Source organism: Athene noctua, chromosome Z (assembly GCF_965140245.1).
Source record: "Athene noctua chromosome Z, bAthNoc1.hap1.1, whole genome shotgun sequence".
In the NCBI taxonomy this organism is placed as follows: domain Eukaryota; kingdom Metazoa; phylum Chordata; class Aves; order Strigiformes; family Strigidae; genus Athene; species Athene noctua.
The window spans coordinates 12,200,298-12,261,245 of NC_134077.1; the positions used below are offsets into that span (position 1 = coordinate 12,200,298).

The window sequence follows — 60,948 nt, forward strand, 5'->3', positions numbered from 1 at the left end:
TGAAGGTGGGATGCCGCAGGGCTCTGGCTGTGCCGCCTCCTTGGCCGTGCAGGAGCCCACCCTGAACCTGAGAATCTGCCAGTCTCAGTGGGCTCCCCCACTCCGTGCCACACAGCGGTGCCGAGCACAGCACGCGTCCCCACAGGCACAGGCAGATGTGTCCTGGGGTCGTACAGCTCACCGGCAATGCTGGAGGGGGGGTCCTGCCTGTACTTCTGCCTATGTGGGGCCTCTGCCTTTTGCTTTTCTTCGCCTCTCCCCTTGTGTTCGGCTCACCCCAGCTTTTGGCCCTCCTGACGTGGCTGAGATGGCGGAAGCTTCATAAATCGTGTCTCTTAAACACGACGGCCTGAGCACTGGCAGGGCTCCGGAGACATGCTGCTGTGCTGCTGCCCACAGCTTGCCCCCGTGTTTCTTTCTTTTCCAAGCTCCTCTGCCAGGCAGCCGAGACTCCCAGGGGGAAAGAGGCTGGTGTGAAGGAGGAAAAGGCAACCAACACCAAGTGGTGGCCAGTTAAAGAGCAGAAACACCCCACAAGGAATGACAAGGTGAGTGCCAGCACCCCATGGGCATCGGGGGGGGGGTGGGTGGTGGTGGGGGGGGTGTGTGCAGGGGGCTCAGTCTGTGGGACAGGGGTAGGAGCTGTGTTCAGGCAGCCCTCATGTGTTCATGATGTGCTCATCCCCCAGAAATGCAGCCTGACCGGCTGGTGGAAGAATGACCTGGGCTCCAAGATGTGTGTGTCTGAGGTGGACAGCCAGGGCAACTTCTCGGGCGAGTACCACACTGCTGTGTCGAGCGCCCAGAAACCCATCGAGCCCTCCCCCCTTGTCGGCTCCCAGCACTTGGACGAGGATGGGCAGTGCACCTTCGGCTTCACTGTCAACTGGAAGTTTTCTGGTCGGTAGCTGCAGCAGCAGCTGTACCTGGATGGGGTGGTAGGATGAGGAGGGGAGCTGAGGCAGGTCCCAACGCCCACCCCAATCTCTCTGTCCCCTCTCCTGCCCCAGTCTGTCCCTCCCTGATGTCTCCCCAGACATCAGGACACCTCCTGAAACACAGTTTGGGCTAGGCGGCATCGAGAGTTGCTTTGACAGCACCTCTGCTGCAGAGCATTTCCCTGCAAACATTGGAAGCCACCCAGGCTCTGTGAGCATTAAACCTGCTGGTGCTTGGGAAGCCCCAGAAGCAGCTGGGGTCCCGCTGGGATGCTCACAGCCACTGCTTCTCCAGACTCCACAGCTGTCTTCGTGGGCCAGTGCTTTGCTGGGAAAGTAGAGGAGGAGGAGGTCCTGCAGACCTCCTGGCTGCTGCGCGAGAAGGTCGACTCCCAGCCCAACAACTGGAAAGCCACCAGGTGAGCCAAGGGACACCCAGCCCAGCTGGGACCCCTGTCCCTCCACCGGCCAGGCACCAATGGGCTTCTGCTTCCCTGCAGGACTGGCCAAAACATCTTCACTCGTATGGACTGAAAGGAGGAGGGAGAACCATCCCATATGAGCCAGGCCTGGCAGACTGGATGTCTCCTCAACAGCATAGGTGTATGTACCAGCACCACGGATTTTATCTGCTCTGGGGAAAAATGCATCAAAAACCTAAATAAAAGTAACAGTTTTCTCTTTAAACCCAGCCTTGTGCAGTCTGTGCATATGACCTGGGAGGATGGACTAGAGTGCTGCAGTGGGGGCAGGGGGAAGCTCTCAGCCTGTTATTCTGGGAAGAGACTGCCCCCAAGAAAGTCTCTTTTCCAGCCCAGATGGGATGGTGCATCCCTAGAGTGACCCGCTGACACCAAGCATGGGCACGCCCTGGCTCTTCCCTCCTTGATGTCGGTCCTTCCACACCCCAACAAGCTGTCTGGGAGCCCCCCACCAGGTCTGAGGCAGCCCTTGGCAGGCAGGTGTGGGGTCTCAGTTGTGTATGAACTCCTGACAAGTGTCAGGAGCTGCTCTGACCCAGCAGCACAGCGCCAGTAGCTGCAGCACATCCAGTCCCAAAACTCTTCTTAAAACAACAGGTGTGATTTACTGGAAATCAGATATTCAGCAAACCCTGGCTTGACCCGCTTCCTGCTGGGCTTGGTGACTTACTCCAATGGGCAGTGCCGGTGCTGCCTGAGACACTACTCTTCCCACATGAAAATAATGATTTCCGGGAAACTCAGCTGTGTTTCTGAATCTGAAATTTGGTTCTCAAGCTGTCTGGTCGCAAAATAACACTTGGCACCTTGCCTGGGATTTGAGCAGCCTAAAGGGAGAAGTGGTCTGGTGGAGCTGCCACCTCCTGCCGCTCCCCTGGTTTTCCTGCTCTGAATGCCACAGGAGAACTTTGCTAACGGCATCCAGGGCTTTAGCATGCTTTCCACCTGCTCTGTGTTTTAGCCCACCTTGTTGCAGACTTGCAAGTGGTTTACTCTTCACATTTTAAGCCCTTGGGTCCATATTCCACTTCTGGAGTGATGCTGCTGTTTCCCTCTCGGTGCCTCCCTGAAATTTCTCCAGCTTTGTTCAGATCCCTTACAGCCTCTCTGAGCAAAACGCTTTTCACCAGCCTTCTGCTATGGTGCCCTTTGGTCTGTGCAGCCTCCTACCTGCTTTAGAGGAACATGAGAATTAGGAAAGAGGATGGCAGGGGGACCACAGGACTCTGCTCTCACCCGAAATTGTGGACAGCTCAGCGACAGGGTGTCCTGCTGAGCCTTGCTGCGTGCATCCTCCTGGCTTTGTCATTGCCTTCCTGGCAACATTTCCCCGGGACAGGGCTCCCCCAGACTCTGCAGCAGTGCTCCAGCTCCTGGGGTGCTCCAGCAGGGCAGCAGTGCTGACCACAGTTTGAGCAGTCTGCAAAGCCCAGCAGGCAGCCACGGTGCCACTGAGGAATGCGGCGGGCATGGGCTGGCAGAGCTGTTGGCAAGGCCAGTCCCTGTATGAGGCACTCAGCAATGCTGCGACTCATCCAGCATCTTGGATTTGGGGTGGTGGGTGATCGGACGTGATGCGCCAGGGGTGCCCACAGGTGCCTGGGGTGTCTGTGGCTGAGGGTGCTTCCCCGTGGGCGCTGGGCATTCATCAGCTCTGGGTTTTACCCAGCTGCACGACCTGCTCGCAGTGCTTCGCACACTGCTGGTGTCTGCTCTGCTCTGAGCTGCAAAGGTGTTTCTATTTGCCTCCTTCCAGCTCGGGCTCATCCGCAAGGCAAAGCTGAGCAGCGGGGTCTCCTTCAGTGTCGCTGCAGACCTTCCTCTGGGAGGAAAACCAGCCGTTGCTGCTGCATGTCACGCCTTGGTCATGGTCATCCACGCACTGTGACGGCCTTCAGGGGCCCGGGGAGCTGGAGGAGGCAGGAGGCCCCTTGCAATCACGCACAGCGTGTGGCCGCTGCCGTGTCTGTGTTGCACAGGTGCTCACACATAGCAGCGTATCACTTAAAAAAGGAGAAATACATTTTTGGGGGTCTTGGCATGGGGTAATGCTCACGTAGGGGATCAAATCCCTCCAGCTCTTGGTCACTATCAGAATGGAGACAGAGTCTCAGCTGCACGGGTCCTCCAACACTTACGTGTCTGTCCCGGTTTCAGTAGGGATAGAGCTTGTTGGGATTTTTCCCTTCCTGCTTACTAGCTATAATAGTGCTGTGTTGTGGATTCACTATGTAATCTGATGAGAAGAACATTGATAATGTACTGATGGTTTTAGCTGTTGCTCAGAAATCCAGGACTTTTCAACTTCTCACAGCCTGCAAGTGCATAGGTACACAAGAAGCTGCAGGGAGCACAGCCAAAACAACAGACCTCAGCTGGCCAGTGGAATATTCCATATCACCTAACTTCATGCTCACTAAAGAGAAGGTTTGTTTGGGAAGCTCCACTCAGGTGTTTGGGATGGTGGTTTCAAGATTTTCTCCCATCTGGCATCACAAGCTGGGAATGGGCTGGGCATTAGTCAGCGAGTGGTGAGCACATTGTGGATTGCCCATTTGTATTTTCTATTACTACTACTACTGGCATTCTTATGATAAGTTTATTTCAATTATTAAATTGTTTTTATCTCAGCCTGTGAATCTCCTTACCCTTACCCCTCCAGGTCTCTCTGCCGTTCCCCAGAGCTGGGTGAGGGTGAGAGTGTGGCTGCACGGTGTTTGGCTGCCAGCTGGATTTAAACTACATCTTAGCCACATGTGGAAGACTGTCCTATGCGACCATTTCTGCAGGGACTGTTCCTATTTGCAGATGTCTCAACACCAAGCAGCTCAAGTGCCCAACATCTGTCTCAGTCCAGCTGTTGTCCCACCTAAGCAGATGGAGCCGGGGAGTTCCCAGGTCACCCAGGCAGTCCCTGGCTGCTCGCCTGGGGTGTGTGCACAGGCAAAGCCTGGTACCCAGCCACACTGCAGCGATGACAAAAGAATAAATGTGATTTTCAAGCCTGCAACTTCATTTACAAATGAAGTCCCATAGCTCCTGCTCCCTCCACCATGTCCATGTGGTCATCACTCCTGCCAGCCCCTGGTCAGGACCGCACACCCTGCTCAGCCCCTCCGCCTTTCTCCTTGGCCCAGCTCTGGCTGCAGCCTTGCTGAGCACGGGCCATCATCCTGGGAGGAGGGAGGAGCTCCTCGGCAGGTCCTCAGACCCTCCTGGGGCTGGCTGGGAGTCGGGGCACCCTCCCAGCTGCAATCTGCCTCCACAGCCCACGGCTGAGCTCACCACACCTGGCAGTACATCCCCTTGGGTGGACGGGGCACCTGTGGCTCATCCAGCTTCCCCTCCTCAATTCCCAGGGGTGCCCACTCCTGCTGCCCTCTCTGCATGTCAGATGTGCTGCAGCACCGGTGCTGAGTCCCCCCAGCACCAGCATGTGCTGACTGGGTGCTGGATCAATGACCTGGGCTCCTACGTGGCCGTCTCAGCGATCAATGGGAAAGGTGACCGCCGGCTCCTACCACACAGCCGTGACTGCCACCATGGATGAGATGCAGGTGTCCCCACTGCAGGGGTCCCAGCACCACATGAACCAGAAGAGGCAGCCCACCTTTGGCTTCACTGTCACCTGGAGTTTTTCAGGTGTTTCTCCTTTCCCAGATTTCCTATGACGTTCCCAGAACTGTCCTGCCCTCCCTATGATGTCGCTGATGCTCTTCTGCCCTTCCCTGCAGTATTTTTAGCAATCACCTGCCTGCCTCTTTGGTGTCCCAAATGTTTCCTCATCTCCACAATGTCCCCAGAGCTCCCCAACACTTCTTGCGGTGTCCTCGATGGTCCCCTGCACCCCCTATAGTGTCTCCAGTGCTCCCCCATCCTCAACATCAGAGTTGCATGGCTGGCAGCAGCTCCTGGCCCCCACTTCTGGCTCTTGTCCAGGCAGGTCCTGCCCAGGACAAGGCAGGGCAGAGCTGGGTGCAGGCTCAGCTGGGCTCATCCTCCCACGCCCTGCATATCCCACGTCCATCTAGTGCCAGGCCCCCAATCCTAGCAGGCCAAGAGGCTGGCAGGGAAACATCACTCACCCCCAGGAAGCCTTTCCCACTCACAAACTGGCAAGCTGAATGCCTAAGAGGGAAAGCCCCATCTCAACACCTTTTCCCACCTCCCACCCTGTCATGGGGCAGTCCCCACCACCACCTCCATGGTCCAGTACTTCATGCACAAGGACAGGACCAAGTGGATCATGCAAGATGAGGTTGACAGCCTCAAGCATGACTGGAAAGCCAGCTGATGAGCCCCTAGCAGAGCAGGGCTGCAGGATGCTTCTCTGTCCCCACACTGTGCTGGGGCTGCACCCACGGGTGCAGTATGGAAACTCCCGGGGAGTGCTGAGCCCTGAGGGTGTGTGCTGGTGCTGGGAGCCAGATAGGCATCAAGCAAGGGAGAGCAATGCTGTGTCCCCAAGGGCTTTTCGAGCAAGTCCCCAGGATGGAAGCTGAATGCACAGGGCATCCCCTCCCAAAGGGACAGACAAACTTTAATATCTGCATATCTTCCAGAAAAGACCTTCTGCTCTTACAAGAGGGATAAATTCAAGGGTGCCCAAGACTTCCTGCCGCAGTGACAGTCATAGCTCTCAGACCCACGGAAAGCCCAGCACAGACAGGAGAAAAAACAGTGTAGAAACAGCAGCAGGAACTTGTAATACAGGAAGGGACTGTCATGAGGACAAACACCTGCAATCAGACACACCACCCTTCAGCAGTGAAGAGCTGCTCAGGCTGTACTTGCTGTAGCACTGTCTTTGGATGTCAGCACTGGGACAGTGGCAGGGAGACGGTGGCAGGCTGTGCCCACCGCAAGGACTCCGTCACAGAGGAAGGAATGGGCTGGCAGAGCCTCTTGAGCAGTGGATGTGCAAACCATCCCTGCGACCCTGCCTCTCTCCACAGCCGTGCTCATCCCTGCATTCCTCCGGCACTGCCCAGGTCACTCAGACCTCCTTGCCTCGCCTGTCTCAGGCACTCTGCCATCAGGCCACCCACCCCACAGCTGCCAGCCCGCTGCCTGTGGGGCTCTGGTTACAGCCCTATAAAGGGGGCCGGGGCGCAGGGCCAGGAGGGAGTTGTGCTGGCCTCTTTGCAGCCTTATGGCCATGGGGAGCGGTGCTTTCACTCTGGCCCTCGCCCTGGCCCTGGTGACATACGTCATTCCTGAGGAGAGGAAGGTACGGGGACAAGTGATGGTGGGGATGTGGCAGATGTAGCACAGGGATGCAGCGTGGGCAGCCAGAGGTTCTCTCTCAAATGCCAGTTCAGACTGGCACAAGCAGGAGAACTTTGCAAGCCCCTAGTCCAGGGAATGGGCAGGGTATCTTTGGATCACCCCCAGCTCCCTGGTACCACCTCCACAGAGCTTTGCTCCCACTGGGGCATCATGTGCAGAGCATTCCCTCTCACAGGATCTGTGTTTGGGACACCATGCATGGGGCATCCCTTCCTGTGGGGTCTATGCTCAGAGGCACCATTCATGGAGCATCCTCTCCCATGGGGTCTGTGTCTGGGCGCACCATGCATGCTGACAGGCTGGCAGGTGTTGGCCTTGTTGTACTGTCCACTAGGCAGCCAGCAGCACCTAGGGGAGCATTTCCCCAAACCGGGGACGGGGAGATCGCTGCCCCACAGCTGTACTAGCAGCAGGGCTTATGGCTCTGGCCATGGGGCAGTGGGAGGGATGGGGTCCCTCATCACCGTGTCCTTTCAGTGCCAGCTCAGTGGGCTGTGGAGGAATGAGCTGGACTCACTGATGGAGATTTCGGCTGTGAGGGACAACGGGGACTTCCAGGGGAAATACCTCACACGTGTCACCCTTGCCGGCGGCTGTGCCCATGCCTCCCCCCTGAGAGGCGCCCAGCAGCAGCCCAGTGAGGGGGGTTGGCCCACTTTTGCCTTCACCGTGCGCTGGGACAAGTTCTCCAGTAAGTGCTGGGACACCTAGGGATGGCACCACGGGGGGACTGGGAGCTGTGCAGATGGCCAGCAAGTTTTTTCTTCTGCTGGAAAGTCTGCTGAGTGATGTTTTGGTGCACCTAAGCAGAGGGAGGTAAAGGTATCTGACCAGTGTGAGGCTAACACATGATGCTGGGTTTGCATGGGGCAGCCCTTCCTCACCCAGTCCCTTTGCACCCATCCCTGCTGGGCAGCCCGAGGTGAGCGTGGTGGGTCCGGACCCCATTAGGGCATGGGGGACATGGTGCCACAGAGCCTGCCTTGCCTGAGGGAGCCCCTGGAGAAGGGCAGCCCCCCCCCCCCCCCCCCCCCCCAGGGGTTAGGGGTGTGCATGGTTGTTGGCATAGGAACAGAACTGCCGCTGAAAGGACCCAGGAGAGGGGGAAGCAGCCAACAAGCGTGGGTGCTGTCCCCACCGACTACTCATTAAGTGCTTCCCCAGATGCCACCACTGCCTTCACGGGGCAGTGCTTCATGGACACGGGTGGAAAGGAGACGCTGACCACCATGTGGCTGCTGCGTGAAGCTGTTGGGTCCCTTGAGGAGGACTGGAAAGCCACGAGGTAGTGGAGGGGTGTGGGAGGCAGTGTCTGGAAAGCCACGAAGTAGTGGAGGGGTGTGGGGGGCAGTGTCTGGAAAGCCACGAAGTAGTGGAGGGGTGTGGGGGGCAGTGTCCCTACAGAGGGGCCATCCCCAGGAAGGACCCCTGAGAACAAGCATCCCTATGGGCAAGGGGACCACCCCTGGGAACTCTCCAGCATGTGTTTGCCAGGGGGATGCCAATGCCCGATGTCAAAGGGACAGGGACATCTGGCAGCTGCTTGAGGCAAGTTGGGGGGCATTTAGGGACAGCCCTGTCATCTGCTAGCATGGGCAGTTCTAAGTGAGCAGTGTGTACGGGTCATCCCACAGGAACTCTCTGCTTCCCACAGGGTGGGCAGAAACGTCTTCACGCGCAAACGCATCCGAAAAGGAAAGATCCTGCCAAGCTTGTCCCCATCTTGTGAAGACACATCTTTACCTGCCCCGTGATGGCATGCTCCAGTTGTAGTCCAGCCCCCCCCAAAGACAAGAAAACCAGTCTCTCACATCAAAATAAAATTAAAATTCATGTCAGTTGTCATTGTCTTTTTTTAAAAACTGCCCCTGCTCCCCCTTTGAGGCAGCTTATGTCCCCTTGGGTACCCCTGCAGAGTCAAGGGCTCACTACTGCCCTTCCCCAGGGACATCTGGATCCCTCCCTGATTCCCCCCCATCCAGCTCCCTGGGTTCATTTCCCACCTCATCCTAACCCAAACTTTCACCCTGTGCCACCACTCCCCACCTGCCTGCCAGCTGCAGAGGTGGCATCAGCATCCTGAATCGAGCTGCCTTCCTTGTAGTGCCTTCATATCCAACCCCACCAGACGCCTTACTAGTCCCAGGACTTCATGATCCATAGGGCTGGGTGATGGAAGTTAACAGTATCGGCAGATGTGAAATGTTGAGAAAGTGTTTCCTCCATGCTGCACAACAGTCAGAATGAAATGTGTACAGTTAAAACCCAATCCCATCCCATCCCACCCCACCCCCCTGGGTTATAACCAGGGATTTTAACCTCTTTTGCCACCGCATTTTGGCAGTGCCACTCTATCTACCTCCGTGGACATCTGTCAAGCTTAGTCAGCCCTTTCAAGTTTTTGGCAGGCCCACAGGTGAAGACAAAGCCTATTGCACAAGTGGTACAAATATAACCTAGCCCTAGGGATGACAGCACACTAACTGTGCAGTCTGTTGAGCCTGGCCCAGCCCCAGCAAGGCTGGTGCGTGCTGTCACGTCATGGAGTGGTGGCTGCCACCTCCCTGGCACCTCAAACAGGGCAGCTTGTCCCTGCCAAACAGCGCAGAAAGGCAGGGGCTGGTGTCAGGCTGAAAGGATGAAGCGTGGCATCCAGGGCAAGAGCAAGAGATCCCCTTTGGGGGGAGTTCTCAAGCCCCTGTGATAAGCTCATGAGTTTGGGACTGTAAAAGGCAACAAGGAGGAGTGATGTGATAGGAGAGGGTTGATTTCCACTGACCCCAGACTTTGGGGCCATCCAGACCAGAGGGACAGGTGCTGAGCAGCAGCAGCAGAGTGCTGGGGTGTGCTGGGGCTTATGGCAGGCGCTGAGCAGAGCTGCCCTGGGGTGGGACTCCCCCACCCTCAGTACACACACCACAGCCCTGCTGCCATCCAGCGCCCCAGACACTGCTGTCCTAGAGACAGCATGTTTATGAAGTTGAATCCCATGTTAATTTTCAGTTGCCCACAGCCCCATGCTTGCTCCAGGCACTGCAGCAAGCAGAGAAGCAGCTCAGGAACGCAGGGACAGTGCAGGCTGTGTTTTGTACATCCAAGGCCCCTAAGACCAGCATACATAAGGAAGAGGTGCAAATATAAGGCTGGTTAGCATGCTTTGTATGTTTAGCAAACATACTCCCTTGGACCTCATTTCCTCTCTGGTTACTTCTTCCTTCAACTCTTGTGAAAGCAAAAGCAGCAAAATCAACAGCTGAGGTGCTGGGGAAATGTTACGCTGCTAAAGCAGAAGGCAGGGCAAGCCTTCCCTCCTGCGCAGTGCTGCAGCCGTGGCAGCTTGTCTCTGCCAGCGATGCCCTGACACTACATGAGTGACCCTGGTCAGGCAGTGGCACCATCAAAGCAGGGACCAGCTAAGTGTTTAAACAGGTAATTATTTCCAGCTTGAATGCACAAGAGGCAGACTCCCAAGGAAGGTATTTGATGCTTTCCAGGCCACTATAAGGGCCTCAAAAAAAGCCCATGCCCCCGCCCCTCTCTCTGCAGCCGTGCTCATCCCTGCATTCCTCCGGCACTGCCCAGGTCACTCAGACCTCCTTGCCTCGCCTGTCTCAGGCACTCTGCCATCAGGCCACCCACCCCACAGCTGCCAGCCCGCTGCCTGTGGGGCTCTGGTTACAGCCCTATAAAGGGGGCCGGGGCGCAGGGCCAGGAGGGAGTTGTGCTGGCCTCTTTGCAGCCTTATGGCCATGGGGAGCGGTGCTTTCACTCTGGCCCTCGCCCTGGCCCTGGTGACATACGTCATTCCTGAGGAGAGGAAGGTACGGGGACAAGTGATGGTGGGGATGTGGCAGATGTAGCACAGGGATGCAGCGTGGGCAGCCAGAGGTTCTCTCTCAAATGCCAGTTCAGACTGGCACAAGCAGGAGAACTTGCATTGCCCCTGCAGAGAGGAAGGTATGGGGACAGGTGACAATGGGGACTTGATACTGACACCCTGCTAGACCCCAAAGGCAGCTGCTGGGGCTGCAGTGCTCAGCAGGGAGCTGGGGCTGGGCTGCCAGAGCTAGTGGGATCATCCCTACTCAGTGCTGAAGGAAGCTGCAGAGTGACTGGGAGGGAGGGACTGCTCCTGCAAAGATGCTTCTGGCTGTGGGATTCCGTTGGACAGGCAAACAAAGCCATGCCCCAGAGAAACCCCATCTCTCACCAAGCGTGGAGGGAAAGCAGCACAGCCTCTGCTTTAACACAGGTAGGACCCGCTCTCCACTGGGTGATCGAAGCAAACAGCCCCGAGCAGTGGCTGTGCTAAGGCAATCAGTGCCGCGGGTGTGATGCTTGCGCTGAGGAGGTGATGGGTCTGTGTTGTGTACTCCAGTGCTGCAGGCATTCCTGGGCAGAGCCAGGGTGGTGGGGCAGCAGCAGGATGCCCCCCTTCCTGGCTGGCCCCTGAAGCCACAACACTGGCCTTGCAGTGCCTCCTCTCCGGGTCATGGCGGAGCGACACCGGCTGCCGCATGGTTGTGTCCTTCCTCAGCAAGGACGGCAGCTTCTCCGGTTCCTACCTGCCGGGTCCTGCTGCCGGTGGCTCTGAAATCCTCACATCGCCACTGGAGGGGACCCAGCAGGATGCAGGGCTGGTACCACAGCCCACCTTCTCCTTCACCGTGCGCTGGCAGCTCCGAGGTAAGCAGGAGGGAGCCATCACCCTGTAGCGGGGATGCCAGCGCGATGCTGGGGAGTGGCTTCATCCCTCGTCACCCTGATTTATGCCACCTCGGACCCTTCCAGACTCAGAGACAGCCCGGATGACCGCCTTCCTGGGCCAGTGCTATGTGGGTACTAACGGGGAGGAGACCCTGCACGCCCTGTGGCTTCTGCGAGAGGCGGCCAACAGCCCCGATGAGGACTGGAAAGCCACCCGGTGAGCGCCAGATCCTAGCCACTGCTGTGCCAAACTTTCCTGCACCCTGGGCTGGAGAAGGGAGAAATCCCATGGGATAGGACATGGCCGGACTGGGAGGGTGAAATGGGTTTGTCACTGGTGACAAGCAGGGACTAAGAAACATCCCTGTGACCTGGCCAGCCCCTGCATCCCACATGTGCCCCAGGGTGGGTGACCTCAAAATGGGGTTGATGACACCCACCCAGGACTCTTCTTGCAATCTCCTTGTCCTGGAGATGATGCAAGCACCTGGTCCAGCCTCTGCTACAGGATTGGAGCCCAGGACATCCCACTCAGCACTCAGTGAGGCAGCAGGGAACACAGTGCCCCTCCTTGGGTTTCCCCTCTGTACCCTTCACCACAGCATAGGTGATCCCAGCTGGGTGAACCACAGTGATTTGGGGTTTCCTGCAGGATTGGCACCAGCGTTTTCACCCGGATAAAATAACAGCAAGCAAGGAAACCTAAGAGGCCCAGGTCAGCAAGGAGATTGGACTTCCCCCAGGAGGCTCTGCCCACACTGATGTGTGGCATTTCAACAGCTGTCAGCCCACAGGTTCATGCTTTCCCAGGCAAGTTCAGCCCAGCGTGAAGGCTGAGCACCAGGTGCAAAATAAAGGGTTTCTGTGAGGATCCAGGGCTTGGATCTTTTTCTGCCCTTTCTCAAAGCTGCAGGGTTTGTCTTGCCCCACAACCACCTTCCTATGGGGGGGCTTCACGCAGCATCGCCGAGGGCAGCAGGGTCCCTGGGGATGGGGTCTGTCCCATGTCCCCTCTCTGGCAGTGTGCAGCAGTGCTATGCCTGCAAACCTGCCACTGGGCTGTGGGTAACTTGTCCCTTGGAGTCCCTCCCAAATATCCCCAGGTGTGCGGGGCAAACTTGAGCTGTGACCAGGCAGCAGAATGAGGCACAGCCTTGCTGGGATGCCATGGGCAGCAGGTCCCAGCACTGCAGGGCAGGCTCCAGGCAAAGCCTTCCTTGTGTAAGCAGAGCAAAGGAAGTTTTTCAGGTGCCTGAACACGCAGGACAGCTGCAAATGGCTTTTGCAAACTCAGCAACCTCCGTTCCCAGCCCCAGCAGATGCACTGTGGTGGCCAGCTGCCAACCATCCTCCCGCCCCAGGGGTGGGGAAAGGTCCCAAAGAGCCTGTCCCAAGAGAGGCCCCTCTGCACGGCTGTGTCCCCCAAGCAATGCAGACGTGGGGGTCTCCAGCCAAGCCCCTGCTGCACGACACGAGGCCAGGAAAAGGGAAGAGGGGAAGGATGCATCTGGCACTGGTTTTTTTTTAGCACTCTTGCCTGACCTCTCCGCTTTCTGCTTCAGACACCTTTGCCAAAGTGGTTCTGACATGACCAGTGCTCCTGGGCGTTCAGTAGCCCTGGGGCTAAGGTTCCTGGTTTTGGGAGCTGGAGGAAGGCAGTGGCTCCAGTGCTGTTTCCAGATGCTTTTTTAACTGATTTTTTTTTTTTTTTTTTTTTTTGGCTGATTTCTGCTACTTTTTCTGTTTCCACCAATATCCAGCAGCTGGTGCTAGTGAATAAAAATATACGGGGTTTTGTTTTCCCTTGAAAAGGAGGGTATGTCTTGCTTCTGTAACTAACTGGCATTCCCACCTCTCCAAGAAACCCTGATTCCTTTAGAAAAAAGAAGTCTGTTTCCTTTAAAGCTATGAGCAGGAGGTGTTCTGTACCAGCCACAGAGCACAGGCCCTCTTCAGAAACAGGAGACAGATCTTATTTCGCACTTTCATAACTTTCAGTATGTTGCTACCATGGAAAGGAGATGGCACTACTGACACTCAGGGCGTCACCAAGAAAAAAGAGGTTTCCATTCGGCAACATCCATACGGGACTTGCTGAACAGAATATTCTGTCCTGAAAGGCTCATGGTTTTGGTCTATTGGTGTGTTCCCACAATGCTGACACAGTCACCTGCTAGAACATACGTAGTATGTGGTTTAACCTTGGGAATAACAGAGGGAGCACAGTGGGGAGGGCAAGCAGGGACCCTAACACCAACCTAAGCCAGGGTCCTGGGCTCTGTGTGTGTGTGCAAACAGCGCTGATGCATTCTGATCCCTGCAGCGTGCAAGGGAAGATGTCATGGAGGGTGCAGCAAGGAGAAGGAGGAGGGTGGCAGAAACACCAGGCGCCTCCTGTTCCTCTGCTTGATAGAAACAAGGTGCAAGCCTCCTCAGCTGAAGGACTCATGCCAGGCATTTTCATCATGGCCGCCCTTTAACCCAAGGTGAGGCCCAGGCTGGGCTTCCTTCCTCTTGCTGGCTCAGAGCCGCTTGCTGTTGGACCGAAATGAGAACACAGAAAGCAATGAAAAATAGCAGCCCTGGTGTGGTGGTGTGCTCCTCCGCAGCACTCCACTTTCTGCTTAAAGCAATAACCACCAGCAGTGGTCATGATGGCTGCATCTGGTTTAAGCTGGACTCTGGAGAGACAGATAACAACACAATAAGGGCCATAAATCTTGCTCAACAGCTGAGGACTAGTTGAGCATGCACCAACTGAAACACAGCTGGTCTGAAAATAGAAATCAATCAACTTACTCCATAAATAGTGGATAGCCTCAGGGCCTGTTGAGCTCTCCTGCACAGCAGCAGACTGCACGCCAGGGTCTCCCTTTGACTAGTGATGCCTCTCAAAGTTACTCCTTGAGACTCCTTAGCACATCAGATACTAAGTGAATTAACAATAATAAAATGAAATGCCTCTTAAGGTTACTTCTTGAAATTCCTTAGCAATCTCAGATAGTGAATTGGGAATGATGAAATGAAAAGTGAGAATGGGGTTGCATGGCTCCTGGAGAAAAAGGTCCAGTTCCCTGGGGATGCTTGCTGGCTGCCTGCACCATCCAGGGCAGAGATGCCACCGGATCCTGTTATGAATGTGCTGACGCTGGTCCTGAGTCAAGGCCCATGGGTGAGCAGCCCCTTGGCTGTCTCTCCTCCCCAGGCAGAAACACATTTACCTGCACAAGCATCCTTTTGCTTCCTGGGTGGGTTGCAAGCATAGTGCTGCCTGCAATCATCACCTTGCAGGGCTCTGCACGCCCAAGCCCCCCCCACTGGACTCTGCAGCCTGAGCTCAGGATCTGCCTCCGGCGGACACGGTGATCCCAACCAAACCCAGGGCCCAGCCCCTGTTCAGCAACCACCCAGCAGGCCGGGCCCTCCCCACGGCCCCCAGCCCACCCTGGCTCTGCTCCGCTTCCTGCAATTGTGCAGCTCCTCGTTACAAAAGCAGCTGTGGGGGCAGACACCAGCTCCTTTCCTATCAGGGAAGCTGCTTGCTTCCGCAAGCGCCTGCTTGGGCACATGTGGGCGCTGCGTGCTCACAACATTCACTCGTCTCCCAGTGCGGTTCAAGATTGCTTTCACACCCTTGAAGGGCGGGGTGAGAGCAGAGTAACTACCCCACAAACTTGCATCGTGCCTCAATGAGCCCCTCTGCACAGCCGCAGCCATGGGAAGGGAAGGCAGCGTGTGTTCCCCTTCATTAGGCTGCGAGAGTGATCACCCCTCAGCACCCCCAGGTTCCTCACACAATGCTCCCAGCTCCTGGTGCAGCCCCCAGCCTCCACCCAGCAGCCCGGCCCTTCACTGAAATGACCATAGAAGACAGAGTCACACACCATTAGGATTTATTTAGATGTTAGTAAGAAAATGATTAACTATTATCTAGTAGAAGATGTTTGTGCTCATTGAAGGAGTGTCAGACTGTATGACCTTTAAAGGTCTGTTCTAACCTAAACCATTCTAAAGGATTCTATGAAATGTCCTAAAATAGCATGAGGAGAGATGCTAAACAGGTGACTACTAAGCTGCCCTCCAGGAAATACTGTTCACCAGCTTAAAGTGTTTCTGCTCAGCCCTGGGGAGCAATCCCAGCCAACTGATTGCCTCACCAACCAGCACAGCAAAGCTCAGGCACACAAGGACACAGCTTTGAAACCATCCTGTGGCCAGGAAGGCCTTCAGAAGCACAAGAACTGCCGTGGCTCTCTGCTCCACGCCCTGACAGCACACCAGCTGAAGGCATGCCTTCTCCCTGAAGCCCAAAAGCCCCACTCCCAGGGCTGCGGAGATGAAAGGCTCAGACCCTATGGAAGGGAAACAGCACACACGGCTTGGGAAGGACTCAACATTACCTTCTCTAGCCAGGCTGTGCCCATGGCTCAAAAGCTAGCAGGAACAGGCGACAGAATCTGTCGCAAAGGCAGGATCACTCCCTGTGAGGGCACTGAAGATCAGCTCACTATCTCGCACCTAGAAATCAGGCAAGACTGCAGGATTAAGGGGAAGGGACCAATGCTTGCGGCCACCAGACACCGTAACAGGTGCAGGACCTAGCCTGTTCACCTCCATCCGGGCAAGAAAAAAGCAGGACAGCAGCCTCCATCACCCACTGCACCCAGTCAGACCAACTATGGGCCAATCACCTTCACCCTCTATGCCACAATCCATCCCTGCAAGCCACAGGACGCACTGCATGCTGCTAGCCATGTCTGCAGTGTAGCAAAGTTCCCAGAGTCTCCTACCCCTTCTTAGATAGAGTCCTTCTAAAGACAGAGAGAGTAGAGCATCTGACAGGTCAACTCTAAAACAGTTCCTCCCTGGTAAACCCTCTGAGCTGCCAGCAATTGGGAGAGTATTCAGAAGAATCTGCTTTGATAGATTATGTTAATGCAGCTCTGTTTGTCCCTGCCTGGCAGGGTGCTCAGCTTCACCCCAAGAAGCAGGAGGTGGTGGTGTTAATCTCATCAGCATGCTGCTGCCCGATGACAACTGGGACAGCATGTTCCACCTCCTCCTGCTCCTTGATGGTCCACTCCACTGGCACCTGCAAAATATAAGTATCTGGGCACTGCTCATCAGGCTGGGGAGTGCCCAGCTCGGAGCCCGCTGCTGCAGGAAGGTCACAGGATGAGATGCTATTGAAAAAAGATGTGGGATCAGTGTTGGATTGACTCTGCAACACTTCCCATAACTGACTGAGGACTCCTGACATCGAGGGGTCCTCAGGTGCTGGGGTCAACTCCTCCATCACAGCGTCCTCCTGTACAACAGCCACCACCTGGTTTGGGAACTCATGGTTCTCCTGTGGCAGCACTGCAAAAGAGGTAGACCCAGTCCCGTCATGCCCAGTCTGTCAGTGTCCTGCTCCCAGCACAGGGCACCACAGAACCCACAAGAGGGGAACAAACTGTTCAGCTAAGGGTGCCTCCTCCCAGGGGAGGTGTCAAGAGGATATTGCACAGCTGCCAGGCACAAGCACAGCTTGTGCTCCAAGAGGGAATGGATCCCTCCAGCTCTTGCACCACCCCTGGCCCAGGCAGGCTTCTGCAACAGGGCTGAGGAAGAGTCCAGAGCTGGGGTGAGACAGCAAAGCCAAATCTAGTCATCGCCCTAGCTGCTGGGTTGGAGGCACCTGAGTTGAGGAAGGTGATCTGCCCCAGAAGGCAGCATTTAATCTCAGCCCCCAGGCACTCACCCCTCGGGTCCAGCTGTTGCTCGGTGCTCTCCAATGCAGAGATGTTGTGGGAGAGAAGCAGATAGAGGGACAGAATTACGACCTGGAAACAGAAAAATCAGCACAGACCTCACCAAAGGACATGGATGGGCATCATCAGCTTCAATAAACACCTCTCTCCCAAACTTACAAGGACAACAGATGCTGGGGCTGAAGCTACTCACCATGGTTTTCACCGTGGTAGTTCTCTTGGCAGACTGTCTCACCAAGGCCTGAAGTTTCTGCAACTGCCTGAGCAGTAACCTGCAGGAAAGCAGGCAAAGCAGGTTAATGCAGTGGCTGAACCAGGAGCTGCAGGCTCCTCTCCTGCCCTCTTTGCAGCCTAGGACAGGCCACAGTCCCAAGAAGAGGAACAGCCTTCCCCACCACATCTCTTGTCATGTCCAACAAGAAGAACTCACCTGTTTTGCTCCTGCAGCAGCTGTACCTTCTTCTCCAGCTCTTGGTTTTGAGCTGCCATCCTTCCAGGGAAAGAAGAACAACATGGGGGAAAAATTTTGTTAGTCAACTGTAGGAAGTTCACCAGAGTCTCTCCTCAGCTAATCAGCCACCACCTCTGGGTGGCTGTGGCAGATAAAATGGCTTCTGGGGTCTACCTAGCACCACCAGGAGTAAAGCCCAGAGAGCAACATCTTACACCAGGTTTGGGAAGGGGCAAGCCCTGCCCAGTCCCACAGAGAAGAACCAGACTAATGCATGAGGATGCTCACTCCTAGCAGCACACCAGCCCTGAAGGTCCACGATGTCAGGCTTTATTGTAAACTAGTCTGATCTGGAGAACAGGCTCTACCTGGCAGGCCAGCACATTGGCTTGAACAAAGCAAGCTCTTGGGCTGTCTCCAAGTGTAAGAGAGCAGGGCAGGCTATGCCTTGAGCTTCCGAGATCCCTGAGGAGACCTGCTGCCCCACAGGGTCAGCCTCACTTTCTGCCCAGAGTGGCAAGATGCTAGCAGTGGCAGCACACAGCTGCTTCTGACCAGTTCCCCCTGCTCCCGATCCCTGGCAATGTGGTTGCCACAGCTAATACCATTTTATGAGGTTAGCAGCCATTCATTATGACTGGTCACGTGTTCATTTCTGTCTTTTCATTATCAGGCCCTGAAGGTTCTCCGCACCAAGTAGACAAACCAAAGAGATTTCTTCTTCCCCTCCCTAGCAGCGTCAAGGTTGCTGGGCTCCAGGCTGGTTATTCCCTTCCTTACCGGCCTTGAGGATCCCAGGCACCCCACCAGCCCAGTATTGTTGATGACCCTGTCACAGAGCAGGGCAGTGTAACAGCACACGGAACTCTCCATAGCACAAAGCACTGTCAATAAAATCAAGCAGTTACAAGACCTAAGGGGGAACTTGGATCGCAACTGCTGCTTGACAGTGAGAACTGGGACCCTCCTGGCCAGGCACACCTCCACCATCATCTGCTTCCTCTCAAGACTGAGGGAGTCACTCACATTCTTTTATATATTTTCAAGTCTAGATTATGAACATCATATTGATACAGCAAACTATGTATTAAGATCTGATCAGATCTGCAGAGGGTCCGGGTGATTAGAAATCATAAATTAAGTTGTATTAGGATCTAGGTGATTAGGAATCATAAGTTACATTGTATCAGGATATAGGCAATTAGAAAATATAAGTTAAGGTGTATTATAAATTCTGTATTACACTCCTTGTACATTGTACTACATCAATTCTGCTTGTAGAAATTCTGTGCCATTCTAATAATAAATTCTGTCCTATAATAATCATAACAAAGCTTTAATTGGTAATACAATTTAATGCCATCATCATTCTTCCAAGGATCCCTAAAAGGACCTGTCTGTCCCCTCAGTGTCAGGTGACACTGCTGTGTGCCTGTACCTGTTTTCCAAGCCATTCATGTTGCTTTTCTTCCTGTGACTCTGGGCTGGCTGCTTGTTCTGGATCTTCTGACACATGTCCTTCAGAAGATGGTCTTCAGCCTGCAAGGAACATTTCTTGTTAGCAGTAACCCTAGGGCATTGGCAATCCAGCTCTCACAAACCCTGCTCAGTGCTCAGCCTGTGTGCTGTTGTCCTCTGTCCCTCCCACACCACTGAATGAACTGCACGAGCTGCCAGGCAAACTCTGGCCTGCTGATGCAGCCAGCAGCTTCCCCGGTGTAGCAAAAGTGAGGCATACCTAAGGGAGATGAAAAGCATGCAGCTCACAAGCCACTAAGCAAGCAAGAAAAATTAGGTTGGAGACACTTGTGGTGTAACTGCCTCCTGCAAGCAGTCATGAGTGGGGAGACTGGCAGCAGTCAGGTCTCCTTGCTCTTTGTATCTACCTGATTAGCACAGCAGAGGCTGCTGTGCATGTGGACATCCCCCTGGCCTCAGAAGGAGGAAAAGGACTCCAAGCTCTGCCACACACTTCCCTGAACACAGCACCCAGGCACCAATGCTCTCACCAAGGCACCATCTTGTATTTTCAAACCACTAGTCTGGCTGAAGCGTTTGAGAAGTCCAAGTCTGTTTGGGAGTGACAGGCTGTAGTGAGGACTTACTTTGCCCAGTGACAGACAGGCTGGTAATGAAAGACCTTCATTCTCCAGGAACTGTCTCTCCTCCTCTGTCAGGAACAGTTCTGGGAACTCAAACTAGAAAACCGCAAAAATATGCCTGCTGAGAATGCAAAGTAAAGGGAGTTCATCCCATGGCAGAGAGGGATGCAGAAAGCACACAGAACCGGGATCAGCTCTCCCAAAGCAGCATCATGCTTTCCTCTGAGATAACCCTCACAGAAGCCAAGCCAGGAGGGAAGGGGAGATGTGAGCAGAAGTAACAGCTGGGGCCCACAAGCATGGCAGTCAGTACCTGCACAGTGGCTCCAGGCACAAGCTGGTGTTCGGCATCCCCAGCAATAACAGTTGGGAAACTGGAGCTCTGTCCTAGTGTCCTGCTTGGATTTTCCAAACCCATCCATGCCCCTGGGGAATGAAAGGAGAGTCAAGGGCTGGGTGTCAGTGAGGCAGCACATGATCTGCCAGCTTTGAGTAGCACAAACCCACATATTTACAGCAGCAGAAAGCCACTAAACTTGGCGCTCTCTGTCGCTGCCTGGCAGCCACTTAAAAAACTCCAATATAAGACTGCTTTTCAGACTGTAGGTAGGACAGAAAGAGCCCAGGCACATCACTTACTGAGGTCACTGGAACTATCTTCTGTCATGTCAGACCTCATGCATTCCAGCATAGGCTTATCCAGATGGCAGGAATAGCTGTGATCAACCTGCACGTTGTGGCTGCTGGCAAAATTGCTGCTAGAGCTTTGGGACAGATGCTGATCCTCAGAAAGGCCGCTGTCACTGTCAATAGGCAAACAATCCTGTAGTGTGCTTGGTTCATCTTTTAAGTGTCTCAGCATGGAGTTGATCATATCCTCAGTGTCCTTGTCCAGGAGCTTTGGAGAAAAAACCTTTACTCAGCAGGGAGCCAAACCTCCTGAACCACAACCCAGCAGTGATTACTCCCAACGAACTCACCCCAGGGTCTAGCAGGCCAGAGCCTTCCAACAGATTGTTCTCCTCCCCTGGGATTTCAGGGAAAGGAGCACCATCCTTCAGGATGAAGTCAAGAAGGTCCTCATCTACCAGGGCAGACAGTTCCTCTAGGTGCGACATCTGAGCAGGACAGCCAAACAGAGCCCATGCACAGGGGGAGACACCAGCCCTCCTTCAAGATGTCCCTCAATCCCTACAGACAAAGTCTCCCTGTGCAATGGCAACAGCTGTCAGGGCCCCGCGGCAACAACCAGCCCACAAGCACTTCCCCAACAAAGCTACTATGCCAGCACCAGTGGCCCCACCACACCAACCTCCTCACCAGCCTACTTGGACAGAGCCACAGAAGCCATGCTCCACCCAGAACACAAAAATTTTATGAAGGAGAGGGAAAGTGGAAGGGTGCCAGGCTTTCTGATGGGGAGAGCAGGCAAGACCTTGCTGCTCCACTGAAGCCCCAAAGGGGCTGTACTCCCAGTGTGAAGCCATCAGAGCCAGCCTCCTCTTGCAGGCAAATTATTAAGAGAAGTCATGATTGTGGAGTTACCTAAAGTGTTTTATTCATGATTAAAGGATGATCAAGTGATAATTAATCGATGAGTGAATGGAAATTAAATGGTAATCAGTGATTAGTGATCATTAAATGGTAATTAAACAGTGATTTGACAGTGATTTAAATGATGATTTAAACAATAATTTAGACAGCGGTCAAACACTCTACTACTTGTTACACTTTGATATATATCCCACTACAGCTTAACTATTACATGTTGCTAGCATACAATATACTTTCAGACCAAACATAAAAAGGCTGCTTACCTCGCTGTAGATATCAGATGCCGGCTAAAGGATCTCTCAGCCTCGAGAAGTAACCTTGAAAGCGTCTCTGCTGAAGAGGAGATCACTGCCGTGCAGCCTGCCGCCACGCAGGAGAGCTCAATGGGCTCGAGGAAGCTACAGGTATTTATAGTGTGAAGTGATGGACTGTAGTCAAACCCCGCCTTGGTGACTGAGTGTGTCTGTAGCTGAGGCAGCTTTAGTTTTGTCTAGTCTCAGCTCAGGCTGATGCCGTTATCTCCTGATAAGATGTACCCGAGGGTCCTTGGTGCCTGAGAAGATGTGGCCTCGCACTGTTCTCAGTTTGCCCCACAGGCTGGTTATCAGCCAGGCTTGCTTGTTGGTGGTGCCTGAAGCAAAGAACTGCTTGCTCAGCCAGACTGGGGGCAGCCATCACAGCCCCCCATTAGCACCGTTAAACTTTCACATCTAGTGTCACAGTCCGAAAAGAAAAACCCACACCAAAAACCTCAACACCCTCAAATACCAAAAAAGATCCCACACAAAACCAGGCGGCCAGGGCAGACCCCAGCCGCAGGGCTGCTGTGGCAGCTGCGAAGCAGCGGGGAGCAGTGTGCTGGGCGGCTCTGCCTGCCAGGCACGGTGAGCAGGGTCTCACCGGCAGAAAACGGGGCAGCGAGAGGAAGGGGAGCTGGGCAGACCCTGGGCAACACCAGGGTCCGTGGCTTCCACAGACACGGAGGACTTTCCACCCAGGAAGCATGCACTGGGCAGGCAGCAAGGGGAGGACGAGAACCAAGAGGCGACAGCAGCCAGCGAGGTCAGAGGGTGGCAGGAGCACGCAGGGCAGGAACCATTCCCCCCCGCGCCTGGACTCCCACCCCAGGGTGTCCACCGAGGCAAGAAGCCTCTCACAGCCCCAGCCGTGAGGAGCTCGGCGCGGCACAGCCGCCGCCTGCACGGGCCTGACAGCGCCGACCCGTGCGGGAGGAGGGACCCCGGCCCCAGGCGGCCCACCGGCGGGCGGCCAGCGCCGGGACCCCCGGGGTAGCCAAGCTCCCCTGGCCAGCAGCGCCCGGTCCTGCCCCCGCCCTGCCGCCGGCCGCCCCGCAGAGCCCCCCGACCCCGGCCGGGGCGAGGGGAGGGCGACCGTCCCGCACCCCCCGTGCCCCCATCCCGTCCCGGCTCTCACCTGAGCGCGGTGCCGCCCGGCCACACCGCTGCCACCGCACCGGTACCGACGCCACCCGCCGCGCAGCAGGTCCCGCGCGCTCGGCGGCGGCGCCGCCTCCCCCGGGGGCTCCTGCGGGCGCCCATTGGCCGGCGGCGGGGGCAGGTAAGGGCGGGCGGGGGGGTCCGGGGGCTGCGGGACAGGGATGCCCACGGAGCGGCCGGGGGCGACCGGGGGCTCCCGCGGAGCGGCTGGGAGCTGCGGGCGGGGGGGGAGAGGGGCGGGGCTGGGGGCTCCCGCGGGGCGACTAGGGCCTGCGGACCCGGGGGAGGAGAGGGAGGGGCAGGGATGCCCGCGGAACGACCGGAGCCTGGGGTCCGGGGGAGGAGAGGGAGGGGCAGGGATGCCCGCGGAACGACCGGAGCCTGGGGTCCGGGGGAGGAGAGGGAGGGGCAGGGATGCCCGCGGAACGACCGGGGTCTGCGGACCCGGGGGAGGAGAGGGAGGGGCAGGGATGCCCGCGGAACGACCGGGGCCTAAGGACCCGGGGGAGGAGAGGGAGGGGGTGGCCAGGGATGCCCGCGGAACGACCGGAGCCTGGGGGCTCGGGGGAGGAGAGGGAGGGGCAGGGATGCCCGCGGAACGACCGGGGTCTGCGGACCCGGGGGAGGAGAGGGAGGGGCAGGGATGCCCGCGGAACGACCGGAGCCTGCGGACCCGGGGGAGGAGAGGGAGGGGCAGGGATGCCCGCGGAACGACCGGGGTCTGCGGGGTCGGGGGGAAGAGGGAGGGGGTGGCCAGGGATGCCCGCGAAACGGCCGGCACTTGCGGATTTGGAGGAGGAGAGGTGCGGGAGAGGAAGGGTGGCCGGGGGCTCCCGTGGAGCGGCCAGGGGCTGCGGGCTCGGAGGGACGGAACAGGGATGCCCGCGGAACGGCCGAGGTCTGCGGGTTTGGGGGGGGGAAGAGGGCGGCGGCCGGGGGCTGCGGCCGTGCGAGCAGCGGGCGAAGCACGGCCCCGGTGTGCGAGCGCGGGGCCGGGCCGCGCGGGTACCGAGCAGCGCGTAGCTCCGGGCGGAGGGCAGCGCCGGGTACCGGGCCGAGCCGCTCCGTGCGGGCGGGCGGTGCCGCGGCGCATGCGCGGCGGCGGGCGGCGGGGCGGGAAGCGGGAAGCGGGCGGTGCCGCCCAGCTCCCCACAGCCGCCGCGGGGCCGCCGCGCTGCTCCTGCTCGCTCCCAGGTACGAGGACGGGGAACGGGGGAGACGGGGGGTCCCGGTAACCGGGGAGGGGAGGGAGGAGAGGGGGGGGAGGGGGGGGCCGGGTCATGGGGTCCCGGTGACCGGCAGTGTCCTGGTTTCCGGGGGGCTACCGGAAACGGATGTCCCGGGGGGAGGCCCCCCCCGTCCGCCCACCGGGGGCGCTGGGGGGGAGGAGCAGCGTCCCGGTTACCGGGGCCTCCCGGCTCCCACCGGGGTATTTCCCTCGAGCTGCGGTGACCCAGGGGCTTCCGGGGGTTGGTCACGCCTTGGCCTAGTTTTGGGGCGCGCCCCGTCGCCCGCGGGGCTGGCGGCTCCCGAGCGCCGACGCCCACCGGAGGGCCCGGGGCAGCGCGGGCAGGCACGGCCGGGCTGGGCCTGGCCCCGTTAATCCCGGCCCTGTCCTTACCCTGCCCTAAAATAGCCGCCGCCGCTGCAGGCCTCGGCCCGAAGTCTGCGCTCGCTAGGCCCGGGCCAGCATCCCCCGCCTCGGGGGTCCCCGGGGACCGAGCGGGAGAGGCCTGGCCGCGGGCACGGGCCCTCCGACAGGGGTGGGGACGAGCTTTGGTGCCGGCCGGGCATGTCGGTGAAGCTTTCCCCCTGCCCTTCCTGCCCACCCTGTCTGTACGCTGCGGGAAGCAAGTGGGAAGTGAGACTCCGGCCCGCGGCGCGGTTTTGGGTGGGGACGCCGGAGGACACAGTCCCCGTGGCCGTGCCGCAACCGGGGCGGGGGAAGGTCACCCCGGCAGCTCTCGCCGATCATCCCGGGACAGGCAGAGCTCTCTGGGACGGGACGCTGGGCTGGGACACGTGGGGCTGGGGCGGGTGCTGCGGGGCAGGACTGGCCCCCTCGGGTAAAAGCCTGGGTCCCCACCGTGCCCTGGCTGGAGCAGCTCACCGAGCAAGGGAAATCCTTCCCCATCCTCTGTTCTCTGCCCAGCCCTGCTCCCTGTCAGATCCTGCCCGGGCCCCTGCGAGCTCCCCGGCCCTTTGAATCTGCCGGCAGGATGTCTACATGCTTCTGCCGTGGCTTCATCGCTCGCCGTTAGACCCATATTTGGTAGCAATAATTGTTTACTCCCTTCTCCTCTCTCCCTGCGCCTCGCTGCTGAAAAGGGGAGGGGACATACTTTTGGGATCTTTGGCTTTGCTGTAGCCCACGGTTTGCCTGGTAAAGGGTCTAAAAACCTCCCAGCAGACCATGGGGTGAAACCCCCCACCAAGCGCTAAATGAGCAGGCAACTGTGTGTGGTCAGCACTGGCCCCAGTGCAAAGCTTGCTCACCAAATGACAGCAGTGAGAGCTTAGAACATCCCAAAGTGGCACGTCCCAGCAGATTTGGAGGAGGGCAGCAGGAAGGCTGGGGAAGAGGAAACAGGAACCTTCAAGGTGCCTTTTTTGACCTGAGCTTTGCAGGCTGCTGGGTGGAGAAATGCACCCCAAAACCTGACTCTGCTCCCCTCTCACTTTCCCCTTTCTGTTTGGCCATGGCATGGCGTTGGGCAAGTTTCTTGCCCTGGCAAGCACAGGTGCCCACATTGGGGGTACCTGGTGGTCTCCAGAGGCTGTGGGAGCACCCACTGCCCCCCAAGCGCTGCTTTCAGGGTGCTGTGCTTGGAGGGCCAGCTTGCTATGGACACAGAAGAGGTTGTGGAAAGCAGTGCTGTCCAAGTGCACTGTCCTCCTGCCCTTGCTCGCCCTGACGGCTGCCTTGGTGGTGGGCAGCCTGGGGGTGCTGCCGTTTGTGCCCCCTCCTTTTGGAGGGCAGGGAATGCCCAGCATGAGCGGACGAGCCTGTGGATGCATGGAAAATACCAGCAGTTAATGGCCAAAGCTGCTTCACCCCAGCATGGGTGAGCTTGCAGGCAGGCTGCAGTTATGGCCTCACTGCCCATCCCCTGACTGTTTCCCGCACTGAGCAGGGCTGCCCTCCCTGTGGGGCAAGAGGATGCTCCTGCCCCAGCCATGTCTAGCATCTGGCTGGTCACAGGAGTGCCAGGGGGAGGGCGGGGGCCTGGGCTGGGCTTGCTGTCTTCTTGCACTGCTGGGGAGTGAGCTCAGTCTCAGCTGGAAGAAACCATCTTCCTATCTGACACAGATGTGCAGCTGGGAAAGACGAACTGGGCTGAATGGGCTCTGCAGCGTGCAGCACCATCACCAGCTGCTCAGCCTTACCATTGGTGTGGGGCTGTGGTAACCACTGCTCCCGCCTCTCCTGGTGCCTGCTGTGGCTGTGTATACTGGTCCCATACTGGAGAACCCAGCTGGAGCCTGGTCCAGCTTCTTACCAGCTTAGTTTTTGACCCAGTTCATTGTGCTGTTGTGCAGATGCCAATGTGCCAGCAAAGCCAGTGCTGGCAGGTGTTGCAGTGGCCTGGTACCTACCTGGCTATGTCTGGTTGGCAGCCCTGTGCCTGCATAAAACCCCAGCAGTGGGGCAGTTTGCAGCTGATAAAGCTAGCTGCAGCCAGCTCCCAGTCTGGGGCTGATCCAGAGTGGGGCCTTTCCCAAGTGAAATTTGGCATTGCCATAAAAAAAATAAACAACCAACAAACCCAAACCTCTTCCGGAGTCTCTCTTGAAAAGAACATGTGAAAATGGCAAAATTGTTGCATTTGAAGTTTTACAGCTTGATCTGAAAATTTAGTGTGAGTGTGCCAGCAGGCTGCTATTAGATTTTGGTTGCTTTTTTTTTTGAGATACAAACCCTCCTCTGTAACCATTCTTGCAATGCTAAACTCAGCCGATACAAATATAGCAGTTACATCACGTGACAGAAAATTTGCTCTCAGTGGTCCCAGCAATGACACAGTGGTTCCTCGGGCTGACGCGGCTCTGCCTGCCTGCAGCCAGCCCTGCCTGCGCTGCCTCTGCCTTTAAACAGAGCCACGAGACCTCCACCACCATGACGGTTTCCTCACCTAGTGCAGGGTGAGATGAAGGCAGACAGGACAGCTCCTGAGATGGGGGGGAACCCATCAAGAAAGCACCCCCTCCATTTTGGGATCTGCTCAGGAGCGTGCTCATGACTCAAAGGGTTACACATAGCTTGCTATAAAATGCAGAAGTGTGTTGATTTGTCTGCCGGCTGGCCAGCTCACTACTCTGATGCCTTATCTGCCTTTGCATACTGACAACTGATTGAGAACGGGTTTGCTTGCTCTGGAGGCGAGCCAGCACAGAAATTTGGTGTGTGTTCATCAAAACGTGGTTTGTTTGGGCTTTTCTTTTTTTCTCTCCAGAGGGACAACTTGAATTTGTGGTTTATTTTTCTGGTTTGCAACACTGGGCTCCCACACTGTAGTACCTGGAGGCAAGATGTCTTCAGGGACCAAGCCCTCACAGGAGACAGCAGATTTACAAACCCCATGTGATTAATTGCCGTGTTTGCTGACAAATCTCTTCAGGGTTTGAGGAGGTATACTTATACAGCAGAGAGTATTTCTGCTTTAGACATTGATATAGGCAAAGTTCAGCTGCTGGAGCCTGCACTGTTTCCCTAGAATATGGGAATCAAAATGAACCATCTCCTTTTCCTCTGAGGGCTTCCTTGACGTCATGAGAACCTTCCCTGTTGAACTCTGTCATTTTTGTAAGAGCTCAGAAGTGGGAAGGCTTGAGCAGTCATCCTTGGAAAACCCGGTGGCTTCCTTGAAGGGAGAATCTAAGGGATGCCTCCAGTGCAGCGCCTGATTTTGGGTGGCTTTGGGAGGGCAAGAGGAGGCTGCAGAAGTGGTCAGTCACGGCCTGGCTCCTCTCAGTTCCTCTCTGCCATCCGGCGTCCTCCCCTCCCCTTCCTCCATGGTCTCTGACTTTGTCCTGGCAGTGGCATGTTCTCCTTTTCCTGTGGAGGGACTGAAAGCATCTTTATGCTCAACTCAGGAATATTTTTAGATATAGAGAAGATGGCCTGGTGACCGTAGCAGCCTGCCCTACATATGAAATATTCAAGAAGTCCTTTCTAGGGCAGGGTGTTCCTTGTCCCTTTGGCTCCACAGCTTTGCTGGTGTTTCTGGATAGACAGTAATGGCACAGGCGGGCATTTCTGCCGCCTCTTTCCTGCTGCCACTGGGCTCCCTCACTCTGGACCCAAAATGCATTTCATTTCTTGTCAGCGGAGCCAGTGAGGGCTGAGGGCTGCGGGCCTCCACAGAAACATTGCTGAACGGCTCAGGAATGCGGAGCTGGAGCCGCTCCATGTGCTGGCGGAGGCGGCATGCTCCTCTGTCCCTGCCTCCCACCCTGCACCACCAGCATGGTTTTATGGCTCTGCAGGAGCAGGACCTCTGCCCTCTGACTCGCTTCTAGCCAAAATTGGATCCAGGAGCTTTTTATTCATTACAGATCCTGCCCCTTGCCCGCTGAGGTCTGTGGTTGGAAGCAGCCCACACTGGTGTACCCTTCCATGAGGGACAGAAGCTGGCAGCACCAGGCAGGGATGCACAGGCTTGTCGTGTGACACTGCAGTGCGAGGGAGGCTGCCAGCAAGCCTTGCCCAGGAACCTTCCTGGGCCAGGCTGAGGATGCACGTGGTTGGTAACCTTTCCCTGACAGCCATAATAGGAGGCATGGTAGGATAAAATCAATCTAAAAGAGAACAAGCAGATGTGGTGCATCCTGCCAGTGCTCTTGCATCCTCCCACCAGCTGAGATTTAAGGACAAGGTGGCCTGGGTCAGTGTGGAGCAGCGGACTTCTTCCCCATGAGCAGGCTCTCAGGGAGAGGGAAAGGCATGTCACTGCTGGAGAGCATTGGGTTGGGGCTGGCCAGGGACTGGGAATGCTGAGAAAGGCAGGGAGCAATGGGGCAGGGCAAAGAACCCGATGCAGAGTGTGTGGCAACCTGGGCAAGCGCTGAAAGCTGCTGCACAAAGGAAAGGGCTCTTAGAAGCCATACAAGCTGTGAGGCAAGTGGGTGGCTTATTTGCCACCTCCTTTTGCTTCTGTTACTTATTTTCGATTTTACTCTGCTATAAAAAGATCACAGGTCTAACTAGGTGGTGTTAAACGTGGTGGTTTGGAGCCCTTTTGCAGGGTGCTTGTTCTGAAGCTGATTTACACAGTCCTTCAAGCTTGAAGCTGATCCTTCAAGCTGGACTCAGCTTGGGGCCTGTTTCAGATGGCACGATGCTGCTCTCATGCCCTTGCAGTGAATCTGCAGTGGCTGGTCTCTTGCCCTCCTGCACATCATCCTGTGCACCAGTTTGTGCAGTACCTACTGCTGTGGACTCTGATCTCTGAGCACTCACTTGATGTGACTGTTGCTTTCCTCAGGTAATTAATTATTTTCAACAGGCAAGTTCAGTGTCTGGTGCCCTTATCTCGCCACCCAGGGCAGCTCTGGGCTTTTCCATCCCTCTGGGTCCCTCTCTCCTCAGGCTGCCAGCTCAGCACCATCCATTGGTGATGTGGGGGGCCCTGATAGCTGGGTCAAAGCTTGGTTTTCCTCTTGTGGCTTCTGTCACAGCAGGTTTAATTATAATCCTTTCCGTTGCGCTTTCCCGGCTTATCTCATGCGCTGCTGCGCACTCGCTTCCTCCTTGCTGGCAGCATCTCCGCTGGGTGCCAGCTGCTGTCACTCCCACAGGCGAGTAAAATCGCCTTTGGGACCAGGAGACAAGGGTCCCCAGTGCTGGCCAGAGACCCCAGACTCAGCACAGTGCTGTAAAGCAGGACCTTGTCACTGTCTCACCAGCGCAGGGTGCAGCCCTTGCTTGCCAGTAGAAGCTGGGTTCTGTCTTTTGGGGAGCAGAGGTGCTGCCAGAGGGGAGGAGGAGGGAGCCCATGCACCGGCGGGGCCAGCAGCCAGAGCTAACCCATCTGTCTCCTCTGGCAGGTGACGCAGGAGTGGGGACAGCCCAGCTGCCACCATGGTTGCCCTCTCGCTGAAGATCAGCATTGGCAATGTGGTGAAGACGATGCAGTTTGAGCCTTCCACCATGGTTTACGATGCCTGCCGGATGATCCGTGAGCGGGTGCCTGAGGCTCAGATGGGACAGCGTAAGTCCAATGTGGGGCTGGCTGCTGCTCCAGGGCCACCCCGGTTTAGCTCCTGGCATTCTACGGATCTCTCTTTCCTCTCTAGTCCCCATGCCTGTCTGGGCTTTTCCAGAGTGGGGTGGGGGGAGCAAGGTCCAAGTCCTCCTGCCCAGTTGAGGTGAGGGGCTGAGCTCCTTGGGCTCCCTTCTTGATACCCCAGAAGAAATTTGGGGGGTTGGAAGGTAGGAAACCACATTTGGAGATCTGAGCAATTTGAACCTGCTGCCCTTTCCGTCTCTGCTCCTCTCTCCTGCTTACATCCATCAGCACTAGACAGACCAAGTGGGTTTAAATGGTTGCAGGGGTTGTAGTGAGCATTAGTAAACCACGTAAATTAGTTTCTCCTTTCTTGGGGGATATATTGTCCTTTGTCAGGTCTGTCCCCCAATGGCAGTTCTCTGCCACACCCATGCTGATTCTCCATTACCTTGCTAAGCCTTCTCAGCTCTAATATTTTCCTGCTGCGGCCAGGCTCAAAATTAAGCTTATGGCTCACAAGCTCATGACGTGACTCATGCCTACGCAAATGTGGCCTGTCCCTGTCGTGGATGGGGGGGCTGGGGCTCTGGGACATCATCTTGGAGACTCTCCTGAGTCTCTGCTGCCCCTGAAAGCAGCTCTGCCACGGGGAAGAGGCAGCAAACAGGAGGTCAGGAGTCGTGGGAAGAGGAGGGGGAGCATAGTGACATCTGGGAGCAGCAAATTCTTCGAGGATGAAAGGAAATGCCTTCTTGCACCATGCCCAGCTGGCCAGTGGACCACAGCTTTCAGTTCAGAGAGGGACTGGATGTTTGTGTGGATGCAGGGCTGTAGCAGCATTGGAAGGAACATTGCATTTCCTGCTCCTGGGCGTGAACTAGCCTGATTATAAAAAAGAGTCAAGGGGAAAGCCTTGAAGGGAACTGCTTATTCCCCAGTTCCTTTCCAGCTGCTCATAGCTTTTCTTTTTGTACCAGTTTCTTGATAAAAAAATCAGCTTTTGTTTCTCTTTGCTCTCCTTAGCCAGTGGCACTTGGTCCTTTTTTGAGCTGCTCTGGTTTTTTTGTCATCTTTGGACTGGGGGAGTTTCTATGCAGGTTTCCAGCTCGGCTCTTGTTCTGACTCGGGAAGTGCCTCTCCCCACCCAAGCTATGGATCTGGGTCAAGCTGCTCACTCTTCAGTGCTTTAGAGTTACACTCTTGGAATTTGCTTTGAAAATAGGGTGGGTTTTTTTTCTGTAATTTAAAAATAAAACGGCAAGTCTCTGTGATTTTTCTGCTCCCTGTTTAGTAGGATCCTAACGGCAGTGTTAGCCAGGCAGGAGCGGGGCGGCTCTGGAATTTGTTCCTCCCCGCAGAGAGCTGCCAACAAGATGACGCATTATAAGCATAGCCAGCCAAGACAGCCTGCGGCGTGAGGTTGTTACAAAGGTGGAGAAGGACCTTTCCCAAGGCAAAACCAGGCATGATCCTGGCCTCTTGCAGCAGGAAAATGGGACTATCCCTGTGGGTCTGAGCCAGAGTGTCACTGCCTGGGCTCCAGCAGCAGCACTTTCACCAGGTACCCCAGCCCTGAGGGAGCAGGGTTTAGTGAACAGCACTTACTCACCACCGCTGAGAACTTGTAAGCCTTGATCCCATCCTCCTTCGGCCTCCTCCTCCTCCTCAAATGGAGAAGTCCAAGCTCCTTCAATCCCTCAAACCAAGGCTCTATCAGTTAAGTTGCTTCTCTCTCTATCTTTTCAAACCCTGCTGTGTCCTTCTGGGGAGGTGCAAGACCACACCACCATGGAGTACTCAATGTGTGCATGCACCTAGGTTTTATAGACCAGTTCCCAGCACCCTTCCTGGTGACTCCCAGCATTTTATTACTTTGCTTTCACTGCTGCTGTACATTGCGCCAAAGATTTCAGAGAGCTGTCAACCACAACTCCAAGCTCTTCCTTCTGTTGTGACTATCAGTTTCAAATTCAGCATTGTGTAGGCATGCTTCAGATAACTTTTTTTCATAGATAATTGTGGTAAAACATGTACCTCAAAGCCTGCTTGCCAGCTTTGTTGCCCACTCATTATGTTCAGGCTCCAGCATTCACAGTGGTGCTGTGCTTCTTGTGCTGGGCTGCACCAGTACACATCCTTGGGCACAGGATGGCATCTTGGTCGTCCTGTCCTTCTCAGGATGGCAGAGGCTTTTACCTGTTTTACAGCCAACGATTTTGGGCTGTTCCTCTCGGATGAGGACCCAAAGAAAGGAATCTGGCTGGAGGCTGGCAAGGCTCTGGATTACTACATGCTTCGCAATGGGGTAAGCATCTATCCCACGTCCTTCCAGCTGGTACCTACCTTGGCCCTGTGGTTGGATGTGCCCACAGTTTAGAGGTGGTGTGGGTGCCTCCCTGCTGCCTTGCATTGTGCCCTGCAGCACCCCACCCCACAATTGCACCCTGTGCCAGTGCCGCTCCTGGGAGCTATCCTGTGCTGTGCCCACAGGACACCATGGAGTACAAGAAGAAGCAGCGGCCCCTGAAGATCCGCATGCTGGATGGGACGGTGAAAACGGTGATGGTGGATGACTCCAAAACTGTCACAGACATGCTCATGACAATCTGTGCCCGGATTGGTGAGAGGAGGGGGCAGCCACAGCGGTGAGGAAGGGAGGTGGGGAGGTGGGGAAAGGTGGCAGCGTCTCATGAGGGTACGGGGGATGCAGCAGATGGCCTGGCAGTAGGGGTGTCTGAGGGGTGCATGATGCTGGGGAGGGGGCACAGCTCTGCACCCCTGTGTTGCACCAGGCTCTGTGTTTGGCAGTGAAGTCGTGCTAAGCTTGGTGCTCTGCTCTCCTGCAGGCATCACCAACTACGATGAGTACTCGCTTGTTCGGGAGATCATGGAAGAGAAGAAGGAGGAGGTTACAGGCACCCTCAAGAAGGACAAGACTCTGCTGCGAGATGAGAAGAAGATGGAGAAGCTCAAGCAGAAATTGCACACAGATGATGAGTGTAGGTGCCTGGTGTGCTGGGGATGGGGTCAGCCTGGGCCAAGGGGAGCAGGGGCCCCTGCAAGGGGAAGAGCCAGTACAGGGGAGTGGAGAGAACTGTGATGAGGAAACATGTGCCCACACTCCTTGGTGTGTCCTGCCTGGAGGCCCAGGACAGAGGGGTGAGAGCCTGGATGCACCAGACAGACATCCATTTTCCACTCCGTGTGAGCAGTCCTGGAGCTGGGTCCGGCCTGGCCTCGGTGCCTGTCCCTGCTCACGCCCTGTCGTTGCCTGCAGTGAACTGGCTGGACCATGGCCGGACCCTGCGCGAGCAGGGCATTGATGATAACGAGACACTGCTGCTGCGGCGCAAGTTCTTCTACTCCGACCAGAACGTGGACTCGCGAGATCCTGTGCAGCTCAACCTGCTCTACGTGCAGGTATAGCTCCCTGCAGCACCTGGCTCCACTGCCCTGTGCCAGCCCCTTGCCGGGGCTGGTGGCTGAGGGTTTTGGCCAGGGGCCACCATGGGGGACACTTCAGGCTACCCAGTTAGCTCCTGGGTAAGAGCTAACGCTGGCAATCCCAGTCCTGCCCTCTGCATACTTCTCTGAGTTCCTCAGGGGATCTTGTGTCTCCTCTGCCTGGTGGGAGCCATCCTGAAGTCCTGCTGCTGTTCCTCTCCCAGGCTTGGTGATGGTCCCTTTGTGGGACAGTCTGGCCCTAGATCCTCCTCTTTTTCAGGGCCGCTTCTTTTAAGTCTTGAAAACAGGTCCTGCTTGGTGTGGAGGGGAGTGGTGGCAGGGCTGCATGGCTGCCCAGCCCACGATGGTGTCTTCCCACACAGGCTCGCGACGACATCCTGAATGGTTCCCACCCTGTCTCCTTTGACAAAGCCTGCGAGTTTGCCGGCTACCAGTGCCAGATCCAGTTTGGGCCGCACAATGAGCAGAAGCACAAGCCGGGCTTTCTGGAGTGAGTGTCCCAGGGAGCCCCTGGGCTTGTCTGGAGGTGGCTGAAGCAGCTTGGCAGCCCCCAGCTGTGCACCAACACATGGGGCTCCAGGGCTGCATTTGTCTCTGGTGTGACCCCTCTCCTCCCTGCAGCACAGTCCCCATGCGTGGAGGTCCACGCTGGCTGCATGGGGTGCCCAGCCCCCCATCCTGCTCCCTCTGGCACCCCCCAGGTACCTGCAGCAGCTCTGATGGGGGAACCCCAGGCCATCATATGGCCACACCTGATGCTGCACAAGGGGCTGCATCCTCGGTACCTCCACCCCACTTTCAGCAGGGCAGCTCCTGGGGCAGCTTTCATTACTGCATCAACTTCTGCAACCTTCCTGCTTCCCAAAACTCCGAGCCAATGCCCTGGCAGGGGTTTGTCCAAGCCTCTGAGTTGGGCCTCTTTGTAGTCGAAGGCATTTGCCCTGGCTTTGAGCTCTGCTGCTAACAGCTGGCCTGGCTGTCTCTTGACAGACTCAAGGATTTCCTGCCCAAGGAGTACATCAAGCAGAAAGGGGAGCGCAAGATCTTCATGGTACGTGGAGGGGGGGTTGTTGAAAACTGGGCTTCTTGTTCCTCCTTGTCAAATGTTGAGGCTGCTCTTGTCTCTGGAGGCAACATATAGCAGGTTGGCAGGTGAGACAGGATCAGAAAGCTGTAGGTGGGCAGACAAGGCAGCAACTCCTGAGGTCCCAGAGATCAGAGGGATGCTGTAACTTGGATGGGGGATGCTGGTGGGATGGGAAGAGCCTAGAAAGGCTGTGACAGGGTGATGGTGACACCACCAGGGGACCGTGGAGCTAGCATGATGTTTTGTCTTTTCTGTTGCAGGCCCACAAGAACTGCGGGAACATGAGCGAGATCGAGGCCAAAGTTCGCTATGTGAAACTCGCCCGTTCCCTCAAGACCTATGGGGTCTCCTTCTTCTTGGTCAAGGTAGAACAGCAGCTCCCCTGGTCCCACCTCTCACTGACCAAAATTCCTCTTCTACAGCATCCCTCCATCTGTCCTGTCTCCAGCTGCTACCCCTCAACCCATGTTGCTCCAGTTTTCCCTGTGTCTCCACTGCCCACCTCTCCTTCTTGCCTTTCCCTGTGCACTGCCTTCCCACTCCTTGGTTCGTGCTTTTTCTCATTTTCAAGCCTCATGTCATGGTTGTCACCATGAGAGAGAGTGGCCTGGGGGGTGTTTGGTAGCTACAGCAGGCCTCAAAGGTGTCCCAGGGACAGCTCACCCCTTCTGTCATGGCCTGCAGGAGAAGATGAAGGGGAAGAACAAGCTGGTGCCACGGCTGCTGGGGATTACCAAGGAGTGCGTGATGCGTGTGGATGAGAAGACCAAGGAAGTGATTCAGGAGTGGAGCCTGACCAACATCAAGCGCTGGGCAGCCTCACCCAAGAGCTTCACCCTGGTAGGGACCAGCCCTGGCCTCCACACTGCCGTCCCTGGTGGGCCCTGCTGGGCTAGAGCTAAATCAGCCCCCCCATGGGGGGCTGCTCCCACGCTGACCCCTCTCTTGGTTATTGCCCCACGGTGGCACAGCCTTGCCTTCTTCTGGTGCCTCTCCTGGCTCTTGTTTTGGAGGCTGGCACTTGGGTGCTTAGCACATACCAGAGGGGCTCAGGATGGCCACCAGTGCCCTGCTCCGGTGCTACCCTGTGCCCTGCCATTGCAGGATTTTGGAGATTACCAGGATGGTTACTACTCAGTGCAGACGACGGAAGGGGAGCAGATCGCCCAGCTGATTGCTGGCTACATTGATATCATCCTCAAAAAGGTGAGGCCATGGTGAAAAGGGCACTGATAACTGACTCCCCTCTGGCCAGGGGTACAGGTTTCCCCTTCCAGCTGCCTCCAGACAGCCATTGGCACACAGTGCTGCTGGGGGAGCTGGAGGCAGGACAGGGGGACCCTGTGGCCTCAGTACAGGGCCTGGGATGCAGGACGAGGGGAAGGCTGGGAGGTATGTGCTGTCTGACATGTTTTTTCTTTCCCTCTACAGAAAAAGAGCAAAGACCACTTTGGATTGGAGGGGGATGAGGAGTCCACCATGCTGGAAGACTCCGTGTCTCCAAAGAAGTAAGCCTTCCAGGACCAAGTTAGCTGCCAAGCAGAGGTTGAATGGAGAGCAGGCTCCAGCCAAGCTTGCAGCACAGTGTGTCTGGAGTAATATCTGCCAGTCCTTTGATAGCAGCACTCCCACGGAGCTTGGTGCCAGGGCTGTGAGCACCCCTTGACCTGGTATTTCTTCTTGTTTCAGGTCAACTGTCTTGCAGCAACAATTTAATCGTGTAGGCAAGGTGGAGCTGGGTTCAGTGGCCCTGCCAGCCATCATGCGGACAGGGGCTGGAGGGCCAGAAAACTTCCAGGTTGGCACGATGCCACAGCCTCAGCTGCAGATCACCAGTGGCCAGATGCACCGAGGGCACATGCCTCCTCTGGTAAGCATTCCTGTGCCCACCATAGGACACAGACTCTGAAAGGTGCCCATTAAGCTCATGTAGACCAATCCATTTGGGCCCATGGCCAGGCATTGGCTTGGCGTGAAGAGCAGGGGCTCTGTGCCGCTCGTCTTGTGTGCTTGCTGGCCTGGCTGAGCTGGCAGTCTCCCGCACCCACTCTGCAAACTTGAGCTACACCCTGGTGTTGCACCCTGGCTGGCAGCCACAGCCTCTCCTTCAGGTTGAGCTGCCCCGATCTGCTTGCCTGGCCAGCCCCACCAGTGCTGTAGTTTGCAGTGGAGCCCTGTGCATGGCCTTGATGTCCCCCATGTCCTCTGCAGCTGGAGAATCCCTTGGGAAAGGCCATGAGGAGGCTGTTTTCTTTGGCCCCACTCTGCCTGCTGCGGGGCTTGCTGTAAAAGCCTTGTGGGGTCCCACTGCGTCTGCTCCCCACTTCTCAAGAGCTGGTTAACTGTGAGACTTGCTTGTACCCACAGTGGGATGGGGCATTTCCCAGTGGGAGGTGCAGAGGGGAGACCCCCTTTTTCCTAGGTGCATCCCACCTTGTGGAGGCACCTACCTAGAGCACTGTCACCAACAGCATGTTACACCATGTTGCAGGGGGTTGTGTGAGCCAAACATTTAAGCCTAAATTTCGAGCCTGCAGTGTACCTCAGTCTGTACTGTGTTGCAGACGTCAGCCCAGCAAGCCCTGACCGGCACCATCAACTCCAGTATGCAGGCAGTGCACGCAGCCCAGGCCACACTGGATGACTTCGAGACTTTGCCACCCCTTGGGCAGGATGCTGTAAGTGCTGAGTGAAGGTGGGGTGCTGGTGGGGACATTGCTGGAGGTTGTTGACTGGACTGAGTGAAGCTGGCTGCATTCGCAGGAGAGGTTTCAGCAGCTCCTGGGAAGATCTGCAGCCTACAAAGAGGTGGGATTGTATCCCACTCTTGGGGCAGGAGTGGAGGGGACCCTTGATCATGTTGCTTGGTCAGGATGGCGTGGGAAGTTTTGGGTGGTGATAGCTGCTCTTTCCCTCTTTCTTGTCTCCCCTTTTCTGCATCTCCCTGTGTGAGCATGGGCGCAGCTGCCCACCGCCTCCACCATCATCTCCTGACCCTGTCCTCCCCATTTCAGGCATCCAAAGCTTGGCGCAAAAACAAGATGGATGAGTCCAAGCATGAGATCCACTCCCAAGTGGATGCTATCACTGCAGGCACAGCCTCAGTGGTCAACCTCACTGCAGGTATGTAGAGGGGTGGAGAAGAGGGATGCCCCATTTTTGGAGAAAACTTGACCTCTCTCTTCTGGCTGAAGGTCATGGCTCCTGCCCTCCATCAGACACTGGAGGAGCCAGCTTGCCCCAGCTAGAGCTAAATCAGCCCCGACTGCTGCTAATGTGCATGTAGAGCTGGCCATGCCCCCACAGTTTGCCCTGCCTTTAGATTCCAGTCTGGCCAGCCCAGTCCTCCTCCCGGTCCTTGGCTGACCAGCCATCTTCTGGACCAGGAGCGTGTTGTCTAGTTCCTTCTATAGCTCCAGGCCCAGCCATGGCATGGTGCAGCTCTTTTTCCCCAGGCTCTCATGTCCAAACTCAGCTTAGGAGCCAGAGGGTCTCTCCTCCCACTCTCGGGAACCAGAACCACATCAGTGACAGGCATAGGATTGTCTTGGAGCATCACTTGAAGCTCATCTCATCCTGACTTATCTCCTTCCCTGTGCAGGTGATCCAGCAGACACAGACTACACTGCCGTGGGCTGTGCTGTCACCACCATCTCTTCCAACCTGACGGAGATGTCCAAGGGCGTGAAGCTGCTGGCTGCACTGATGGAGGATGAAGGAGGCAACGGACGGCAGCTTCTACAGGCAGCCAAGAACCTGGCGAGCGCCGTCTCTGACCTGCTGAAAACGGCACAGCCTGCCAGCGCTGAGGTGGGGGGCAGGAGGGGCCCTGGGACCGAGAGGCGGGTGGAAGGCAAGGGGGAACCATTGGGTGAGGTTTTAGGACTTGTTCATGAGCCTGATGTTGATTTTGCCTTGTTCCTTGCAGCCTCGTCAGAATCTCCTGCAGGCTGCTGGTCTCGTGGGCCAGACTAGTGGGGAGCTGCTGCAGCAGATCGGGGAGAGTGACACTGATCCCCGGTTCCAGGTGAGTGCACCTGGTGGCAACCAGTGACACCCGCTCACTAAAACCATCAGCCTTTGCACAGGACCTGGCAGAAGGGCTCCAACCCAAAGCTCGGTTGGTGACTGACGGTGACTTTGCTGAGGGGGCGGACAGGCCATTGCTTATCTATCCCTAGAGCCACAGTGATATAATGCCTCTTATCTTGTGGATTCTCATGTAGATCCAAGAAAGTCGGCGTGCTTGGATCCTGACTGCCTCAGACCCAAAGACGGTAAAAGTGGGCTGTAGGCATGGCTTGGTGGTCCCTGCTCTCTCCAGTGTGAGAAGTTCTCCTCTGGGAACTGTCAGCTGAACTCTCTGGAGAAGGGCTCTTGTCAAAAAATCTGTTTTTCTGGTGGTTGGCTCTTAGAAGTCCATGCACTCGGGTCGCTACTTGAACAAGCGCTGCTATGGGAGTCCTCCCTTGCAGCTGCCTTGGCTCCTGCCTGCTGTTCCCTGCCCGTGGGAGCTGCTTGTCTGCCCCCACCAGAGACCCAGGGTGGCTGGAGTCTCATGGGGTGGTTTGTTCTGGCTGAGCTGACTTCCAGCTGGCTTGTTTTCCCACAACTACTCCTTCCAGCACAGGGGAGATAGCATACTGTTCTGAGGAGGAGGATCCAGCTACAGTACAGACCAAAACAGATGCCAGAAAGAAAGGGTTTCTGTCCATGGCAGCCACATAGCCTCAATGTGAGCATAAAAGCCTGGACAGATAGCCAAGGGGAGCAGAAAAGCTAGCACCAGAGCAGAAAGCCATGCTCAGTCAGGACAGGGCAGCCCCAAGGGGTGGATTTAGGACCTGGAAGACAATTTGCACACATGCAGTGAGATGCTCTACCTCGCAGCTGTCAGACCCGAGTGTATCTACTTCCCTCCTTGGGCTCACATGCAGCAGTTTGGGACTCTGGAGCTGGGTGCATGCACTTTCTGGTTTCTCCTCCTGTCTGGAAAGGTGGTGGGTTGCAGCAGGAGTAGTCTTGGCATGCAGGAGGTGAGGGGATGCTGTGACACTTCTACTTGGTGGACGGAGGCTTAACTGTCATGGGGTGTGAGGCCACTCGTGAGCACGCACACGGCAGGAGGATTGCAGGTGCAGCAGGCAGTGCTGCCGTGCATCCCAAGGTTTTTGCCCCAAGCATTTGCTCTTTAGTACCGGTGCTGCCAGTTTTCGCTGGCAGCATGCTGCAGGAGCTAATCCTGAAGGCTGCAGTGTGCTGTCACACCTGGTGCCCTGCGGGAAGGCAGTTTGCCGTGTGCTGGTCGCTGCCTGTTGTGTGCTGACAGGGTAGTCCCATGCCTTCTTCCCTGCTGCCTCTGGGGTAGAGGAGGCTGGTTGCTACATCATACCTCTCCTTTAGCCCCAGGAATGACAGCAGAGATATATCTTGTCACTAATGAGCTAGAAAATAGCTAGCAGGCCTGCAGTACAGACCAGTGTGGGCAGCATCTCCTGCTCACCTGTTGCTGGTGAGATGAGCCTGTGAGCTAGCAGCTGCCCCTGGTGTGTCTGCACCACAGCGGGCTTCTGACTGCCATTTGGCCAGAGGGGGTTGTAATTTTTTTGCCATTTGGCTTTGCACGGGCTGCAAAGCCAGGCAGTGCTGGTGGTGCCTTGCAGCAGGTTGTTGCTGTGGCACAGTCAGGGACTTGGCACGGGCTGTTGCCTAGGGAGTGGGAAGTGAGCAGGTTGTGGGTATTGGGGTGGTGATGAACATTGCCCAAGCTGCTCTGGGCAGTGTTCATGGCTGTACCACGGTGCAGGCTGCAGCTCGAGGCCAGGCTGTAGTACTCAGCAGAGATGGGGTTGAGGTGTTGCCAGCCACTCCAGGTGTTCAGTACTGCCAGTGCTGGACCGAGTGGATGAAAGGCCCCAAGAGCTCGCATTTCGCTGCTGAATATTTCACGAGAGCTCTGCAGGCTGCTGGTCCTCCTGCTGCCATGGTTCCCACACTGACCCTCTCCATCCCCCCCAGGACATGCTCATGCAGCTGGCAAAGGCAGTGGCCAGCGCAGCCGCGGCACTGGTAATCAAAGCAAAGAACGTGGCTCAGAAAACTGAGGACTCGGCCCTGCAGACGCAGGTGATCGCTGCTGCCACCCAGTGTGCCCTCTCCACCTCCCAGCTGGTGGCCTGCACCAAGGTAAGCAGCAAGGTTAACCCTTGCCTCGGCATGGCTGCAAGCATCACCCGGCTGGTGGCAGCTCCACAGTGGGGTTGTAGATGTACCAGGACGACACATCCTCAAGCAGGACATTAGGGGTCTGGCACCAGAGGCGTGGGCTGCCTTGTGCTGGGGTCCCTGCCACTGTGCCCAAACAGTGAATATCCTCTTTGAAGGAGCAGAAGCTGGGGACAGCTGTTCCTGCATAGCTCCTACAAAGAGCACGCAACACTTGCTGCCCATCATTTCTCTTCCCCTCCAGGTAGTGGCTCCCACAATCAGCTCCCCAGTCTGCCAGGAGCAGCTGATCGAGGCCGGCAAGTTGGTGGCCAAGTCGGCGGAGGGCTGTGTGGAGGCCTCTAAGGCAGCCACCAGTGATGACCAGCTCCTGAAGCAGGTGGGGGTGGCAGCCACAGCTGTCACCCAGGCCCTGAATGACCTGCTGCAGCACATCAAGCAGCACGCCTTGGGTGGACAGCCCATTGGACGCTACGACCAGGCCACTGACACCATCCTCAATGTCACTGAGAACATATTCAGCTCCATGGGCGATGCTGGTGAGAGTGGCTGATGGCACCTGGAGCGAAACACAATGGATGGGGAGGTATCAGGGAGCCCATGGGACTTGCTAATGGACCACCCTTCCTTTCTGTCCCAGGGGAAATGGTTCGTCAGGCTCGTATTCTGGCCCAGGCCACATCTGACCTTGTCAATGCCATCAAAGCCGATGCGGAGGGAGAGACAGACCTGGAGAACTCACGCAAGCTGCTGAGCGCGGCCAAGATCCTGGCTGACGCCACTGCCAAGATGGTGGAGGCTGCAAAGGTCAGTGGTGTGGGGGAGGATGGATGCTGGTTTTTGTCCCCAGCCCTGTCCAATGCAGTCAGCTTTGTGCTGGGGAAGGAACGAGCAGCACCTGGGTGGGGAAGTTGTTCCCAGAACAAGGGCCTGCACAGAGCCAGGGACCTGTGCAATGTAGTGGGGCTCCTCCTGGAGGTGGTAGCAGAGGAGCTGTTAGCTCTTCCGCTGCTGAGCTCTCCTGGAGAGGTTTGGGCATTTCCCCAGCACTGTAAGCAGCCAGGCTGCCTTGTGGGGGACTCTCTGGCATCAGGCCAGAGCGCAGCCACTGCTTCAGGAGGACAAGGGACCCTGTGGTCCCTGCAAGGTGTGATGGGTTTCCTTCTTTTCTCCAGGGAGCCGCAGCCCACCCAGACAGTGAGGAACAGCAGCAGCGGCTGCGCGAGGCAGCAGAGGGGCTCCGCATGGCGACCAACGCTGCAGCCCAGAATGCCATCAAGAAGAAACTTGTGCACAAGCTGGAGGTGAGTTGTGGGGCAAGGGGCCACAGAGGACAAGGAGGCATGGTCAGTGAGCAAGACCTGACCGAGAGCCTCTGCATTCCTGCGCTTTCCAGAAGGATAAAGTCCTTTTCATGTACAGAGTCTATGCTGCATTCCTCAGAGACTTCCCCACTGCTCCCTTCCCTTACTTTGTGTACCATGTTGCTTTGTTATGCTGGGCATCAAGGGTTCTGGGGAAGCTCCACTGTTGCAGGTGGAGGTCCAGAAGAAGAAATGTAGGGGCAGCTGAGCCCCAGTGTGTGGCAGAGAGACTCAGGGCAGGCTGCCCTGCCACCAGAGCTAACCCATGCCTCCCTCTGCCAGCACGCAGCCAAGCAAGCCGCCGCGTCCGCCACCCAGACCATTGCTGCCGCACAGCACGCTGCCTCCTCCAACAAGAACCCTGCTGCACAGCAGCAGCTGGTGCAGAGCTGCAAGGTAAGGGCCCAGGTTTTATCCTGGCATCTCCTGCACTGCCTCTCCCCGTCCCTTCTCCCATCAGCCATGTTGGGACTCTGTGCTTGGCCACAGTGAGTAGGCAGGACCTTCTGGTCCTCACACAGCTCCCCTGAGAGCCGACCTTTTGGTCACTCATCCTGGATTAGATCTCTCTCCTCTTGACTGAGCCCTTCTGGTGACCCTCCTCTCTGGCAGGTGGTGGCAGAGCAGATCCCGATGCTGGTGCAGGGCGTGCGAGGAAGCCAGTCCCAGCCGGACAGCCCCAGCGCCCAGCTGGCTCTCATTGCTGCCAGCCAGAACTTCCTGCAGGTACCCACACTGCCCAGAGCCTCCCGTGCCAGCTCTGGCAGTACAGCTTTCCTACTGGGAAGCCTGCTGCACATGGGCAGCAGAGAGATACTGCATGTTCGTCCCCTTCTCACTGCTTTTTCTTTTGGCCCATCAGCCTGGTGGAAAGATGGTAGCTGCAGCCAAGGCCACTGTCCCCACCATCACGGACCAAGCCTCTGCAATGCAGCTCAGCCAGTGTGCCAAGAACTTGGCCGCAGCTCTGGCTGAGCTCCGCACTGCTGCCCAGAAGGTGAGAGGCTGGGTCCTGTCCTGCAGCAGGACCCTGACTGGGCAGAGCGCAGGGGAACGGTGGGGACGGCCCAGTGCCAGGTCGTGATCTCTGCCACAGCAGGGTGAGCTCAGCAGTCACCTCACTCCCCTTCCCTTCTGTCCCATCACAGGCTCAGGAGGCGTGCGGACCCCTGGAGATAGACTCTGCACTGGGTCTGGTGCAGAGCCTGGAGAGGGACTTGCAGGAAGCCAAGGCAGCTGCCCGTGATGGCAAGCTCAAGCCTCTGCCGGGAGAGACGGTGAGGACGCAGGGAAGGGCAGTGCAGGGTTATGTGGGGTGCGCACTGGGGTGGGGGAGCCGTGGGATGGAGGCTGGAGGTACAACCCACCAGCATATACCCGCTTATCCCCCTGCAGATGGAGAAGTGTGCCCAGGACCTGGGGAACAGCACGAAAGCTGTCAGCTCCGCCATTGCTCACCTCCTGGGAGAGGTGGCCCAGGGCAATGAGAACTACACAGGTACTGTCCTCCACACCAGGGCTGGGAGAGGGGAGGGCGCCGTGCCAGCAGCCACTGACCTCTCCATCCTCCCAGGGATCGCTGCCCGAGAGGTGGCCCAGGCCCTGCGGTCACTCAGCCAGGCCGCCCGCGGCGTGGCAGCTAGCACCCCTGACCCGCAGGCACAGAGTGCCATGCTGGAGTGTGCCAGCGACGTCATGGATAAAGCCAACAACCTCATTGAGGAGGCACGGAAAGCGGTGGCAAAGCCCGGTGATCCAGAGAGCCAGCAGCGCCTGGCCCAGGTGGGGAGAATGGGTACCCTGGTGTTGCCATCAGCCTGTGGGAAGGGCATGAAGCTGGCTGGGGGATGGTGACCGCTCTTTGCTTCTCTGCAGGTCGCCAAGGCAGTGTCGCAGGCCCTGAGCCGCTGCGTTAACTGCCTGCCAGGGCAGCGAGACGTGGATGCTGCCATCCGCATGGTGGGAGAGGCCAGCAAGAAGCTGCTGGCGGATTCGGTGAGCTGAGCCGGGGCGGGAGGGGAAGGGGGAAGCCTTGTAGGGATGCAAGCCGGTCCATCTACACCGGATTCCTCTGTATCCCCAAGTATGTGCCAGACCTTCATCCTCCGTCTTTATCCTCACTGCCTCTCCTAACCCCTCTTCCTGCTTCCAGTTCCCTCCCAGCACCAAGAGCTTCCAGGAGGCACAGAGCCAGCTGAACCAGGCAGCTGCAGGGCTCAACCAGTCTGCCAATGAGCTGGTGCAGGCGTCGCGTGGCACCCCTCAAGACCTGGCCAAGTCCTCTGGCAAATTTGGGCAGGACTTCAATGAGTTCCTGCAGGCAGGAGTGGAGATGGCCAGCCAGTCTCCGGTGAGAGCAAACACCTGCTGGGGGATTGTGGGTAGAGTGAGAGGTTTGGCTGCCTGGGAAGGCGACTGACCACAGGCATGGTGTCTGGGCAGCAGTGGTTAGGGTGGTTGTGGCCAACACAGCTGGTGAGATGGAATCTGGAGCTGTGAAAAACTGCAGCAGCAGGGAGAGAGTGGCTTGGGTTTGTCCAAGTGATGCTGTTGTATCCTTGCTGTTGGCAGATGAGTTAGATGAAGGAAACCAGCTCAGCTTGAAAACCACTGAAGAAGACCCAGGGTGGGAATGGAGTTTGGAAACTGCTGCATGTAACTCTTCTTGGCTTCTTGCAGAATAAGGAAGACCAGGCACAGGTGGTGTCGAACTTGAAGAGCATCTCCATGTCCTCCAGCAAGCTCCTGCTGGCTGCAAAGGCGCTCTCTGCTGACCCTGCGGCCCCCAACCTCAAGAATCAGCTGGCAGCGGCAGCACGGTAGGAGGAACTGCTCCCTGTGAGCTGTTTGCTGTAGCAGTGAGTTCCGGTGGTGGAGCTGGCATTGATCCGTGGGGTCGTTCTCCCCTGTTCCTGGCAGGGCTGTGACTGACAGCATTAACCAGCTGATCACCATGTGCACACAGCAGGCACCGGGCCAGAAGGAGTGCGATAACGCCCTGCGGGAGCTGGAGGTGAGAAACCACATCGTGAGGAGGCAGTAGAGGGGATGAGGTGGTTGTGTGCTCAGATGGTGGGGAGCGGGGAGCTGTACCCCGCTGCGAGGGGCAGGAGGGAGCAAAGATGAAGTTCAAGTGGAGGGTGTGGACCCTTCCCTTGGATGTGACATCTGTGTCCCTACAGACAGTGAAGGAGCTGTTGGAGAACCCCACTCAGACTGTCAACGATATGTCCTACTTCAACTGCCTTGACAGTGTTATGGAGAATTCCAAGGTGAGTCCTGAGCTGGAGGTGGAGGTCTGGGGAAGGATGGGGAGGTTTGGGAAGGATGTAGGGGCAAAGAGAAGGGTGGTTCCTCCCCTGTTGGTGAAGCACAGTTTGCTCTGAGCCTGGGAGCACAGTGAGGGAGTGGGAGGTGGTCTCTAACCAGTGTCTGGTGTGACCTGCAGGTGCTAGGCGAGTCCATGGCTGGCATCTCCCAGAACGCCAAGAACAGCAAACTGCCCGAGTTCGGCGACTCCATCAGTGCCGCCTCCAAAGCTCTCTGTGGCCTCACGGAGGCAGCTGCCCAGGTAAGACATACTTGGTCCCAGCCCCGAGCATTACCCCTGGTGCGTAGTTGCCGTATGTGCCTCTCTCCTGCCCCCCAAAGCCTGGCCCTGTGGTGTGGAGTTGCCAGCCTCCTCTGCAGCCCCCACCTGCTCTGAGCCTCTCCCCTGTGCATGAGCTCTCACTATCTCTCTCGTGCTCCTAGGCTGCCTACCTTGTGGGGGTCTCAGACCCCAACAGCCAGGCTGGACAGCAAGGCTTGGTAGACCCCACTCAGTTTGCTAGAGCTAACCAAGCCATCCAGATGGCCTGCCAGAACCTTGTGGACCCTGCCTGCACCCAGTCTCAGGTGAGTATGAGTTGGAGCATCACTATGGGCATTTTCTTGCACGAAGGGGAAAGAGTGTGAAGCTAGTTGGAAGAGCTGCAACCCAGAAGTTGGCCAAGATTATGGCTTGTGTCTCATCAGACCCCATCAGCTGTACTGGGAACCAGCTGGCAGCTTTGGTGCTATGGTGGCAGTCCAGATGGGGCCTGTATGGTCGTGCAGGACCTTGGTGATCTTTCTGGGGTACCAGGAGGTACCTCTGTGCTCACTGGTGGCCCACATGGAGCTGTGGAGATGGGGACTCATGGTGGACCCTGCCTCACCTTGCTCTTCCCTGCAGGTGCTGTCAGCAGCCACTATCGTAGCGAAGCACACCTCGGCCCTGTGCAACACGTGCCGCCTGGCCTCCTCCCGCACCGCCAACCCTGTGGCCAAGCGCCAGTTTGTCCAGTCAGCCAAGGAGGTGGCCAACAGCACGGCCAACTTGGTGAAGACCATCAAGGTGAGGTCTCCCTGCTGTGGCACTGTGGTGGGGATGGGATTTAGGGCACGGTGGGGGTTGGATAACTGCTCTCGTCTCTCCGCACCAGGCCCTGGATGGCGAGTTCAATGAGGAGAACCGTGAGCGGTGCCGTGCTGCCACTGCCCCTCTTATAGAGGCTGTGGATAACCTGACGGCCTTCGCCTCCAACCCAGAGTTTGCCACCGTTCCTGCCCAGATCAGCCCAGAGGTGGGATGCTGGAGGGGCAGGGAGGATGTGGCCTGGCTCTGACAGGAGCTGCTGTAGGGTGGGGAGGAGCTGTGCCTCCCCTGAGCTTGGGATGGAGTCCCAGTGTGGGGCTGGTGCCTTGTGGGGGTGTGATGGGGAGATGGCAGCAAGCCCTGGGGCTTCAAGGGGATGTGCCAGAGGGAGGGTGGTGGGACAGGGAGTGAATTTCCATGCACAGTGCCTTGCCTCACTAGCCTGTTGTCTTCCTCTGCAGGGGCGCAGAGCCATGGAGCCCATTGTCTCTTCAGCCAAGACCATGCTGGAGAGCTCTGCTGGCCTCATCCAGACCGCCCGCTCTCTGGCCGTCAACCCTAAGGACCCGCCGCAGTGGTCGGTGCTGGCTGGCCACTCTCGCACTGTCTCAGATTCCATCAAGAAGCTGATCACCAACATGAGGTGAGCTGAGTCCTGCCTGCTTGGCTGTGGCCCTCGCCGTGCTGGCAGGTGCCCCTTCTTTGAGTGACCATCACTGGGGATGTTTTGGCCTCATCATCCCCTTGGCCACTGCTGGTGGTGGGAGACCAGGGATCAGATGGAAGATGCTGTCCCTCCTGTCCTGCACATGAGCTGCTCCAGCCCTGTCCTGAGTTGATGGGAACACATGCTGGTGTGCCTGGGCCCTATGACACTGGGTTGCCCCAAACCCCAGGAGAGGGATCCTGCCCCTCACCAGCACCAGCTGAGGCTGGTGACAAAGGGGTGACATGGCATCTGCCAACACTGGTCTGATCCATCTTGTCATGCAGGGACAAAGCTCCAGGACAGCGGGAGTGTGATGAGGCCATCGAGGTCCTGAACAGATGCATGCGGGAGGTGGACCAGGCTTCCCTTGCTGCCATCAGCCAGCAGCTGGCTCCCCGAGAAGATATCTCCCAGGAGGTGGGTCAGGGGTGCACTGCTGCAAGCTTAATGGGGGCGAGTGTCCTTTCCCCTAGCTCCCAGCAGCATGCGGTGACTCCAGCCCTGCTGCAGCCTCACACAACACCCTCTCTTTGCAACAGGCTTTGCACAACCAGATGATCACAGCTGTCCAGGAGATCAGCAACCTGATTGAGCCTGTGGCCAGCGCGGCGCGGGCCGAGGCCTCGCAGCTGGGGCATAAGGTAACACAGGAATGGGCACAGGGAGCTGCTGCTGAGGCAGTCGGTGTGTGTGGAGGAGCTCACAGCAGGAGGAGAGGCACAAGGCAGCCGGGGCTGGAAGCTGCTGGTGCTGATGCTGCTCTTCCCTAGGTGTCCCAGATGGCTCAGTACTTTGAGCCGCTCATTATGGCGGCTATTGGTGCTGCCTCCAAAACGCCCAACCACCAGCAGCAGATGAACCTCCTGGACCAGACCAAAACGCTGGCCGAGTCTGCCTTGCAGATGCTGTACACAGCCAAGGAGGCTGGTGGGAACCCCAAGGTGAGCACAAGGGGCACTTGTCAGGGGTGTGCTTCCCTTCGTGTGTGGGTGCGGCGTGGTGCACACGGGTGTGCCAGACACAGAAACTCAGGCCAAGTATGTAGCATTCCTGTCGGGAGGGGAGCCACTGCTTGCCTTCCCTCACTCTGCCTTGTCTTTGCAGCAAGCTGCACACACCCAGGAGGCTCTGGAGGAGGCTGTGCAGATGATGAAGGAAGCAGTGGAGGACCTGACTACCACCCTGAATGAGGCAGCCAGTGCTGCAGGTGTTGTGGGTGGTATGGTGGACTCCATCACCCAGGCCATCAACCAGGTGAGGGGAGCATGGAGACGACCTGGCCAGGGCTGGGGGTGAGAAAGAGGAAGAGCCAGGGTCAGGCCCTACAAGGTCTTTGGACTGCAGCTGGAGCCAGGGTCTCCTGATGGTCTCTTGCAGCTGGACGAGGGACCGATGGGTGAGCCAGAGGGGACCTTTGTGGACTACCAGACCACAATGGTGAAGACAGCCAAGGCCATCGCAGTGACTGTGCAGGAGATGGTGGGTGCAAGCAAGCAGAAAGTACTACCTGCCACCCATGCAGGGTGAATGCTCTCCTTGACTGCCCATCCCGATGCAAGGCCCCCTAACTCCTGCTCTTCTTCCTTCGGCAGGTCACCAAATCCACCACCAACCCGGACGAGCTGGGCACTCTGGCCAACCAGCTCACCAGCGACTACGGGCAGCTGGCACAAGAGGCCAAGCCAGCTGCTCTCACCGCTGAGAACGAGGAGGTGCGAGCGTAGGGGAGAGTGCTGGAGTATGCTGCAGGGCAGCGCAGGGTCTGCTGAGTGTGAGAGCAGAGGACGGAGGCACTCAAACCTCTTGTTGGAGCTGGGGGCAGGCAGGATTCACACCTCCCCTGCAATATGGTGTAGAAACATGGAGTAAATCTGTGTTTCTTTTTTCTACCTCCTGAGTTGGAGGATTGGGAGAGAAGATCTGGGTGGGGGTGGCTGGTGTTTCCCAGTGGGTATCATGGATTCAGTGCTTAGTTCCCTGCTAGATCTCTCACACACGTGTTCCCTTCCAGATTGGGTCCCACATCAAGCACCGGGTGCAGGAGCTGGGTCATGGCTGTGCTGCCCTTGTCACCAAGGCTGGAGCCCTGCAGTGCAGCCCCAGCGATGCCTACACCAAGAAGGAGCTGATAGAGAGTGCACGCAAGGTTTCTGAGAAGGTGAGCAGCCCAGAGAGGGGCAATGGCTTAGCCAGGTGGCAGAGGTGCTGGATTGAGCCATGTGCCCTTGGAGCTGCCACTCTTGGTTCCCCTGGCCCCATTAGCTCTGTTGGCTCGCTCAGCCATGCTCGCCCTGCCCAGCTGATGACGTGGGGGATGGATCCCCCTCTCCAGGCACCGTAACAGCAGCTGGTGCTGTGGTGGGTGTAATGTTCAGGTGCTGCCTGTTGATGTGTGATAATGGCCTGCCAGGGGAGACTGTTTTACACACTGGTGGCACGCCAGGGCTCTCCAGACTGGCTCTTGCAGTGGTAGGCGGTAGCATTTGCTGTGTCTCCAGCTAAGCCTGCAGCTCATGCTGGGTGATTGATCTCCCCTTCATCTTTTGCTGGTGTGGTGGAAAGCACCCTGTCCACCAGTCTATCTAAAAAAAAATAATTCTGCATAACAGATGAAAACATGGCTAAAAAACTCTAGTCAGTAAAGCAGCAATAGAGCGGCAAGACTTGTAAGCAAGAGTACAAAAGCAAAACATTTGTTCAGAGTGCTTGGCATGTGCCTGCCCGCTTAGGACCTTATGCAGGTCCTTCCTTTTCAAGATTTCCATCAGGAAACATGTTCTCCTATGAGTGCTTGCCCATATGCAGAAATTGACTTTAGCAGCTAAGGGAATGAGCTGTAATATTCTGATGCCCATCATGCAAACTTTATTCATTTGGAAACTAGCAGAGTCCTATATCTCCTGGACCCCCAAACACAACAGGTACAGGGTGAAAATAAAAATATAGAAGCTAAGAAGGGGTGTCCAGACCACTTGATTCCCAATTTGTCTCCTTGGTGTGAAGTGGCTCCATCTTGGGAGGTGTCGGAGGATGTGTGTAGTGGGGGATTGCCTGAACCTGCTCTGCTCCCCAGTCACCCTACTTGCACCCCGCAGGTTTCTCACGTGCTGGCAGCCCTGCAGGCTGGGAACCGTGGGACGCAGGCCTGCATCACAGCAGCCAGTGCTGTCTCCGGCATCATTGCTGACCTCGACACCACCATCATGTTTGCCACAGCAGGAACCCTCAACCGGGAGAACTCGGAGACCTTTGCTGACCACAGGTACCCAGGCACCTCGTCTGGCCTCTGCTCAGCCAGAGATGAGGGCAGGGGTCAGTCCATGTCCTGTGGTCTCCCATCTTTCTGAGCTGTGGACCAGCTCCAATGAGAGCTGCAAGTTCAGGTCACACTGGCTCTGCTTCCCCACCAGCTTGTACATACAGAAGGCAGGGTCCCCAGTCTCTCTACACCCCCAAGGCCCATGTGTGCGTGTAGAGGGCTGTGTCCTTTCTGACTTCCTTCTTTTTGACAGGGAGGGCATCTTGAAGACAGCCAAGGCGCTGGTGGAGGACACCAAGGTGCTGGTGCAGAATGCCACGGCCAGCCAGGAGAAGCTAGCCCAGGCTGCCCAGTCCTCCGTGTCCACCATCACCCGCCTGGCAGAGGTGGTGAAACTGGGTGCCGCCAGCCTGGGATCTGAAGACCCAGAGACTCAGGTGAGTTGGGAGGTGTGGGGTGAAGCAAGCTCATAGCTTGTTTGAAGGGGCCAGGGGTTGAAGGTGGTGTGTGGTCCTCTGGGCTGGATTCTGCATGTCAAGGAGAGGGCTGGCTGGGCTTTGGCTTGTGCTGCCTGCGCTGTGTATTGTGTACATGTGTACTGTGTGACCTAGAGTGCCCAGATCTCTTGAGTGTGACAGTAGCCAAGCAGTTGTCCTTGTCTTGCTCTCCCCAGGTAGTCCTGATCAATGCTGTGAAGGATGTGGCCAAGGCACTTGGAGACCTGATCGGTGCCACCAAGGCAGCTGCTGGCAAAGCTGGAGATGACCCTGCTGTCTACCAGCTGAAGAACTCTGCCAAGGTCTGAGCTGGGCATGATGGGGAGAGGATGGGACAGGAGGGGATGGAGGAAGAGCAGGGGGGCTTCTCTGCCTGGCTGGGGGCAGGAGGACAACTGGGGGGCAGTCAGAGAAAGGTGGGCAAGGAAGCGGCACAAGGGACAGAGCAGAACATGCAGAGCAGGCATTTGTGGGAGAACAAGGTGAGGTGGTGTGAGCGGAGTATGGGGACAGGGCTGTTCTGGACCAAACCGTGAGGGAGGAACAGGTGCCAGCAGTAGCCTCAAAGCTTGCGTGGAGCTTCACTTGGCTCTTCTCCCTTCCACAGGTGATGGTGACAAATGTCACTTCCTTGCTGAAGACAGTGAAGGCTGTTGAGGACGAGGCCACGAAGGGGACGCGGGCACTGGAGGCCACAATAGAGCACATACGCCAGGAGCTGGCAGTGAGTACAGCCATGGTGCCCTGGCTGCCGTGCCTCCTGCTGGCTGCCCCACACCTCACCACTGCCTCTCGACTTGCAGGTCTTCTCCTCCCCTGTGCCTCCTGCCAAGGTCTCCACCCCGGAGGACTTCATCCGTATGACAAAAGGCATCACGATGGCCACAGCCAAAGCGGTGGCTGCTGGCAACTCCTGTCGGCAGGAGGATGTCATTGCCACAGCCAACCTGAGCCGCCGTGCCATTGCGGATATGCTGCGCGCCTGCAAGGTAGGGCAGGCAGGGGACATGGGTCTGGCATGTGTTTGTGGGTCGCTGGGGATGCTGGCGAGGATGGTGCTGGATATGAATCGGGGCTTCCCTGTCTCCGGCTTTCAGGAAGCTGCCTACCACCCAGAGGTGAGCGGGGATGTGCGGCAGCGGGCACTGCGCTTCGGCAAGGAGTGTGCCAATGGCTACCTGGAGCTGCTGGAGCATGTGCTGGTGGTGAGTGTCCCTGCCCTTGTTCCCAGGGTGCTCCCAAATCCCCAAGGTCCTCTGGGTTCTGCACCTCCTCCCACTGAGGTCTTCGCACAGTCCCCTTCACTACCCATGCCAGCACAGCACCGGGCCTAGCCCCAACCATGGAAGCAGATATTAGAGATTAACAGGCTCTGAAGAAAAGTATTTGGCTAACAACAGATGGAGATTAACTGACCATAAACAGATCGAGGCTGGAAATTGAACAACACAAGAGCAAAATCCTGAAGCAGTTTCCAGTAAAAGTGGTGGGAGTAAGAAACCAGGCACTGTAACCCCAGAGCTTGCTAAGATCACCAGAGTATGAGAGACAGGCAGCACCCACGATAGCAGAGGTGATGACCACAAGCACCAGCTGCACCCGTTTGATCTGGTGATTCTCAAGTCCTTCCCAGGACTTGAGCTGGCTTCTTTGATTAGTTGTCCTACAAGATGAGTGTAGTTTACAAGAAGCAGTATAAGACCATAGAGCAGTAGAAAGGATCCAGTGAGGTCCTTCCAGTGGTTTGCATTCTTGGCAAGCTCACAGAGGTAGTCAGGGGTGCTGGAGGGATGCATAGACCTGGCCTGCAGAGCTGCCAGAGCCCTCAAGCTGGGGTCAGGACAAAGATTGAGGGTGAGTCAGCTCAGTGGCAAGGTTTCACTAAGGTGGTTAGAAGGGCTTGGTGAGAGTCTGCCGTTCAAGTTCACCAGGTACAACGCATTTCAGCTCAGGCTGTGGTTTCCTGCAGGGAAAACCCCTTTAAGGCAGAGTGTAACCAGCACTAGCAACACAAAGAGGAGGTGGACAGGAATCGATGGCTAAAAATTGAGCTGGGCAGAGGGAATGTCAAAGGGTGTTTTTATCCAAGGGAGGTAACTACCGGGGTGCAGTTCCAAGAGAAGCAGTGAGTTTTCCATCCTCTGCACCTAGGTCAAATGTCTGAAAGATGCTTTTAGCCACATGTAAAGTCATGTCAGCCAAGGCCAGAGTGCTGAGGAGAAATTCTCTCTCTGGCCTGTTGTTAAGAGGTGATCGGGCTGATGACTTAGTGTGGCAGTGCCCGAGGTCAGCCCTCTTGCAGGAACATACTCTTCTGCTGTGTGTTGGGTGTAACCATCCAGATGCTGTGTGATGTCTCTTGAATACCATACATTGGTACACCCCATGAGATGTTCACTGAAGGTGCATCTTAGTAAGCTCGTAGCCGCCAAGGTGCTTTCAGCTCCAGACAGACACCATTTAGCAGTTTTAAACGTTTTCAAGAGCAGAGAGCATTTGGTGCATTACGTGGCATTTGGTCTGGATGCGCTTATGAGGGTAAACCAGCCATCGCTGGGTGCCACCAGCTCAGGGACTCAAAGCCACATGCAGCTTCAGTGACTTCGCTGGGATGGTCCCACGTAACTCCAGGGTAAAGCCATGACCCCCCAGCCTCCGCAGCACTCTGGTCTGTGAAGACAGGAATGAAGCTCATGTGTCCCATTTATCAGAGGGCAGCAGGTTCCTGGAAAACCACAAGCAGGAAGGATGTAGGGGAATGGGAGGGGAGATGGTGGATGCGATGCTGCCTTGCTACCCAGCAGCAGCAAGTCCGTTGCTGTATGCTGGGTCCCCATGGGAAACAGTGCCTTGCATGGAGCTTGTACAAGCATGTCTAGGGTTCAAGAAAGAGGGTTATTTGACTCAGGATGGAAACCGTGGCTTGAGGCAGAGGAGTGGGAAAGTATGCATATTTCACTGGGGAGGGGAAGGAACTTGAACCTCCGTGGGGACTTGGTTTGTGGTAACGATAGGTCTCTCCCTCCAAAAGCAGAGAGATCGCATGGCTGAAAACTGCAGTGAAGCAATTCAGCCTGGGGAGAAAAGGTGTAAAGGGGGACGAGGAGGAGAGCACTTGATAGCTGCTCTGGGTGTAGGTGGCTTCTCCAGCCATAGGAGCCTCATCCAGGTGTCCCAGTTCCCCCAGCCCTGTGAGGCTGGAGTATGAGCTAATGATGGCAGCACAGGTCCCCACTCAGGACCTCTGATCCTTCATTCCCACCTCTCTTCTTGGCTGCCCTTCATCCCTCACTGGAGAGCACCCACCTTCCACTGCCCTCCCTGTGCTCCCCATCCCCACCACCTGCGTGTCCTGGCCAGGGCGTTCACTGCTTTTTTCTCTTTCTTCTCCCTCCCTCCCTCCCTGTCAGCCGGTGAGTAAGGCAGCATTGGGGTGCCTGCTGGTGTCTAACCTCAGCATGAGCCTTGCTCAGGCTTGTCTGCGTGCCCAGCCCAGTGCTGGGGTGGCACTTGCGTGTGTCCACAGGGACTCCGGGGTCCGTGTGTGTGCGTGTGTACTCACACCCACTCTAGCTGATGGGCAGCTGCTGCCTGTGCGGTGCAAGTCGGGCCAGCGGTGAGCTCTGCTTGTGTGTATGGACCTTGTGTGTGTACACACACGTGTGCTGTGGTGTGTGCATGTGTCCCCCCCAGCCCTGGCGAAAGACCCTCATGGCTCTGCCTGCCACCTTGTGCCGGCAGGGTCAGCCCTCCAGCACTAGAACATGGATCCAGGGTACCCCCCTTTGAGCAGCTTGTGTTTGCAGACAAATCTCCAAAATGGAGGGGGAAATGCTACTGGAGCTTGAAGTGCTTGGGGGTGAGGAAGAAATCCTGGACTGGTAGCTGCTGAGTGCAGGAAGGCCTGCACTGAGGGTCTTGTGTCTGCCAGACACCCCAGAAGCTGTGGATGCAGAAGGGCTAAGGGGAAGCTCATCCCATCCTTGGGCAGGAGGAGACCAGCCAGGGTCACTGGAGAAAGCATCACAGACATCTGATGTGTAAAATGGTGGGGGGAGCTGGGGGATCCCACCCTCTTTGCCTGGGGAGCACACTCCAAACAGACCTGTGAGGACCCCCTATTCCAGGTGCTTACATCTGCTCCTTTCCTGCAGATCCTGCAGAAGCCAACTCATGAGCTGAAGCAGCAGCTGGCAGGCTACTCCAAGCGTGTGGCCAGCTCTGTCACCGAGCTCATCCAGGCAGCTGAGGCCATGAAAGGTAAGGAAGGGTCCTGTTCAGAGGGGCATCATCAAGGGCTGGGATTAGGATGGAGGGCTCAGCAGCTGATGGAGGAGTTAGGGCAAGTCAGAAATGAGGCTGCACACAGGTTTAACCTGCCTTGCTTCCTGGTTTTTATAGGCACAGAGTGGGTTGACCCAGAAGACCCCACTGTCATCGCTGAGAACGAGCTGCTAGGGGCAGCGGCTGCCATTGAGGCTGCAGCCAAGAAGCTGGAACAGCTAAAACCAAGAGCCAAGCCCAAGGTAGTGGTGCTGAGCCTTGGCTGACCCCTGTGCTCAGCTTGGGGTGGGCTGGGGCCCTTCTGCCAGGTGTGACGCTCCATCCAACAGCCAGTCCCTCTTTCTGCAGTCCCACTGCCTTCATCCTCAGCTGGACCTTCCTGAGGCAGCCCATGTCTCCAGCACCTCACAGCTCTTAATCCAACTTTATATGTGCCCCTCAGCCCCCTCCAGCCATCATCATGCTCTGTTTCATCTGTCCCAGCACCCCTGACTGGGACTTAGACCCTGCTTTTGCCCACAGCAAGCAGATGAGAGCCTGAACTTTGAGGAGCAAATCCTGGAAGCTGCCAAATCCATTGCTGCAGCCACGAGTGCCCTGGTGAAGGCAGCCTCAGCAGCCCAGAGAGAACTAGTGGCCCAAGGAAAGGTAAGGCTGGTAGGGGAAAAAAATAAGAAAATGTAGGGTTGTGGTGGGTTCTCCCTTCTCCCAGGGCTGCTTGTAGCCCTCCTGCCCTGTGGCAAGGGGTGCGTGGGGTGGCGAACCTCACTCCCCCTCTTACTTCTCACAGGTGGGCGCCATCCCTGCCAATGCTGTGGACGATGGACAGTGGTCCCAGGGGCTCATTTCGGCCGTGAGTATTAAGGTCATGCTCAGGGGATGTGGCGGGACCCTCCTTTTGGCTCCTGCTGAAGAGATAAGAATGCTCTGCCCTTGCACTTCTCATCGGTAGAGGAAGCAGTCATGCTTCTTGCTCACTCTCCCACCAGCTGTGACATGGCATGGAAGCTGGTTGTCACCATCCCGTGTTCCACAACCTCCCTGGGGCCTGTCAGGGCGTACCCTCCCCAGGGGGCGGCTCCCGAACCCCCTCTAACAGCCTCTCTCGCTGCAGGCACGCATGGTGGCTGCTGCCACCAACAACCTGTGTGAAGCCGCCAACGCAGCAGTGCAGGGCCATGCCAGCGAGGAGAAGCTTATCTCGTCTGCCAAGCAGGTGGCTGCCTCCACGGCACAGCTCTTGGTGGCCTGCAAGGTGAAGGCTGACCATGACTCGGAGGCCATGAAGCGGCTCCAGGTGAGTCCCAGACTGCCCTTCCAGCCCCAGCTGCCTCCTCACAGCTGGTCAAGGGGTGGGTGGGAGTGGGGTGAGGGCATGCAGGTGCTCCCCAGGGCTCACGCTCCCTGCCTGCGTGCCATCAGCAGGAAGCTCACTGGAGCACAGGCTCTGGGACTTCACTACTAGCTGTGTGCCAGGCCTGTGAGTGATGCTGGGCTGCTGAGACCGGCAGCATTCGGGGAGGGTGAACTGACAGGAATGCCTGAAGTGTATGCACTGCATCACTGGCATTCGAGCGGTTAATGTTAGGGGGGGCATGTTTTGTAGCACCCTTAATCCTCAGAGGCCATGGCACACAAGAAGTTAATGCCCATGCGCTGGGGAGTTAATGTGGGGTCCCAGTGTTGGTCCCTCTCGGGGGGCCAGCAGAGCTGCCCAGTCCCTGCCCCATGGCTCAGACAGGAGCCAGAGCCCGCTGGGAGCAGCAGCGCCTGAAATGGTCATGAGCGGGTTGGCAAGGCATCGAGCCATGTAAAGGAATCCCTGCCTGCAGCTCCCAGCACTCCTGGCTGCCTCTCCGGCCTGCCAGCCCGGCCTGGGGCAGGGGTTTTTTCACCCCCTCCAGACAGCAGACCTACCCTGGGGCTATGGCTTAATGCTGCTGCCCCTCCCTTCCCTGCTGCAGGCCGCCGGCAACGCAGTAAAGAGAGCATCAGACAATCTGGTGAAGGCAGCGCAGAAGGCAGCTGCCTTCCAGGACCACGACGAAACAGTGGTGGTGAAGGAGAAGATGGTTGGGGGAATCGCACAGGTAAGGAGTGAGGCAGCTCTGATGGGGCAGGGGTGGCTCTGGCTGCCACCTCAACTTGTGTGTGCCTGTCCCAGGAGCGTGTCCAACCCTCCCCCCCGCCAACATGGGGCTCCAGAGAACCTCACGAAAATGCTGTGCGTGCACCCATCCCACCCAGTGCCAGTTAAACACTGACTTCACACTCATCCTGCCACAGGTAGCAGTGGGTGATGGTGCATGCTCTCAGGGGTGTAGTAACACCCTGGCTGCTTCTTGGTGCAGTGCCCACACCATCCCTGTGTCCATGACACCTGTGGAGGGCAGAGCATCGGGTAAGGGGTGAGAGCTGCCTGGTACCAGCTGCCACAGGTCCCAGCGCTGCCTTCTGGCCACAGGCCCACAGCTGAGACCCTCCACGTGCGTGTGGGGCTGAGCTCCAGGAGCTGTGCTGCTCATTTTCTCCCGAGGACTGCGGTCCCACTGCAGGAACAACAGCCCTCATGCCCGGGGCCACAGCAGCCCAGGGAGGCTGTGGCTGTGATGGGGGGAAAGCAGCAGCCCGAGAGCCTGGCTCTGGGGTCGGCGTTGCTGCGACGGAGGCTCCTGCCATCCCTTCTGGAGGCGGCCATGACCCCATGGCTCTTTCCCGGCAGATCATCGCTGCCCAGGAGGAGATGCTGCGCAAGGAGCGGGAGCTGGAGGAGGCGCGGAAGAAGCTGGCCATGATCCGGCAGCAGCAGTACAAGTTCCTGCCCTCGGAGCTGCGGGACGAGGAGCAGAACTGAGCCCCGTGCCCTCCCCCCACTCACCGCACAGACTGCCGCCCGCCCGTCCGCTCCTATTTAAGACAACCCGCCTCAAGCAAAGGGCTGCCTGGGCTAGGCCAGAGCTCTGCCTGCACCCAGAGCGCCAGGACTAACCCAGCCGCTGCTCCAAGCTGGCACTGCACCAGCAACTCCGCTTCGCCACCCAGCCCACCTTCTCACGCGCACCCACGGCACGGCCAGAGCGCCCGGAGGGACCCGGCTGGGGTGGGAGCCGGGCTGTACTAACTAGCTCAGGGCTTGCCCGCCAGCCCTGGGCTGCGGGGCTGGAGAGCCCCATGGGGATTTTTATGCAGGGGATTTTTCCATGTGCCTTTGTTGTTCCCACTCGTGCTCCTTGCTTCGCTCTCCTCTGCGCAGGGTGGGGAGAGGCGGGCAGCTTGCCCTCTCCTGTGCGAGGGGTGCAGGGAGCAGCATGGTCCCTCGCTCAGCTCTTGCACGGAGCCGCCTTTCACCTCCAATGCCTTATTGCTGGCTGAATCTTCCTCTTCCTCCTCAGCACTAAGCCCCCCCTCCCCAAGCATCTTCCTTAGCCTGCCCCCCTCTGGGAAGCGGCAGGGCTGGAAGCCACAGTTCCTCCGTTCAGGATGGGGGGATGCAGTGGGTTCATCCCTGAGCTGCTCTTTGCCTTCCTGCAGGGCTTCCCCCCGCCCGCGGCCCCAGCCAGCTCTGCCCTCCTCCTCCTTCCCAAGTGCCTGCATTGTTTTCCAAGATCTGCAGTATTTTTGTAACTTTTCCATTTCTCTAGTATTGAGCCTGCAGCTTTCAAAGTTCATTTATTCGTGCCTCCCCAGCTTGTGCCTTGCCCTCTACCATGAGCTCTTGCCAGGGTCCCACTTCCTTGGCTCCAGGACCCCTATCCCTCCCCCTCTGCACTCGCTGCGGCTTCTTTCACTATTTTGATACTTTAAGCATCGCATACTAAACATTGAAGGAAAACAGCTTCCCCTAAGGCTCCAGAATGGAGTGGGGGTTGCCGATGTCTCCTTGGACAGATGCGTTCATCAAATAAAATCTGGTTTTCCTGCTTTTTTGCCACCTGGTTATCAGCAAGACCGTCCATGAGAAAGGGAGGGCTGGTGGGCGGGGGGGGGGCAGTCAGTGGGCGCCTGCCTTCCCATCAGGCGTGTGGGAGCGTAGCGTGGGTGCTTATACAGCACGGAAAATATTTGAGGCACGTCCAGTCCCAGGCACCCGGCAGGCCCGACCCCCCCTGCCAGCCATGAGCTGGCCTTCGCAGGTGCTGCCGGGGGGGCCACCACCTCGGGAGGCGCCCTGGGAATTTTGCTGAGGGATTTGGACTGGGTGGGGGGGGGTATGCAGCTGAGTCCCTGGCCCCATCCTGCTGCCAGCAGAAAATACCCCTGTGTAGGGTGCTACAGGGGTGCAGGTGGGGGACCCCCAGGTCACTGGTGGCGCACCGGTGGGGAAGCGGCCGCCCTTGGCGCGCTCTGAGTCCGGGAATGTGGCCGGAGCCCTCCCGGCTGCCGGCGCTGAGCTCACGCCCCAAAATAGCCCCCTAGGGCCGACCTGAGGGGGCAGCAGCTGCCCCGAGCGTGTCCCCACCTGTTCCCACCCCGTCACTCAGCGGGGGTGTGGGGGGCATGGGTTTGGGGGGCCTGAGAGGCGGCGGGGCGAGCAGGATGCTGCGGGGAGGAGCGGGGACGCTGGCACATGTCCCCTGCCTCCTGGAGCCGTCCCCGGCAGCGCAAGCAGCCAGCAACACGAGCGGCGAGGGCAGCATCCTGCAGCATCCCGGCCAGTGACCCCAGGCCCCCGCGGGCGCGTCCCCGGGGGTGCGGAGGGGCTGCCCCCCTGGGACGCTCACCCCTGGCCAGGCTCCAGGGTGGATTTGTGGCTCTCGCAGGCATCCCAGTCCTCCCAGCTGTCCCCTGACAATCTGCACCCGCCTGACCCGGCACCAGGCTCTCACCCAGGTACTGGCTGGGCACAGGGCCCCTCTGAGCAGCCACCAAGGACAGTGAGCTGGCACGGTGTGGCAGCGGCCCCAGCCTCATCCCGGCATCCCCGGGCCAAGGGAGATCCAGCACCCCTGGCACAGGGCTGCAAGTGCACCCACTGCTGTGTCCTCCCGGCTGGGTACAGACAAAAGGTGGTGGCACCAACACCAGGGGAGGGACATGGGGTGAGATTCACCTCAATCCCTTAAATCTCGCCCGCCGGAGTGGGGGGTTATTTTGGCAGGCAGGCTTGGTCAAGCACACATGGAGATTTGGCAGTGGGATGCCACAGCCATGAGGCACCAGTGCCTCCAAAGGGACCTAAATCCAGCTAAACTGGAGGCAGAGAGGGAAGCCACAGCCCAGCTTCTCAGGGAGCCCAGGGACAGGATGGGAGGATGCAGCATGGGTTGCACCTGAGAAGTTCCCATTAAATGGCAGGACAGGGCTTTCCCAGGAGTGCAGGGAGATCCCGATCCTTGGAGACCTTAGCCCAAGGCAGAGCTGGGCATGGGGCAGTAATGGGAAGGATGTGCACCTACACCCCTCTGCACACCCTTGTCCCAGAGATCACCTCAGAGAATGGCCTTGAGGGCAGACTTGTGGGCCTGGGCACCAGGATGGGCCCAGCTGGGCCAGCTGGATGTGGCTGTGATGTCTGGAGCAAAGGGTAGTGGGCAGCAAGGGAAAACTGCATCCTTCGGGGAGGCATCTGAGGGCTTAAGCCCTGCCTGGCTCCAGGGCAACTACCTGGCCACTTACACCATGCACAGCATCATCTTTCCCCCGTGCACTGAGCCCATGAATTTGCTCCAGGCCAAAGCATCTTGCAGAAAACTATCC

At 57.2% G+C, this 60,948-nt stretch overlaps 5 protein-coding genes across 7 annotated transcripts in view; 4 read left to right on the forward strand and 1 right to left on the reverse strand.

The window, feature by feature from the left end:
- The window catches only part of LOC141973443 (avidin-like), a 2,172-nt gene extending 553 nt beyond the window's left edge, over positions 1-1,619 (forward strand). The window contains exons 2-5 of the mRNA XM_074932022.1: positions 429-548; positions 690-900; positions 1,234-1,357; positions 1,439-1,619. Coding sequence (XP_074788123.1) covers positions 429-548; positions 690-900; positions 1,234-1,357; positions 1,439-1,472 — 489 coding nt within the window. The 3' untranslated portion in view covers positions 1,473-1,619. The remainder of the gene's footprint in view (positions 1-428; positions 549-689; positions 901-1,233; positions 1,358-1,438) is intronic.
- A 4,959-nt stretch (positions 1,620-6,578) lies between these two features.
- On the forward strand, positions 6,579-8,463 carry LOC141973209 (avidin-like). The gene is made up of 4 exons (XM_074931502.1): positions 6,579-6,650; positions 7,187-7,400; positions 7,874-7,994; positions 8,364-8,463. Exons 1-4 carry the CDS (start codon positions 6,579-6,581, stop codon positions 8,461-8,463), a joined length of 507 nt encoding a protein of 168 aa, XP_074787603.1.
- A 1,995-nt stretch (positions 8,464-10,458) lies between these two features.
- Positions 10,459-12,102, forward strand: LOC141973133 (avidin-like). Its single transcript, XM_074931344.1, has 4 exons — positions 10,459-10,530; positions 11,185-11,395; positions 11,501-11,633; positions 12,069-12,102. Exons 1-4 carry the CDS (start codon positions 10,459-10,461, stop codon positions 12,100-12,102), a joined length of 450 nt encoding a protein of 149 aa, XP_074787445.1.
- Positions 12,103-15,259: 3,157 nt separating this feature from the next.
- CREB3 (cAMP responsive element binding protein 3) lies at positions 15,260-22,897 on the reverse strand. The gene is made up of 11 exons (XM_074932949.1): positions 22,711-22,897; positions 21,540-21,907; positions 20,703-20,840; positions 20,362-20,620; positions 20,036-20,148; positions 19,726-19,818; positions 19,059-19,159; positions 17,600-17,659; positions 17,363-17,441; positions 17,160-17,241; positions 15,260-16,777 (listed from the first exon to the last, which is right to left on the reverse strand). Exons 3-11 carry the CDS (start codon positions 20,838-20,840, stop codon positions 16,392-16,394), a joined length of 1,311 nt encoding a protein of 436 aa, XP_074789050.1. The 5' UTR covers positions 21,540-21,907; positions 22,711-22,897; the 3' UTR covers positions 15,260-16,391.
- Positions 22,898-23,842: 945 nt separating this feature from the next.
- TLN1 (talin 1) lies at positions 23,843-59,182 on the forward strand. Of its 3 annotated transcripts, XM_074932946.1 has the most exons (57): positions 23,843-23,927; positions 29,781-29,944; positions 32,170-32,267; positions 32,453-32,582; positions 32,809-32,961; positions 33,240-33,382; positions 33,790-33,917; positions 34,418-34,478; positions 34,775-34,879; positions 35,199-35,354; positions 35,619-35,720; positions 35,946-36,022; positions 36,204-36,384; positions 37,079-37,192; positions 37,529-37,637; positions 38,116-38,324; positions 38,443-38,541; positions 40,533-40,700; positions 40,984-41,278; positions 41,380-41,546; positions 41,915-42,043; positions 42,386-42,499; positions 42,716-42,829; positions 42,966-43,100; positions 43,252-43,380; positions 43,499-43,601; positions 43,677-43,885; positions 43,979-44,098; positions 44,256-44,453; positions 44,783-44,922; positions 45,023-45,116; positions 45,286-45,375; positions 45,552-45,674; positions 45,857-46,000; positions 46,320-46,481; positions 46,570-46,710; positions 46,964-47,145; positions 47,496-47,628; positions 47,751-47,852; positions 47,982-48,152; positions 48,316-48,465; positions 48,589-48,690; positions 48,804-48,923; positions 49,223-49,369; positions 50,307-50,473; positions 50,724-50,907; positions 51,144-51,269; positions 51,575-51,691; positions 51,771-51,956; positions 52,065-52,172; positions 55,122-55,227; positions 55,369-55,493; positions 55,774-55,899; positions 56,042-56,104; positions 56,366-56,548; positions 57,216-57,341; positions 57,974-59,182. In XM_074932946.1, exons 2-57 carry the CDS (start codon positions 29,815-29,817, stop codon positions 58,103-58,105), a joined length of 7,626 nt encoding a protein of 2,541 aa, XP_074789047.1. In that variant the 5' UTR covers positions 23,843-23,927; positions 29,781-29,814; the 3' UTR covers positions 58,106-59,182. The 3 variants fall into 3 exon arrangements, with proteins under 3 accessions (XP_074789047.1, XP_074789048.1, XP_074789049.1); XM_074932947.1 differs by lacking the exons at positions 55,122-55,227; positions 55,369-55,493; positions 55,774-55,899; ... (2 more) ...; positions 57,216-57,341; positions 57,974-59,182 and adding an exon at positions 54,378-55,102; XM_074932948.1 differs by lacking the exons at positions 23,843-23,927; positions 29,781-29,944; positions 32,170-32,267; ... (2 more) ...; positions 33,240-33,382; positions 34,418-34,478 and having other exon boundaries at positions 33,827-33,917.
- The last annotated feature ends 1,766 nt before the right edge of the window (positions 59,183-60,948 follow it).

Coding starts and splice junctions, on each gene's coding strand:
- LOC141973209 (XM_074931502.1), top strand. CDS start 6,579: ATGGGGAGCGGTGCTTTCACTCTGGCCCTCGCCCTGGCCCTGGTGACA. Junction 6,651..7,186: donor TCATTCCTGAGGAGAGGAAG/GTACGGGGACAA, acceptor GTGTCCTTTCAG/TGCCAGCTCAGTGGGCTGTG. Junction 7,995..8,363: donor GAGGACTGGAAAGCCACGAG/GTAGTGGAGGGG, acceptor TGCTTCCCACAG/GGTGGGCAGAAACGTCTTCA.
- LOC141973133 (XM_074931344.1), top strand. CDS start 10,459: ATGGGGAGCGGTGCTTTCACTCTGGCCCTCGCCCTGGCCCTGGTGACA. Junction 10,531..11,184: donor TCATTCCTGAGGAGAGGAAG/GTACGGGGACAA, acceptor CTGGCCTTGCAG/TGCCTCCTCTCCGGGTCATG. Junction 11,396..11,500: donor CGTGCGCTGGCAGCTCCGAG/GTAAGCAGGAGG, acceptor GGACCCTTCCAG/ACTCAGAGACAGCCCGGATG.
- CREB3 (XM_074932949.1), bottom strand. CDS start 20,840: ATGTCGCACCTAGAGGAACTGTCTGCCCTGGTAGATGAGGACCTTCTT. Junction 20,621..20,702: donor CTGGCCTGCTAGACCCTGGG/GTGAGTTCGTTG, acceptor TTTTCTCCAAAG/CTCCTGGACAAGGACACTGA. Junction 19,819..20,035: donor TGCCTGGAGCCACTGTGCAG/GTACTGACTGCC, acceptor GCGGTTTTCTAG/TTTGAGTTCCCAGAACTGTT.
- TLN1 (XM_074932946.1), top strand. CDS start 29,815: ATGGTTGCCCTCTCGCTGAAGATCAGCATTGGCAATGTGGTGAAGACG. Junction 43,381..43,498: donor AGCCTCTGCCGGGAGAGACG/GTGAGGACGCAG, acceptor ATCCCCCTGCAG/ATGGAGAAGTGTGCCCAGGA. Junction 47,146..47,495: donor AAGCTGATCACCAACATGAG/GTGAGCTGAGTC, acceptor CTTGTCATGCAG/GGACAAAGCTCCAGGACAGC.